Source organism: Lepisosteus platostomus, chromosome 2, assembly GCF_059453375.1.
Source record: "Lepisosteus platostomus isolate fLepPlt1 chromosome 2, fLepPlt1.hap1, whole genome shotgun sequence".
Classification (NCBI taxonomy): domain Eukaryota; kingdom Metazoa; phylum Chordata; class Actinopteri; order Semionotiformes; family Lepisosteidae; genus Lepisosteus; species Lepisosteus platostomus.
In genome coordinates this window covers 26,374,027-26,446,115 of record NC_142612.1, presented here as the reverse complement: position 1 = coordinate 26,446,115, position 72,089 = coordinate 26,374,027, and positions in this window count along the sequence as shown.

Sequence of the window (72,089 nt, the reverse complement as noted above, 5' to 3'; positions counted from 1 at the left end):
TTTATTAAAAATTGTTGGAATGGCATTTGCCTGGTTTCATAATGTGAGACAGGTGGAAAACTGACCTGCTCAAGCACTGGACACTTCTCTTTGTACAGATGGTGCATGTCAGGTGCTCTACATTTTGTCTTAAACAAAACAGATTGAATGCTGTCCAGTCTTACATGATACATATTGAGCTACCATTTGAGCCAGATGAGTGGTTTCTAAACATTGCAGGTTGCTCATTGACAGTGTAACACATTTTGCAGTTTAAGCTGTGAGACTATTACATTGGTGTCATTATCCAGGATATGACACCATCACTTGACTTTCCAATATTCAAGTGACCAGCAGCAGGAGGCCAGCCTTTTGGAGAGATTTGTCCACTACCTGTGTGACAGGCCACAGATCAAATTCTGGGTCTGATTACACATTCTGCAGACACTTTTCTTTTTTTTGCATTGATTTAAACAAACATGAACATTTATTGAAAAGCATTTGATTATATGAGTCTCTGATTAAAGGTTTTAAACCAAATTGGTAAATTTCCATATTCTCACTTAGTACAAGTGAATATTTTTGTTAGTGAAACCTTTATGTATACATTTAATAAAATGCAAGCTCTGCATTAAAAATGGCAGGCTTGTTGTGTTTCAGTGGGGCACAATAATTTAGATTCATCTCAAATGTCGGTGCATTTTCATTAATGAATCTGGTATAATGTTCTTTCCAAAATATTGCAATGTTGCAATGTTGACTTAAGATATTATCTTGGGGTATGAATCATCCCTTTGGCTAAATGGGAACTGTATTAGGAGAACTGCCAAGAAGAGAAATAGCAAAACAGGCATGTCACTACAGTTTTGAAAAATAACTGCATGTCTGCTATTAAGCACTTCTTAGGAGGGTGAAGGACAATAATGTGAATAACAGTATATACAGTATAACAGTATATATAATATATAATATCAGTATTCATTGTCAACAAAAATGAATTATGCCTTAGATGCATAACGAAGGTGAAGTACATGTTTGGGACGGTTATTCTTTCCTTTAGATGATTGTCTTTCATATTTCAACAAAGATTCCTGGGGCTATTTTGTGGAATAATAAGGAAAATGTAGACTTAAATATCCTATACCAAATCACATGTAATTTTCAACAAAAAACAGAAACAGGAACACAAAGCACATTTTAATGAATTTAGTAATTAATTAAAAAAAAAAGATTATCTGCTTGTTTTTTTTTTCTTTCAAACTATTATACATGATATAAGCTGTAGTAGCTTATGATATCAGTAGTGTTGAAAACATGGTCAGGGTAAAAGAAAGTATTTTATTTCATAGCTTGCCTCAGGCAGGTAAAATCACTTCCCCAAGTAATCAGGTTAGTTTTAATACATTTGTTTTTGCCTTTCATATTCATAAGCAGTGGAGCAGGTCTTATCATATCTGAACTAGAGGCTAAAATTTAAAACTCCAATTTCACACTAGAGAAAGCACCCTGCAAAGTCTTTTCAAAAACCTACTGCAATTGCTGAAATATCAAATTAAATAAATTTAACTGAAATTTTAAGAGAATGCTTGGTGATCAAAACTAATTTAGTTCTAATGCCAATGTCTAAGATGTTCCATCACACTTCACATAAACTATAAAAATGAGAAAATAGTATATAAGATGAGTTGTAAATGGAAGGAATTTGTAAATGGAAGATAACACATATGGCAACATATTCTAAAGATTTAAGTGATGATGCAGTGGTTAGCATTGTTTTTTACAGTGCTGGAGCCCCAGGTTCAGTTTTGGAGCTTGTATATTCTACCACTGTTTGTGAGCCATGGGTTTCCTCTTGGCGCTCTGGTTTCTTCCCACAGTCTAGAGACATACTTGTGTGAGTGTATGTGTTTGTGTTTATGTGTGCCCTGCGATGACTGCAATGACTGGTGTCCTGTTGACGGTATCCTTCTTCGTGCCTATTGCTTGCTGGATAGGCTCCCACTCTCCTGCAGTCCTGTATTGGATAAAGCTGTTACAAAACACATTTTTCATAATTTTTTTTAATGGGCAAGAAAGACTCTCTGAGTTATTGTGGGAATATTGGGACAGTTTGTAACTGTACAGTGGTACTATATAAAGATACATAAAGATATACACAAAAATACAGTGCCCTCCAGATTTGTTCATTCTGTACCTAGGATTAAGTATGGACAGAAAACTTAAAATAGCAGAATGAGTTATGGATTGGATAATGTATCAGTTAAAGAATAATAATACTGCATTCCATGATGATAAAAGAATGGAATCCCATATTAGTTGGTCTTTAAAGCTTGTGTAGAACATAAAAAAATTAAATTCTTAAGCATATTTTGTTATTATATTATATTTTAAAAGGAAAACCTTCCATGCTAGGGTGAGAGTCAAGGATTAGTACAGTATATTAATTATTGTTTATTGCTTTCATGATGCTATAGGATATAGAAATGTTTCATGATTTCATTTTATAATGTTTTTGCATTAATAAAATCAAGTTATAAGGCAAAGGCAAAGGTGTTTCACCCTTATTGGTGCTCAAAATCATATCAGGATTGACCAGTAATAGGGATGAAGTACAGTACTATGGTTGAAAAGCATTGTCACATTCACATCTATACTTCTATCTATTATATATATAATATATCCTAAATTTATGTGTGTGTATTCAAGTCTATACATGGTTTTTGGTAGCATTTTAAATGCTCTAGTGGCAATGATTCATTTTCAAGCCTTATGATCCAATACAGAAGAACCATGTTAAACAAAATGGTGCCTCTGGTACTGCATTAATAACAAAATCTGATTTTGCTGATACAGTATGATAGTTATGTTGTTTAAAAGACAAGCTTCAATGTTTTTCCATGCTTTTTTAATTGACCTATTTATTTCTGCTACTATTCAATTTGCATTAAACTGGAAATAGATTTTTTTGTTGTTCCTTTCAATGAAATATTTTTTTTCCTTAAAGTAGCCTTTGTCCTCGTCGTCTATTTATGGGTGGTTATCTAGTCTTATGAGAATAAAATGATAAAACTGATGTTATGGGAAATTGAGAAAGAGCAATGACTGAATGCCCACAGGGACACCATGTATGAAGTGCAAACTAGCTTAAGGTATTTTATTTCAGCCACATTAACATTGAATCCCAATGTAAAAAAAGTAAATTCCATACCGGAGCTACAGTAGTTCACAGAGCCAGAGCTCATTCTTGGTTCTGTAGTGTTAAGTAGACAAGAGAGCAAGTGACTCCATCCGTAATGGTTGCTGGCCCATCACAGAGATTAACCCAAATAAGTCTGATCCCTACTTATTAGGCTGGAGCTTGTAGAGCAAAGTACCTTAGTCAAGGGCACAATAGCAGTATCTGCAGCAAGGATGTGAACACACCATGCCTCCCCCAACCCCAATTTACTTATAATAATATATTTTCTAGATTTAGACAGACCCAGCTAGTTCTCAAGATCCCTGTTATATATTTAAATTAAATTTAAAAAGTCATGAAAAAGTATTTTAAAAGCACTAATTTATCTTTTTTGGATTATTGAAACAAATCTCTCTTTCTGAAATTCTATAAACAAAATAGTGGTGTTAAGCAAGACAATACAAACATTCCTGAAAAATCATGATTGATTCACACATAACATATTTAATTGGGCGGTGCAATGACTTGGTGGCTAAGGATCTGCGCCTGTGGTTAGAAGGTTGCCGGTTCGTTTCCAGAGGCCGGCAGAGGAATCTTACTCCATTGGGCCCCTGAGCAAGGCCCTTAACCCTGACTCTCCATGGCAAGTTAGAGTACGCGAAAAGACAAATTCCTAATACAAGAAATTGTATATGGCAAATAAAGTGATCTTAAAAATCTTAATTGAACTACAGTAATGCTAAAATTATACTGGATTTGAAAAAGTAGCTCTTTGTTGTGAATATATGTTCAATTAAAAATGTGAATAACAAAAAATACGCCTGTAAAATAAGGCTTTTTGAACTATATTTTTTACATTCCAAGTATCTTACATGAGCAAGATAAAAAAGCATTCAGTTATATTTCATAAATCTTTTTGAAATTCTTTTAGGTTGTTAAATTAGCTAAAAGCAATCATAATATGTATTTTTAGTTTTAAATATCACCAGCATTTCAACACTAAAGAAGTAGTTTTAGATGTTTGTGTGACATGCTTGGGTTCACTTATTGTTTATCATTATTACCAATATTTGCATATTTCCTATTTTTATGCTCCCGTATCAAAGTGTATATATACGGAAGCGCATTGCTGCCACCAGGGAAAAAAATTCCTCGCTCTTATCTCTTAATTATGAGAAAATTAATTCTCTCATACTTTATGTGATCATGCAATAGTACAATTGTCATATAATACCTATATCACTACGTGCAGACTTACAGTTTTAAGCAGTGGACCTGATTGCACATATACAGATGCAGCCATTCAAAATGCACGGTACAAACCCATACCGCAGGCAACTACCCACAAGCCACCGCAGCGCACCGCGGTAAGTGATTGGCTGGCCAAAATGACCGACAGGGGCACTCGTGGTGCATTGGTCGGTAGTGAAAACATTTAATCATTTAATCACTTTACTGTGCACATTTTAATCCGCTAAGTATTGAATATTTATATGAAATTTTACCACTAAAGGGAAATTTTAGTAGCTGAGCATAAAAAGAAGAGGAGCATAACGCATCTGTAGGTCATAAAGGATATTAATTTAGGAACATAAACATATTAATGTATGTAAACTGTACTGTGTATGGCTGGTCTTGGTAGTTTAAAGAAAAAATACACACCAGTCTTTCATTTCTCCCTAAACATTTTAAGCATGAAAGTTATATGAAACGGTACCCAAATATGCGATTGCTTTATAGAATGAATTTTAATTTAAAAAAATTATTTAACACGAAAATTAAGCTGTTTACATCTTCCGCCTGAGAATATAGTCACCCGTTGCTACCCAACGCAGAAACATAGCCACTAACTAGCAAAGAGAGGACATTAGCTAGCCAATATGATAAAGTATAAATTATTATTTTGTTTATTTCTTTTGAACATTTATTTGAACATTTCCATCGATTGTACAAGCACTTGGAAACTGTCCAATCCCTAGTTCATCAGGCATTTTCTTTTACGCTGTGGGCATTCTCCTGGTCTGGCGCCAGTCTGTGTCTTCTAGGATATAATGCCAGTGATTTTTTGTTAAATTTGGGTTTCCAATAACACCGCAGCAAACTCTTGTTTTTATGTCCACTATAACAGACAATCTCCCTTGCTTTTGACCGATCGTTTCATAATTTCCTAAAATGAAAATGATTTATTTTATTTCCCTCACGGGATCAATAAAGTATCTATCATCTATCTATCTAAACTATGGGACAGAATTCTGGCGTCTCCCTATACCAGAGATTACGGTAGGGCTTCAGAATGGTGATTGGCTGACACCATCTGACACGCCTCTGATTGGGGAAAAAAGATGTGCTGATCTGCTCTACACACCAGGAAGTCAACAACATATGTTGTTTCTATTCCAAACGCGTATTTTAAAAGTTTAATTAAGTAAAAACCTTACAGCATACTGTAGCGGCAATGCTTGTTAATAAGGCAGAATTAAGTGTTCCTGTGCTTTCCCAAATGAGGCCCCATCTCTCTCTTCATGTGGCTGCACCACAGAGAAGCTATTCATGCAGGGTGATTAAAAAATGTTTTCTTTTGATAAGGGACAGCTCCCAAATGGGGATGCACTTAGCTAAGCCTGGCTATCATATCATGATCAATGGTCATCCATTGGTGCCTATCTGTCTAAGGAGTGCCAGATGGACATCTGGACTGCATTCCCAAGTGTCAGGAGTAAGTGACTCATATCTCACCTTGGTCAACCAATCAGGGACTGGTTGGGCCGAGTAACCCACGTGGGTCTCTGATGCCCATGTAACTTTTAGCCAATGAACGAGCTAAAGTTCCTCCAGGTAAAAACAGGCAACACAGAGGGACGGAAGAACTATTCTAAGGAGAATTCCAGGGGTGCGAGACAATTCCAGGGCAGGACTGCCCGCAGGCCAGAACAGTTCCTAAGGGCAGGACATTCTTGCAGAGCGCCTCCTAACCATCCTGAGACTCAGCCCGGACCACCACGGAACGGCCAGGGTGTCCGAGTGCCAAAACTTTCCTTTGTTCTAAGAGTCGAGAGCGGAGGTTGCCACGAGTAACCAAAGGATCCACCCAAGGTTAGCATCAGCAGCAAGCCTCGTGAACAGGTCGGAACTGTGGACAGCTGAATCAGTATTCTAACTAGCGCTTCATCAGGAACGAACCGGTCCTCTTCCTGACCTGCTGGGACCCACAGTAATCTTTTCTCCTGTGCACAAACTTTGCTAGTTTCAGCCAACACTAACTAGCCGGTCTTCAGAGAGCATCAGCAGTGCACCGTAGCAAGCCGCACAGCACATCCTGGCACGGAGCCAGAGAGCATGGATTGGACAGCAACAAGCCTGCAACTGCTTTTTTGTGCCTGCAGGAGATCTGAATCCCCAGAGATTGGATGAGTATTCAACTTCACTGCATTACAGCTCAAGAATTCAATTGTTATCCCAACCAGTTGATATCAATTTAATTCCTAAGAGTTATGTATTTGTTTTGAGTATCTAATGTAGAAGTTGGAACCAAGTTCAATTACGAAACGGTCTAAATGAATGATATACTGAATGTATGTCCTCTTGATTTGTGTAACTCTTCATAACTGACTGAATATATATCTTTTGTTTTCTGATAACCCTCACGATAAGATCTGTTAGGTTTACATGCATATTTTATGTATTAATAAATGTATTCTTGTGTATTAGTACCTGTGTGTGTGCGTTGTTTGAGTTATATCGCATGGTTGGATTCTAAGGCCATTAAAAGAATCAATTTTGTGATTTACTGCTACAATTCATAATTGTCCCAGTAAATGCCCAAACCCCTACAGAACTGGTGCCTCGTGAGAGCACACTACAGTACACAGATTTCTAAGCTGAATAGGAGGAAGAAAAATCACCCGTGTTTCGTGCATAAAAAGTGTTTATTAACTATTGAAACCTGTATTATTTATTTTATTTTTAGTTAGATTAAGAGTTCCCGTCACCCCCATTTCCATTTAAATTGCAAACCCATGTTTAATTAAATGTCTTTTAACGTAAATCGTTATCTTTGTCTTTTGCATAATAATGTTCACCACTCTGTCCAGCAAATTAATAATAAACTTTATTTTATATAGTGTTTTAAACGAATAAGTAATTAGATTGCTCATAAACCTAATCTCTTATTCTATATAAAAAACTCTGAAAATGCTCTTTTTCTTTTTATTTAGGCTCAAATTTCAACAATAGATCATACACTAATTACTAGCAGTAAATACTGATGTTATGCCCTCTCTTACGACAAAAATATTAAAAATAATGTACTGTAGCTGGGATGAACGTGAACTTTTTTCGAACGTGTCTCTACCTGCTGCGACTCCGACACGGAATGGTTAAAGATGGCGACAACTCAGGCATCCAGAGATGGGGGGGCGTCTTTCCGCCTCCATAACTAAAATGCCAAATAGGAGTAGTTTTTAATTCAGTTTGAATTATAACTGTACATACTGTCTTCGTATTTGGCCAGGGCTTTAAAGTGAGGGCCCACCAAAATTTTTCGGTGCCATCGTCTGCGCTTTAAAGGTACCCCTGTCGCAGAAGAATTTGACCTCGGAACATTTACCCAGCGTAATTATTGTATTTCATTGCACTCTGACAGATTGTCTTTAAATCAATTGTCAGAATATCCCCACCTCCAAACAAGAACAAAATTGCAACGATTTTATTAACTGGCTGTTTCAGTAACTTAAAGTATATATTTAAAATAATAATTTAACAACATATGTAAATGTTTTAAGATATGTTTATGTTGTGAATGTCTGTAGATTGTATCTTATTTTTAGTTTTTGTTTTTTTTCACGTTAATTTTATAAGGGAATCTTGATTAAAAACCTTTAATTTTTTCACAATCTGGTAATGCCAGACAGAATTCACATTTGCTGCAGCCAAATGGCCTTGCAGATCAGATATCAAGGAACAAAACAATTATCGCGCCCGGCTCCTCAATGGAATCGCTTTAACATGTTAATGCGTTGGTGTAACACTCTGTGTCTACAGTACATTGTGAACAAACTGGTTTCACAGGTATTTTCAACCCCCCAACCACTGTTGTTTCATCGGTTGTTATCCTATAAAGCGCTTTGAGAAGCCACCTTTAAAGGCACTATATAAAATAAAGTTTATTATTATTATTAATATTGATCATATTTTTCTTCCCAGAACTTGTAAATTGTTGTTGTTGTTGTTGTTGTTGTTGTTATTCTGTAAAGTGCTTTGAGAAGCATACTGTCCAGCTTGTCAGGTGCATTCTCTTGTAAAATAATAAGTAGAGCTTTGGGCTTATTAGTGCTCCACTTACAGCAACCCATTGTAAATACATTTTGTTCCAAATCCCCCACCACTTGTATGAATCATAGCCCTGCCAAATGATGCAAATTCCGCTGCAGTGGTTGTGTGCAGGAATTATTCAGTATGGCATCTCCATGTTCAAGTAAACACTATTCTGTGGGCAAATGCAAATGCATTTAAAAAATATGGCATCAGCCTGCTCAGCCAGAGCCAGGGCCTGCTCCAAGAGGACCGGCGCGGCCAGCATCACGTGGCGCTGCACCTCATTCGGTACCAGGGCCCAGAGGAACGCCTGGAGCACTATCTCCTGGTGGGCCTCCTCCAGGAGAGTAGAGTAACCCTGGTGGGCTAAGAAGGTCACGTCTGCGGCGACTGGACCCAGTGGCTCTCCAACTAGGCAGCAGCGTTGGGCCAACATTGCCCGCAGCAGTCTCGGCGCCTCCCCTCTCCTGCCAAAAAGCCTCCAGAGGGCCGACGCCAACGCCGCGTTGTTGTACCTCTGGTCCCCGGGGACATCCAGCAACGCCTGGCAGGCCTTCCTCTCCAGGACGGCGGTGAGGTGGACCACCATGTCCACCTGAGACCAGCCGTTTGCCCAGGCCGCCATCTGGAACTGGGCCTCAAACATCTGCCAGGGGATCTCCCCATTATAACGGCTCAGTCTCACCGGCGCAGGCTGGAGCAGGGGTGGCGTGCTGGACCCTGCTTGCCTGGCATCTCCTTCCTGCCACATGGCCTGAGGCGACCCGGGAAAGGGCCCCCCTTCCGCTGAGTAGGTCACCGTGGGGTAGCCCTGATAAGGGCTGTGGGCACTGGCGGTGCTGATGGGTCGTCCCGGCCCCTGGTGGGTGCTGCTCGCTCCCAAAAGGCGTTTTAGGGGGTCACTCAGCTGCTGGGGGAACTGGCGCTTCTCTGAGTCCGACATCATTGGCCGTTCACTGTCCATCCTCCCGCTCTGACACCAATGTAATGAATTTGGGTTAGTTGAGGACGAACAGAGACTCAAACGTGTGGAGTTAAAAACTGTGCTTTATTTTTTCTACATCACCACCCATCAGACAAGCCCTCCAAGAGCGCAGGCTCGAGAGAGACAGAGAGAGAGAGACAGAGAGAGAGAGAGAGTGAGAAAGAGAGAGAGAGACACCAAGGGGTGCGGAACCAGGGAACTATTTACATGGAAAATGGGCGATCTCCCCAGACTGTACACCCGTTTCACTGTTACCTGGATACCTCTTGGGGGATATTCTAACAACAAGTGATTATAAGACGATCTGTCAAAGTGCAATGAAATACAATATGATGGACAGTATGCTTCTCAAAGCGCTTTACAGGATAACAACAATAACAACAACAATTTTACAAGTCCTGGGAGGAAGAATATCATCAATATTAATAAAATAATAAACTGTATTTTATATAGCACCTTTAAAGGTGGCTTTAAAAAAAAAGTAAATAAATGCATTTGCATTTGCCCACAGAATAGTGTTTACTTGAACATGGAGATGCCATACTGAATAATTCCTGCACACAACCACTGCAGCGGAATTTGCATCATTTGGCAGGGCTATGATTCATACAAGTGGTGGGGGATTTGAAACAAAATGTATTTACAATGGGTTGCTGTAAGTGGAGCACCAATAAGCCCAAAGCTCTACTTATTATTTTACAAGAGAATGCACCTGACAAGCAGGACAGTATGCTTCTCAAAGCGCTTTACAGGATAACAACAACAATAACAACAACAATTGATAAGTTCTGGGAGGAAAAATATGATCAATATTAATAATAATAATAATAATAATAAAAAACTTTATTTTATATAGCGCCTTTAAAGGTGGCTCCTCAAAGCGCTTTACAGGATAACAACCGATGAAACAACAGTGGCTGGGGGTTGAAAATACCTGTGAAACCGGTTGGTTCATAAACAGTGTACTGTAGACCCAGAGACTCAGTAGCAATAGCAATTAGCAATATTTAAAATAGCAATATTACTGACACAATTGACTTTTAAAAAAAAACGTTTTTTTGACAGCTGGTTTTTGTTGACAGCTTGACACAAGTTTATCAGTGAAAAGACCACAGGCATTCTTCCTCCCCCCTACATTCTCAGAGTAGAATAGAATTTATTATCAGCACAATTTATTACAGTACTTAATTTAATATTATTGATTACTAATGGTTTATGCTAACACCTAGCTTTCTTAACGTGAGAAGTACTACTGTAAGTTCTGTACAGTAAGTACGCGGTATGAAGCGGTATAACACGTCATTTGGCTTCATACCGGAAATTACCATATGAAATGGTTTTGTTAATAGTATCCGGAATCACCTTGTAAAACCGCCAGGAGGAGCAAATAAAGCTTAACCTCTCATGTACAGCTTTTGAGCTTTTACATTTAAACTGTGTATTACAGCATGTTAATCATCATTCATTAAAAAGTTGGTATATTTTATGAAAGCAAGATTGCTCAGTTGTCAGTACACAAGGCAAAAGTACACAACCTACCTTTATCATAAATATTTTAATCTTGCAGAAATATTTTATGCATCAAAGCTTTTACCAAAGTATTAATAATGAATGACCTTGGACAATCTGTAAACTCAAAGTATTCCGCCGGTTCACATTCTTTGTAACTGTCATTTTAAACGAAAATACTTTATTTTTTCATTGACAAAAAGTAACACCACAGCATTTCGTTGATCTAACAAACTAACAAGGACAGGACATTAGCTAGCCAATATAATAAAGGAATAAAGGAATTTTTTTGTTTATACCTTAAGCACATTTATTTGAACATTTCTATCGATTGTACAAAAACTGTACAATCCCTAGTTCGTCAGGCATTTTCTTTTACTATAACAGACAAAAACTCCCTTGCTTTTAACAGAGCGTTTCATAAATTCTAACAATGAAAATGATTTAAACTGTGCGACACTTATCATTCACAGAGAGCTCAAAATATCACAAGGATCCTCAAGAGCGCAACAAAGACAACACAAAAAGATATGTGTATCAGAAACATGAGAATCCAAGCCTTTTTATCTACGCTTTCTTATCTACGCTAAGAAGTAGTCTTTAAAATGTCTTTATCACACAGTAAAAAGTCAAAATTCAGTATACCAAAGATTATGGCATGGCTTCAGAAGGTTGTCAGCCAATCAGATTTCAGGACTGGAATAATCTGTTTTATAATCGGGAATATAATATGGAATCACGTATCTAAAGAAATTAATAATGATATTAATTTAAGGATCTAAATACCTAAATCTATGTATTTATATAGCTGGTAGTATTACTGTATTTCACTTTCTTTGTAAACACGTTTTGTTAACACCCGAATCGCAGGTGGATTCTGTTTTTTGTTTTGGTCTGTAGCTCAAAGCCTGCTGAACTAAAAATTAGACACAAGAAGAGTATTATTGGACAATGTTGTGAGGCTCTTCGGAATTTCTCTGTAAACTGAAGAGTTATAGAGGAGACACGTTGTGTATCACTTCTTTTTACACTTGTAAAAAAAACAATGTTAATGCGACACGGAAGATATTATTAATAATGTTGTGCTTTCGGGCTTGTGGTGTATTGGTCGTTAGTTAGAAGATTTAATCATTTAATGTCTTTACTGTGCACATTTTAATCTGCTTAGTATTGAATATTTATATGAAATTTTACCACTTAAGGGAAATTTGTGTAGCTGAGCATAAAAAGCAGAGGAGCATAACGCATCTGAAGGTCTTCTTCTTCTTCTTCTTCTTCTTCTTCTTCTTCTTTTTCACAGCCTTAGTCCCAGACTGTCCTGGGGTCAGCTGCTTTGGTTGCTCTTCTCCACTTGTCTCTGTCGAGCATATCTTCCTCACTCACTTCACATACCTCCATATCTTTTCTCACACAATCTATCCATCTCTTTCTAGGCCTGCCTCTTCTTCTGTTTCCACCTCAAATTCCATTACCCTCTTTGTTACTTCCTCAACATCCCTCCTCATGATATGTCCATACCACCGTAACCTCGCCTCTCGCATCTTCTCAACCACATCCACCACCCTACATCGTCTACGGATTTCTTCATTTCTGATCTTATCCTTCATTGAAATCTGTAGAATCTATCTCAACATCCTCATTTCAGTTCTTCTCATCAAGTTCTCTTCCCTCTTTCCAAATGCCAAGCATTCAGCTCCATATAGTAGTACAGGTCTAATCACAGTCTTGTACATTTTGCACTTTAACTTTCTAGGAATTTTCCTGTCACAGATTATTCCAGTTATTTCTCTCCACTTGTTCCATCCAGCTTTCACTCTTTGTTTTACTGCCTCCAGTGTTTCTCCTTCCTTTACCAGTTTTGATCCAAGGTATTTAAAGCCATCAACTTGTTTCAGTTTTCCTCCATTTGTCTCCTCAACATTGGTCATAGTATCTCCTCTTCTCTCCATTTTTCTGCATTCATTTTCAGTCCACCCTTTTCCAGACTCCTCTGCCATTTAAACACTTTCTCCTGTAGTTCTACTTCTGAATCTGCCATCAGTGCCACATCATCAGCAAAAATGAGTTCCCAAGGCACTTTTGTTCTTACCTCCTCTGTCAGTGTCAATAATGTTTATGAAAAGGAAAGGACTTAGTGCTGATCCTTGGTGTACTCCAACTGTGATTTCAAACTCTTTTGTCTCTCCCTGTTGTGTTATCATCTTCGTAGTTGCATCTCTATAGGTTGCTTGAACTAACTTCACCATGCTTTCTGGTACTCCTTTCTTCCTCAAGCACCAATACACCACCTCTCTGGGCACACGGTCATATGCTTTCTCCAAGTCCAGAAAGGCCACATACAGCTTTTTCCCTTTCTCTAGTGTCTTCTCCTGTAACTGTCTCATCACGAAAATGGCATCTGTTGTGCTTTTCCTCGCTGAGGATCCAAATTGTGGGTTGTGGATCCTGACTATCTTCCATGAGTCTCTTGTCCAGAATTTTTTACAGGATTTTCAATCCATGTTCCAGAAGTTTTATTCCTCTATAGTTTTTACACTCCATTGGGTCTCCTTTCTCCTTGTAGATGGTAACCATACTGCTTTTTGTCCATTCTTCTGGAATTCTCTCTTCCTTTGCAATATTGTTTAGCAATCTTGTCAGCCACTGAATCCCCTCTTCATCAAGGTTCTTAAAGTGTTCTGCTGCTATTCCTGATGGTCCAGTTGCTTTGCCCACTTTCATCTCTTTGATAGCTTCTGTCACTTCCTTTACTGAAATTTCTTGGATTGGTCCACACACTACGTCTGCCTCCACTAGGTTCTCCCTCTCATTTTCTGCATTTAACAGATTTTTGAAGTACTCCAGCCATCTTTGCTTGATCTGTTCTTCTTTAATCAAGACTCTGCCTTCTCCATCCTTGAGAACTGCCACCCGGATAATATCTTTTTTCTGTCTCGCTCTATGTTTAGCAATCTTGTATATTTGGTCCTCTCCTTCCTTTGTTTCAAGTTTCTCATACCATTCTTTCCAGGCTCTTTCCTTTGCTCTTGCTACACTTCTTTTTGCTACCTTCTTTAGTCTCTTATATTCTTGTAATTCTCCAGTGCCATCTATCAGTGCCTTTTATGCTTTTTTCTTTTCCTTCAGTGTTTCCTGAACTTCCATATCCCACCACCACTTTTCATTTTCCCTCAGTCTGCCTCCTCTTGTCTTTCCACAAACCCTGGTAGCAGCCTCTTCTAGGATGTGGCTCATCTCAGTCCACTCTTCTTCAACTGAAGGCTCCTCTGATTCCTCTGTGTTGTTTTTCATTTCTCTCACCAGCCTGTTGAAATCTACTTTGTTTTCTCTCAGTTTCCACACTTTTGTTCATGCTGGGTGTTTCCTCTGCTTTATTCTTCGCTCCTTCAATATTGTGATGTCCATCACCAGTAGCCTGTGTTTTCTGGTAACAGCCTCATAGGGCAGGACTTTAGCATCTTGGACTTTCTTCTATCAATTCTTCTCACTAATATGTAGTCTATTTGGGTATCATGGTCTCCACTCCTGTATGTCACCTTTTGCTCATAATTCTTCGTGAACCCTGTGTTCACTGCAAACAATTCAAGAGCTTGGAGTGTTTTTAGTAGCCTTCCTCCTTATTCATTTCTCTCTCCTAACCCTCTCTGACCATGTTTATCTGGATAATCTGGGCATTTCTCTCCTAAATGTGCATTGAAGTCTCCTCCAATTACCACCATTTCATTTCCTGGGATTCTGCTAACCACTTCTTCGAGATCTTCCAAGAAGCTATCCTTTTCCTCCTTTGGTCTTCCTACCTGTGGTGCATATACAGAGATGATATTCCACAACCCACTCTCAAAAGCCACCTGTACATTGATAATCCTGTCTGAGTGTCTAACCACCCTCACTATCTTGTCTGCTAGGTCTTTGCACACTATCACACCCACTCCATTCATTTTTGTACTCTTTCCAGCGTATAGAATCTTGTATCCCTCTCCTAGGTGTCTTGAGCTGTTTCCTTTCCACTTGGTTTCTTGCACACACCAGATCTCCACTTTTCTCCTTGCCATAGTTTCAACCAATTCTCTCCCTCTCCCTGTCATGGTACCAACATTCCAACTCCCCACTCTCATTGACTTAACATTCCTTCCAGGCCCCTTCACCTTGTTTCTTTTCTGTAGCCCCCACTCTACAGTTTTGCCCACAGTAGCATAAGTTCCATTAGTACCCTGTTGGGACACAGCACTAATGGTGGCCGTTCTTAACCCGGGCCCCGACCGATCCGGTATGTGCTTTGTGTTCTTTGCAACCATGGTTTTGGCAAGATGGTTTTACGTCAGAAGGCCTTCCTGACACAACCCTTTTAGTCGCCTCTTACGACAGGCAGGGATACCCAGGAGGTATTCTGATCCCCCTCCTGAGGGATAACGCATCTGAAGGTCATAAACGATATTAATTTAGGAACATAAACATATTATGTAAACTGTATGTTGCTGGTATTGGTATTTTAAAGATAAAATACACACCAATATTCCATTTCTCCCTAAACATTTTAAGCATCAAAGTCTTACATGTGGTTATTTCAAAACGTTTTTACGTGGTCCGTCTGACCATATTACTCTTTGTGTGTTGCTGTTTCAGTGTATGTCACATGACTTGCTTTGGTGGCGTGACGGCTTAAGTGACCGACTTATAGTATAAGCGTGAGGTCTGGTGTTCAAATCCAGCAATTGCTATGAGTTTTCTTTTAACAAAAACATTTCTTTGAAAAACTAAAATAGCAAATATTATGGACACTACAGTATATTGACATTTTTTATATTTCAAAATAACACAACATGTTTGTACTGTATGTACACAGCGGTACCACAGGTTGAACTGTAGGGCGCAAATCCACGCGAGCACGAAAGCCCTACATTAATGTGCATTCGCCTGGCGCTGCATGGTTTTCATCACTCTCTGCGGGAGCTCTGGCTGTGACGAATTAAACTGGTTTCATAGGTATTTTCAAAGTAGAAGGGGGTGAGTCTTCCAGCGAAAGACACCTCCCCCCACAGAAACATGTTTTCTTAGAAAAACAGATTCACAGCGCGAAGCTGTGTCAGTCTTCTGTGTAAAAAAAATCAGTTTAAACACCATTGGTGCTATTTTTAATAAGCTGCTGAGTAAAAGCATGGGAATCTTCCTGTTGTCAGCAGTATTGTGTATATAAAATTTAAAAAACTTGCAGCTTACTCAAGATTCTAAGATGATCACGAGGAAGTGTTTTGCATGTCTCATGGTCTAACAAAAACTACAGTATGCTTAAGGGTTGTTAAACTGGTTTTTATTTTTCGGCACAGACAACTTTGCCTACTAGAGCACCACAGATCAGATCACAGATCAGTCCCTGTGTATGAAATATTGCTGTTTGATCTTTGATCTGAGCTTTAATAGAGAGCTTATCTCTATTAATATAACTATCGAGAGGTATTAAATGCAACTTTTTTTGTATAAATGACACTTTTCTAAAATATATTTAAAAAATAAAAACGATTACTCTAACCTTTCCACATTTGATCCTGTGAGGAAGTAGTATACGTTCCTGCTTTGTTTAACCATGGTATGAAAAATAAATCTAAATAGTGAGAAAGCTATGTTTAAAGTGAATTAAGGGACTTACAATGCAAAGATAATGATTTCCATTGCGTTGTCAGATTGTGAATCAATAAATGCATTTTAAAGATCACGAGTTGTGAAAATGTTCACAGCTTGCACATAAAACTATCAGTGAGCTAATTCTCTTTTTTTAAACCACCGGTTTTTCATCGATGCGTAATTTAGCACTAGCTGGAATCCGAGGGGATCGCTGTGTATACATGTTGTGATATTTAGATACTTAGAAATAATGCCACCTCGCCGTGGTCCTGGAGGGGATGGCCTGCCAGGCGTTGCTGGATGTACCCAGGGACCAGCGGTAGAACTAAGTGGCGTTGGCGTCGGCCCTCTGGAGACATTTTGGCGGGAGAGGGGAGGCGCCAGGACTGCTACGGGCGAGATTGGCCCAATGCCGCCGCCTAGCGGGAGAGCCACTGGGTCCGGTCACCCCAGACGTGGCTCACCGGCAGATAGCGCTCCGGGCGTTCCTCCGGGCCCTGGCGCCGACTGAGATGCAGCGTCACGTGATGCTGGCCGCGCCGGTTTCCTTGGAGAAGGCCCTGGCTCTGGCTGAGCAGGCTGATGCCGTATTCGAGGAGACCGATGGGCACCAACGGAGGGGTGCTCCCTGCCAGGCAGCGAAGGCAGTGCACGGGGAATCAGATGGGGAGGATGAGACGACCAGCACAGCAACGCCAGGGGAGCGACGACAGCAGGTCTTCTACTACCGCTGTGGGGAGAGGCGGCACATCACCCAGGAGTGTCAGGCGCTGGAGCCCCAGGGACTCCGAAGGCCATCGGGAAATGGGAGTGGGGTGGCCTGGAGGGGGGAAGACTGCCCTTGAACGATGCTACCCCCGCTCCGGAATGCAAGAAGGAGTGCTTCACCCCACCTGTTGCCGTGAGAAGGGTTGGTCACAGCCGGGGCTTATTTCTTCCCTGCCTCATCGAGGGTAGACCCTGCCAGGCCCTCGTCGACACCGGTTCGGCCATCACCCTGCTGCGGCCTGGTGTCCTGCCAGGCACCAAGGAAGCCGGACCCACAGGATGGGAAACCACCAGCCTGCGCCTGAGGATGGTGATTGGGCAGTGCGCAGAGGTCCTCGGCAAGCTGCGAGGGTGAAACACCCCTTCTACCTCGCCCCAGTGCGCGAGGACTGTATCCTGGGGTTGGACTGGTGGGTGGTTGCCTTGACTTGGGCCGGCAAGAGTTGGTGGAGCAGGGGGAACGAATCAGTCTCGCGGTGAGCAGGGCGGGAGGTGTCCTGGGCACGTGGGTCGACCCTTTTGGGCCACGCAAACCGCGCATGTCCGGCAGAACTGCTCCACGTCCCGGTGACAGAGACCCCAACAGAAGTGGCCTGGAGTCGCCACAGGGTTTTTGTGGAGCCGAAGTGCCCCATGCCTGGCTGGCCATGCATTGCTTGGAGAAACGCCCTGCGGAGCGACAGCGGCACCACAAACTGCCACCTGACCTCGCCACTGGAGGGCACCTGCCAGCCCCGGGGCAGCACCCCGTCCCTCACCTCCAAAGCTTCCCACAGTGTGCAGAGCGCCTTCACGGACCTGGGGTGAGGGGCAAGCTATCTCACCATTGGGCAGCCCGGGAGTTAGCTGTGACACGCTCACCCCGACACTGCGGCTCCAACAGGCCTCCGCTTCCCGCTCCAGTCAACCCGCGTGATATTTTAGTTTTTCAAAGAAATGTTTTTGTTAAAAGAAAACTCATAGCGATTTCTGGATTCGAACACCCAACCTCATGCTTATACTGTAAGTTAGTCACTTAAGCCGTCACACCACCAAGGGAAGTCTTGTGACATGCACTGAAACAGCAACACACATAGAGAGATATGATCAGACGGACCATGTGAAAACGTTTCGAAATAACCACAAGTAAGACTTTGATGCTTAAAATGTTAAGGGAGAAATTGAATATTGGTGTGTATTTTATTCAATACCAATACCAGCAACATAGTTTACATAATATGTTTATGTTCCTAAATTAATATCGTTTACGACCTTCAGATGCGTTATGCTCCTCTGCTTTTTATGCTCAGCTACTAAAATTTCCCTTTAGTGGTAAAATTCCATATAAATATTCAATACTAAGCAGATTCAAATGTACACAGTAAAGACATTAAATGATTAAAACTTCTCACTAACAACCAATAAACCACAACCCCCAAAAGCGCAACATTATTAATAATATCGTCCGTGTCGCATTAACATTGGAATGTTATTTTTACAAGTGTAAAAAGAAGCGATACACAATGTTTCTCCTCTATAACTCTTCAGTTCACAGAGAACTTCCACCAGAGCCTCACAACACTGTCCAATAATACTCTTCTTGAGTCTAATTTTTAGTTAAGCAGCATTTGAGCTACAGACCATAACAAAAAATAGAATCCACCTGCGATTCAGGTGTTAACAAAACGTGTTTACATAGAAAGTGAAATACAGTAGTACTACCAGCTATATACAGATGCAGCCATTCAAAATGAGCGGTAAAAACCCGCGGTGCAGTAACCAAGCCGCAGGGCACCGTAGGGCACCGCAGGGCAAGTGATTGGCTGGCCAAAATGACCGACAAGGGCACTCGTGGTGCATTGGTTGGTAGTGAAAAGATTTAATCATTTAATGTCTTTACTGTGCACATTTCAATCCGCTTAGTTTTGAATATTTATATGGAATTTTACCACTAAAGGGAAATTTTAGTAGCTGAGCATAAAAAGAATAGGAGCATACTGTAACACGTGTGAAGTCCATAAACGATATTAATTTTGGAACTTAAACATACAGTATATGGCTGGTCTCGGTACTTTAAAGAAAACATACACACCAGTATTCCATTTCTCCCTAAACATTTTAAGCACCGAAGTCTTTAACTAACGAGATACCGGAGTCAACAAGCATACTTTTAGAATTTGATTAAAAGGGAATATAATATGGAATCGCGTATCTCAAGAAATTAATAACGATATAATTATGTTCATGTTGCAAAAGAACTGCAACGGACATAAAAACTCCCTTGCTTTTAACAGAGCGTTCCATAATTTCTAACTACGAAAATGCCAGGTGAAAGGATTTGTAAACATATTTTGTTAAAGCAAGTCAGTTTTTTCCGCAACACATAAAATACATTTTTCCAAGAAAGTTTAGCCTTTGTCACTAATGAAACCACTAAATAAAGACATAAATATAGAAATCTTATTTAAATCTTATTTAATGTTGGTAGCAGGATTAACTGTCAGAGTGTATATTTTGTTGCAGAGTTGCTGCAAGATGTTAACAGTGAAAAAGGTATTTAGAAATGAGTTATTTCAAGATGAAAATTTTCAGAATAATTGCAAATCTAGCAGGATAGAGAAAGCACAGAAAACTGGCAGTTAGATTGATCAGATTAGTATGAAAAGTCATTTAGCAAAGGGAATGAGAAGAGTGACAAACTAGTATACTTAAGATCTTTTTTTCTGAACCAGGGAAAATCTGATCATGTTTCCCTATAACAATAATAAAAAACTTTATTTGATATATCACCATTAAAGGTGGCATCTCAAAGCAATACAGTAGATGTAAAAACAGATAAAAGGACCACAGATTACAAAGTAAATGCATATAAGAAAGACAAGCAGTTAGAGGTGCTACCAAAATTAGAAAATGAAGCAGATAAAGACACTAAGTCTTCTGAAAAGAAAGGTTCTGAGGTTAGATTTAAACTGGCCCTGGTGTGTGTGTGTTTGTGTCTGTCTGTCCTGTGATGGACTGGCGCTATGTCCAGGGTGCATTCTGCCTTGTGTCCGTCGCTTACTGGGATAGGCTCCAAATCCTCTGTACTGGATAAAGAGATTAGAAATGGATGGAAGTAAAGGCACTGAAGAAACCCAGAAACCCACTATGAAATGGCAGCATCTCACTGAGAATAATTTTTTTTTATAGTGCTGGCTTAAGGAAACAGCCTTTCCACCTCTCTTGCACATCAGTATCCATACCTAGTTATTTAAACAAATTGCCTCTAATTATAAACATCTTAATATGCTGGCTCTGTGGATCCGCATCAGCTATGTTTGCCCATCCCTTCAATTCATGTGCATCCAACACACAGTTCAACGCTAGCAACTACACAAAATCTAAAATATGAGCTCTACTTCCCACTTACAATACCAACAGTACCAGCTAACTTTAGTAGTGACATTTTCATGGATCTTTTTAACAATAAAATTTACAACATCAGACTTCAGACACAATTAAACAGGCCTCAAAAAAGTCTGGTACAAACATTTTCAGCATGGAATAAACCTTTACTTTAATGGTAAAAACCTTAAATGGATTCATATTCTCAATAAGATTTGGTGCTCAGTAACATGACTTAGAAAATGACAGAAGACATACGTATCATGCTTATCCTTCTATTTTTCATAATCGTAAACTCCTTAAGGCAGTTACATTTTCTCTGTTCTGACCTGGAGTTACGGAGAAATTTAAATTCTAATAAGAGATTTGTAATGAGGAAAGTCATACCAATCACTCATACAGTACCAGGATTTGCAATTACAATACAAATACTTTCTTTCTGTATGTGTTTATTTTGCAGTTTGAGTCTATGGCATTCCTTTGGGGGTCTATACTCCAAGGCATGACTTTTTTATGTATAAACATCAGTATTTACTGCTATTAATTACTGTACGATTTATAGTTGAAATCTGAGCCTAGATATAAAGTTAGATATAAAGTTAAAATCTCGACAAAGCAATGTAGGAAATACAGAGAAAATAAATCCTTTCTGACATCTAAAATCAGTTTCGATCAAGGTCTCTAAAACGAACAAGAAAAAGAGGATTTTCGGAGGGCAATTACGCTGTGTTTATATAGAATAAGTGATTTATGAGCAATCTAATTTCTTGTTCGTTTAAAACAGTGAAATGTCAGCTGCAAAAGATCGCACCAGAAACAGCACTCTCTCTGCCTGTCATAGACGTTCAGGAAAGGCTGAATGAAGTCATGTCAAGTACAATAATTCGGTGATCAATAATAACAGTTGTAGGACAGTATATAAGGAGGATAAGGATTTTGAAGTTGACTCGAAATCTGATAGGTAACCAGTGCAAGGACTTGAAAACAGGTGTAATGCATCCCTGATAGGATTCTTGCTGTCATATTCTGAACATATTGAAGATTGCTCAGTGTGGATTTAATTTCCCCAGTGAACAGGATGTGCATTTATTAATTCTAGAAAAAAAGCCTTTCTTGATTTCTCTAGTTCTTAGTTTCTCTAGTTCCCTTTAAAATAAACTATTATTCCAGAATTCAGAGTATAAGATGAGGGTTTATTAGGGTTTTAGATGAAAGGCAGCGACCTTAATCAAGCCCAAATCATAATTGAACCCATTCAGAGCCTACATTACATTTTAGCGTTTTATTCTGAGCAGAAGACCCTCACACCTGAAGAGTGCTGGCTGTGACGAATTAAACCGGTTTTACAGGTTTCAATCACAGACCATGTGACATGGGAGTCAGGAAACTACAGTAACACCGTATTTGATAACGCTATAAAAACGCTATAAAATAATGTGACTTGGCACAGAACAAGTTTACAGCACAGTACAAAAATAAATGCTGACCATGACTTTAGAAGCATAAATTGCCTTACACTCAATTTAAACACAAGCTGTCTTTAGCCCTCTAAGCTGGTTCATACAGAAATGTAGAGATCCAGGCTCAGAACACACAGCTTCATTAGCGAATACATATGCAGGACAACTAGAGAAGACGTTTTACAGAGGATGGATTTTTAGAAACATCCCATCAGTGACATCACTGAAGTCAACTCCTAGGTACTGTAACTGTCGTGTGGATAGTTTCACAAGAATCAGACAAAGGTTTAAGCATCGCTTGTTCTAGATAAAACTGCAAAAAAAAACCCAACAACCTATAATGTACTTCTTTGCGGCTCTGTTTGCCCAAATCATATATTCACAACGTGAAATCTAGAAAATAATATTACGTAACCAAAATCCGCAATATGGAAACAGAACCTGTGTAATTGTTGATAGATGATGTACTCGTAACATTTTTTCAAGACGAACTACAACATTTAATAAATGACTTGTATGTACTTGATATCTCTAATCAATCCACGGGTCCCAGCACAAAACGAAACTAAAATGCATACCGTTCCGCGCTTCTTATTAGTTGCTCAAAAGTAATTTGACCGTATGAAATGCATAATATAAACCTAGAAACATATACGTGAGTAGTACTTAAGCACTGTAGTATCGGTGTTAAGACATACCTCTCAAATACTGTAAATCAAGTTAAAAATATCTCAAGACCGATTCTGGTCATAATGAATCCATGTTTCGTGTATGTTTTCTTTAAAGTACCAAGACCAGCCATATACTGTATGTTTATGTTCCAAAATGAATATCGTTTATGGCCTTCACACGCGTTGCAGTATGCTCCTATTCTTTTTATGCTCAGCTACTAAGATTTCCCTTCAGTGGTAAAATTAGATATGAATATTCAATACTTAAACGGGCACAGTTAAGACATTAAATATACATATACATACTGTATACAGTACAGTTTGCATACGGTAATATGTTTATGTTCCTAAATCAATCTCTTTTATGAGCATGTGAAAGGCATGGTGAATCACTGTACTTTGCATGATTGGAAACAAATGCGTGATTGCGAAATGCTGTGGTGTTACTTTTACAAAGACGGTCAATGAAAAAAAGAATGTTGACCAGGGCAATACTTTGAGTTTACACTTACAGCTTGTCCAAGGTCATTCATTATTAATACTATTAGTAATATCTTCGTTAAAGACTTTGATGGTGACAGCTCAAAACATGAGAGGTTGAGCTTTATTAGCTCCACCTTGCGGAAATTCTGGATACTATTATTTTGCTTGCTGTATTATAGGAGAATTTACGGTAACTCGCGGTATTTACCGGTAACTCGCGGTAGACTGCGTACAGCGTACCGCAAAATAATGCGGTATCGCCCGCGCATTTTGAATGGCTGCATCTGTAGATACATAGATTTAGATATTTAGATCCTTAAATTAATATCATTATTAATTTCTTTAGATACGTGATTCCATATTATTTTCCCGATTATAAAACAGATTATTCCAGTCCTGAAATCTGATTGGCTGACACCCTTCTGAAGCCATGCCATAATCTCTGGTATATGCACACCCCAGAATTTTGACTTTTTACTGTGTGATAAAGACATTTTAAAGACTACTTCTTAGTGTAGATAAAAAAGCTTGGATTCTCATGTATCTGATACACATATCTTTTTCTGTTGTCTTTCTTGCGCTCTTGAGGATCCTTGTGATATTTTGAGCTCTCGTTGAATGATAAGTGTCACACAGTTTAAATCATTTTGGTTGATAGAAATTATGAAACGCTCTGATAAAAGCAAGGGAGTTTTAAAGTCTGTTATAGTAAAAGAAAATGCCTGAAGAACTAGGGATTGGACAGTTTTTCAGTGCTTGTACAATCGATGGAAATGTTCAAATAAATGTGCAAAAGAAATAAACAAAAAAAGTCATTTATTCCTTTATTATATTGGCTAGCTAATGTCCTCTCTTTGTTAGTTACTTGTGGCTGTGTTTCTGCGTTGCGTAGCAACGAGGGACTATATTCTCAGGCAGAGGAACGTAAACAGCTTAATTTTCGTGTTAAATAAATTTTTTTAATTAAAATTAATTCTATACAGCAATCGCATATTTGGGGGCCGATTTATAAAACTTTGATGCTTAAAATGTTTAGGGAGAAATGGAAGACTGGTGTGTATTTTTTCTTTAAACTACCAAGACCAGCCATATACAGTACAGTTTATATACAGTAATATGTTTATGTTCCTAAATTAATATAGTTTATGACCTTCAGATGCTCAGCTACTAAACATTCCCTTTAGTTGTAAAATTCCATATAAATATTCAATACTAAGTGGATTTAAACATGCACAGTAAAGACATTAAATGATTAAATATTTCCACGAGTGCCACTGTCGGTGACTTTGGCCTGCCAATCACGTACCGCGGTATGACGCGTTATGACGTAGGGAAATGCCTGCGGTTCGTGTTTGTACCACACACTTTGAATGGCTGCGTATGTATATATGGTGACTTTTAAAAAACTGACAAAAAACAAGAAAGACACAAAATATAATTTAGAAAGAATTAGTTTTTGAACTGCAGTGTTTTTGATCTAGCATGTTCATATCCAAGAACTGTCTTTATATTTACTTCACATTTATCTTGCATCTTATCATGATACCATCTCCCGTTTGTCACATATTTTGTAATTAGTCCTCCTTTCTTTGTAATGTTGTTTGATTGCTTTACTGAGAGCCTTAGTCATGCTCAGATTGCTGAACACAATAAGGTGCTCTCAAAATAATGTTTGTGAACCTTCACAGTTTTGAATAAAATAAAATAAACGTGTCTATTACCTATATATAATTTTAATTATGGCATTAATATTTTGGAAACAAAAGTTGTAATATTAAAAAATCATCAGAAACTGCACTTAGAGAAATATCAATTATTTCCTCATAGAGTAATGTTAACATTTATGTTTTGTAATGGCAGAAGCAAAATTAAAAAAAAAAATATTGAGAGTAAAATAATTCAGATGCAGATGTTTCTTTAAAAGCCAAATGTAATGGTGACTAAGTGACTCTCTATTTATTATTAATTAATAACAAGTCTTTTGTGCCTCTTATGTGCTCCTTGATTGAATGATATAATTGAAAATTGTTTAAACTTTAAAGATAGCATCTCTTGCTTGTTTCAGTTTTCCCACAATCACAAGAGCATATCTTTAGGAAGCACAATTCTGAAATAGTGATCTTGATGCACATTCTACAGGTCTGCTCATACTGTATATCTACAACCTAACTGTAGGTAAGAGACACTATTTTATAAACAAATTTATTTTAAGATCAGTGCCGTAAGGAATCATCAATCATAATGACTGCCATTTCTGCCGATTCCTTTATTTTTGTGACTTACTTTATGCTTCTCTTTAGATTTTTATTGCTTTAAGCTTTCATTTGAATTCTATATCTTTCGATATGGAATTACAGATACTGTGTATAACTTCTTTGCTAGTATGACTTTCTGAACCACACTTCCTGATAGGTATATTCATCCTGAACTCATATGCACACAGGTGGACTCCATTCAATAAATAATGTGACTAAAGACACATTATTTGGTTGCACCAGAGCCTATTTAGGTGTTTAATAGAAAAAATGGGTGAATACTTGTGCAATCAGTAATTTTCTGATTTATACTTTAATTAATTTAGGATGTAGAATTTTGTTTTCAATTTTACAGTATAGGGTGTTTTGTGCCAATCAATGGCAAAAACACACAGCTAAACACATTATGATTTCATACTGAAACAGAATAAAATGTAAAAAGTCCAGGGAGGAAAGAATACTTTTATAGCCATTGTATACTGCAGTAAAAGCAGCTTAGAAAACACAGAGGTAATAGTGTTTGGAAACAGCATTAGTGCACCCAAGTTGTTTCATTTTGTTTACAGTGCAAACACAAATTAGTGCAGGTGTCAGTTACATACTCCTTTGGAAAAAACTGTTTTATAAGATATTATATAATGTTCTGAATCAAGAAACAAAATTGCTGCAAATGTTTTCAAAATATATTTCATATTTCTCTTTTAATCGCATTTCTATTGCATGATAATTTTACTAGTTTTGTATGTGCTTTATTTTAGAAAACAAAATGTAGGTAGAAAGCACTAATATTACAGAACTTAAAAAATGTTGCAAATTTTTTAAACATATTTGATTTTCCTGACAAAGTTATTAACATTACATTCATTCTATTTATTCCATGTGTGAATAAAATACATTCTAATTTCCCAAAGAACATTAGTTTAAGTGTACTTACAGAAGTATATGAAGCTAATAGATATTTATGGTTCAGTACTGCTTAATCTAAGAAAAAAAGCAACATCTGCCAAATATATTGTTGAATAAGCATTTTAATTTATCATCCACATACTGTAAGGGTTTAGAAAATTACCATTGTCACAGATTAGGTTACAATCAGAGAATTTGTTAAAACCCACACAATTTCCAATTTGATTAGCTTTGTGCTTAGGCTGGGATTTTACATAGAGTAATGACTAATATCTTTAATACAATAATGAGTGTAATCCATGACAGACCACAAAAAGTATAAAGTAAAATATAGTCCCAGCTGGCCATTAAAAGCACAAAATTGAGCATAAAAAATATTCTATTGCGGGTCATTGAATATATCAATGGTGACATTAAAAAAGACCACAGCAAATGGCTGTTTCAGTCTTGATTCTGGAATCTAACAATTTCTGATACCTTAGCCATGAAGTTATGACCATGTATAGTATATTATGATAGTCAATCAATTGTATTATCTATATACTGTAAGACTTAAGATTTAAATAATTAATGTAAACCATCACAATTCAAGGGTAACATTAAAATGCCCTGCCACAATGAGAGGAAAACCACATTTAAAAGAGGTTAAACTGAAGATATCCTTCAGCATGCTGGCTGCAAAGCAAATAATTTCATGCTGAAATGTAGAAGAAAAACAGCTTTCAGTTATGGAGCTTTTTTAGGTGTGTGGGTGAAAGAAAGCAGGAAAATAAGACAAAGAAGAGTGTACAGTACATAGGACAAAAAAGAGAAATTTTACATTTTGATATCTTTATGGAGTAAGCTTTCTTGATTTAATATGAAAGGATGCATACAGAAAGGCCAATGAAAACACAGATGTTAGAACAACTGGATTGAACAGATATTTAATCCTTACTTCACTGAAATGTTCCTTGAAATGATCAATGTCCGCCTTGTTTCACCAATGTGAATGGCAGGGCACTTTCTGTAAGAGATTAAATAAATAAGATTGATGGACAAACAATATGTCCTCTTGGTGATATTGAAGTGTTCAGAGGGATAATGTATAAATGTGCTATAAATATGTTTGCAGGTTCTGTTACAACAGAAAGTTGCATGATTTGGATTGTGTGTGAAGATGGTTAAGGGAACCGAGAGATGATAGGTGTGTGTGGAAAAAAAAATACCAGTTGTTGGGTCATTTTTGTTTCAAAACTTTAGGAATACAAAGTGTGTTACAGTAGAAAGGAAAGTGCCATTGAAAACAATGACACAAGTACAGGTACTGTATGTAATATAACATTATACATTAGTAAAGGAGGCATGAAATTACATAGAAAATAGATGTCATTTTTTCACAAATTTTGCAAAGTTGTTGTGTTAAAGCTTACTGGACTTGAATAGCCTCACATAGTATACTGTGTGTTATGATACAGAAAAGCAATGCATTGTCTGGAGTTTGCCGTACACCAGAATTGTGCAATATTAGAGATCCGAGCTGACAAAGACAATGCTTAAACTGGTAATAGAAATAATAATATGAGTTTAGCTGGTAATAGAAAAATAAGCTTTGGGACAGGTTAATATCCTATTCAACACAGGTGGAACATGCAATTCAAGCCCTCATACCTTTAACATCATCACAATGGAATGGAATGCAAATATGCAAATATATCGACAATACAAAGTCAGTAATGAAGCATCCTTAAAAAGATATGAGTAAAGCTGAAGTTGAATAAAGTTACATTAAATTATGTCATATGGTGCTAAAACATTGTTTCCACCCCAAAATTAAAGTGTTGCATCAGACTGTAAACTACATGACAGGATAGCTAGAGAATGTCTGTAGGTTGCAGAGACAATGATTTCAGTATTACAAACTGGTTATCCTGGTAGTTCCTGAAATAGTTTAAAGATTCATTTCCTTTTTTCTATTATCTGCAATTCATATTAAGAACAGAGAATATATATATAACATCCTCCCTCATAGCACAATACTTATGTAACAACTGTACAAAGCCAAATAATGATATAATACATTTTAGAAAATTGTGAAAAAATAAATACACCTACAACATTTCTAAAAGCACATAAGTTAAAAACTAAGATGAAACTGTAAGAAATTAAGCCGTAAATCTGAATGTATTAACAGTAGAAAATAACCTTTCAAAATTGGAACTTAATTCCCACATTCACCTCAACAACCCTTTTTTCAAAACCTTCTACTCAAAGACTTAATTAATACATAAAAAGACGTAAAGGGGCAGAAATAAGAGGAGGCCCTACCTCAGGACAAAAGTGGGTTAATTATATTTTCTTGAGGAATAACTGCATCCAAAAATAAGACACTTTGTGAACATTTATTGTGTATTTAAATGTAATTGGTTTTGCCTTAAGCGGCTTGGTTAAGGGGTAACCCCCTGGCCACAGGATGAGAAGGCTCAGAACCTCAAAAAGAAACAAGAGAACCTCTAAACTAATACAGAAACAATATGTATAGGCATAGAATGAAAATTGGTTCAGATGTATGTTTCAGACTACTTACTTTTTATTAAGTGTTAAAGAAGATATTAATGAGCTACTAAGAAGGCTGCAACAATTCAAATTAAGTGATGTGAAATTGTTCAGAGAACTCAGATTTTTGGTCAATAGCTTGGAATATAAACTGTGATTAAACATCAATTAAAAACAGAAAACTATTTTAGAATGGATTTTTGCTTTCAATTGAAATCCCAAGGCAGCAATGATAATTGGGTATAATTCAAAATGGGGGAAGTCAGTTGAAGGATGTCTGCTCTCAGAGTGAACAAGAAGTAGGACACTGGTCTGACCTGGAGCCAAAGAAGAAGCAGCAAAGACCAAGAGGGAGGAACCCTGGGAAAAGGCATGAGAGTGTTGGAGAGTGTTGGGATGCCGGGGATAAAGACTGAAGGAAGGCAGGCATTAAGGCTGTAGGAAGCTTGCTGACTGAATTAGAGGTAGGACTTTGGACAGACCCATGGCCAAAGAGATGGCATTATGGGGTGTTATGTTTCAGCCACATTGGACGCTGGGATCAGAAGCAGAAAAGAGCACTGACATTAAATTAAAGACCATGGAGGAAGGAGGAAGATACAAAGCTTGAAATTCATGGGAATTTATAGTGAATAAGATGATGAGGAAATAAAAGGAAGTAGGAAAAGCAGATAAAGGAGCATAAAACAAATTAGTAGGAAGTATAGAAGAGTGAATGAAAGTGAAGGAAAAAAAACAGCAACCAGGGAACAAGGTATAATGAAAGGCCTTATGATTGTTGGTGGGAATGATCCGGGAGTCTTTTTGGCAAACTGGCCTCTTGCATGCTGGGTCATGTCATCGACAGATATATAAGTATGCTAAATGACAGTGATTGCTTGTTACAGACTTCAGAGAGATATAGAGAAAAAGAAAGCCTTCTTCAGTGCATTCCTTTGGAAGGGAATGCCATGATTATAGAGAGTTTTTTGCAATTTAGCCAGAGTCCAGTTTTCTGTGTCTGAGACTGTAAGAATAGAAGCTATGTCTCAGACTGAAACCTGGGTTTAAATGAGAAACTAAAGATGATGGTTGTACTTGTAAAATTTCTGTAAGAAGAGTAATAACAGAAACATATCTGTATGCAATAGAATTTAAATCCAGCGATGAAGCTAACTGAGAATGCAAAAGTGGCAATACAACAGTTAGACATAAAACAGGAGAAGCCAGAAATTTCTTCCTTGGATCCAAAAAGTTATTTGACTGAATAGACTGATGAATGATAGTGAGAAATGTTTATGAAGGTAAAGCTAAGAAAGCTGTTTTTACTTCTATTTTAGATTGTATTTTTATTTCAGTTTATTTATTTTGAAGTGATGCAACTATAGCAAATACAAGCTATGTTTTTGTCTTCTTGGTTGTATACTACAGCGTGTTCAATTTGAAATGACATAACTATAGTGAGTAGAACCTTTCTTCCATTTTCTTGGCTGGTTAGTTTGTTCATTTTGAAACAGAATAATTATAGAGTGTAGAAGCTTTACTTATTTTGAAACAGAAGTACATTTAGTTTTTCTTCAGTCTTTAGCTGTTTGTAAGAACATGGTTAACATGTTGGTTATATGAGCAATGGGTAGAATATATTTCTCTTATTGTAGCTTGAAGCATTGGCCTACAGATGTAACTATTCAGAATGCGCATTAAAACCTCGTAATGCATTACAGGGGCTGCGCTTTACCACAGCATGTGATTCACTGGCCTAAGATCGGTGGCACTTTTGGTGCATTAGATGTAAGTGAAAAGATTGCTTCATTTAATATTTCTGCTGTACATGTTTAAATCCCCTTAATATGGAATATTAATATGGAATTTTAAAACTAAAGGGAAATTTTGGTAGCTGATCATAAAAATAACAGGAGAATAAAATCATAAAACAATATTAATTTAGGAATATAAATATATTATACATACCATATATGGTTGATAGTAGTAAAAATGCACCAGAGTATTCTTCTTTCTTCATAAACATTTTATGCATCAAAGTCTTTAAAGCAGTCACCTAGGTTATTTTGGAAATGTTTTGACATGATCATTTTGACTTTATGAAGTTTATATAGTTTATGAAAAGCTGTAATGTTTTAACCTTTTTATGAAAACTTGCTGTTGTTATTTCAGTAAAAAAAAGTGTACTTCCTAGAATCCATTTAATAGGGAATATAATATGGAATCATGTAACTAAAGAAAATGATAATGATATTAATTTAAGGATCTAAGTATAGTATGTTTATGTAGCTGGTAGTATTACCATATTCCACTTTCTTTGTAAACATCTGCATCACATTCTTTGACTCATTCACTCATGAATTTGACCTGTACATTTCAGCTATGTTTCTGAGCGGTGCATTTGTACAGTAGCTTTGGTACCTCTCACCCCAAAGTTTTGTGTTCGTTTCCCACTCAGGGCACACGTTTTTCTTTAAACAAACAATTTTTTTTATTTTTTTGTAAAAAATAAAATAGTAAATATGATATACACTATATTGATATTTTATATGTTTTTATACTGTATATCACAAAGTGTTCAATGTTAAATAATATTAATACATTAAGAACATGAATGAGTAAACGTGAATACTGTCAAGATTGGGAGTAAAAACCAGTTAAACCAGTTTAATTTAATTCAATTCAAAATACTTTATTCATCCCAGTGGGGCAATTTAACACAAGCCTTTACAACAATCTTTAAAATGAATTTGTGTATACTGTATTATAATTATACTTGAGAATAACAAAGGGGTATTAAAGAAAATACTGAATCTGAACCACAATAATGTATCTGATCATTATTAAGAATATTAACTTATCAACAATAAATAATAATTTCAAACATTTTGTATTTTGCTCAGGGTCACTTGTTTTCACTAGTTTTCATAACCTTCTCCTTCTTATTAAAATGCCTATTTATGAGACACTGTTTCATATGTCAATAATTTTTGCGAACAAATGACACAGAGCCTTCAAACCACAGGCATTTTTAAAAATTTCTCAACTTTTATTTAAACAACATCTAGTACCTGGTCGCATTTTGCACGCCCCACTTTTCATTTTTTTATTAGTTAAAAAGTTTCAAAAATCCAATAGATTTCGTTCCACTTCACAATTGTGTCCCACTTGTTGGTGATTCTTCACATAAAATAAAAAATTTATATCTTTATGTTTGAAGCCTGAAATGAGGCAAAAGGTTGAAAAGTTCAAGGGGGCAGAATACTTTCCCAAGGCACTGTATATATTACATATGAAACCGTATGTACAGTACCGTTTTAAAGCCACTACAGTACAGTATGTGTGAAATATATTTTTCACAATTGAAATTTTAAATTAAACTATCTTAATTACTCATCGCTTAAATTTGTATTAAGGCACAATATAGATGATCTCAATTTGGTGTAAGCCTGACAGAAACACATCGGTATACAACAAGCCACAGTAGAATGCTAAACTATTTTTTCATATATCCAACTGAGTAATGCTGTTTTTGTAAAATAGCCCTACTCTCTTTTTAATTAATTTAATATTTAAAATCCTGAAATACACAGTTTAAAATTAATAAAAGTCTAAACAGTATAGAACTTTAATTCTATAATTGGAAAAAGATTGTCCCTCACTATTGACCGGGATTGACAGTTGTTTTCTGGCAAAAGCCCAAATGCTTCCACACACCACCTAAAGCTTTCACTGCCAACGGTGGTAGTTTTACAAAGTGTTACAGTCCGAAAACTGAATATTTTTTTAAATGTTACTTACTGTGCTGCAATGCACTGCATTATCTGGTGTGCATTCTGAATGGCTAGATCTGTATGTATAGAAGAATAATGCATATTAATTTATTTCTGTCTTATTTTCTTTTCTTTTTTTGTCCACATATAGGCAAATAATGCATGTGGAGAAATGTGAGTAGAATCTTTCTTTTTTCTGCTCTTTTGTTATTTGGAGCTGCTTCAAGCTTAGAAAAATCCTTGCATGCAATGAAATGTGAGAGGCATTTGCAAGAGATGTATAAATGTCACAAATGATTGCAATTTGAAATAGCTCACAGAGTACATCGCTTCATCATTTAAAAAAAAAAAACCTGATGCAGGACTGCACTGGCAGGTGGCTCAGTAAATTCCAGAAGTACTGCTGTTGCGTGTTGTTGTCAGATAAATTGGTACAGTTTTAAATATTTGTTAACCCATTAGTGCTCTCCTGTGTTAGTCATGCTGTATGCATACTAGCAACAAAGAATTTCATTAAATGCAATAAATGCATTGCAGAGAGAAAATATTGTTTCCATGTCTCTAACTCCTTAATTTAGGACTTTTATCTTTAAGATAAGATATATTTAAGGCTTTTGACACTCCTCTTGTATATATAGGAGTGTAACTGTAGTAGACTACTGTATATCACAGTGTTATTTATTATGTTTGTTGTCTGTTATGAATGTTTTGGATTTTGTATCAATAAAGTGCATATTGTATATTAAGAATCCATATGTGAGACTGTAAACTATTATCTTTGATTTGATTCCTACAAGTCAACAAATACTCTCAGAATTTATTATCACAATTTCTGATTTTTACATTAAATTAAAACCCTACATAGTGGCTAATTGTCTTCATACTTAAATCAAGCTGGGCATTTCAAATCAGGAAATATTATAAAAATATCTACATTATTGATCTCTTCTTGTTGATGTTAGAGGTATTGTTCATAAAAATGCCTTCATGTTTTAACAGTGCATTCTGAATAAATTTGTCCATCTGGCAGAATCTGCATAAATACCAATGTTATGAATATTAATTATAGTAACCTGTTACATTGCACAAAACAGATTGCAACAAGACCAGTTTATCATATTTAGATGCTTGAAACATTTTGTATAAGAAGAAAAAACATATATACCATAGGAAATAAGAGCTGTATATACTATATAATGTGTGTAAAAGTATGTGGCTTCATACAGATGTAAACTTTAAGTTATTTTTAGTTTAAAAAATGTAACTGTATTCTGCTTAGTCAGTTACTTGAATTTTGAAGGACAGATCTACTAGACTTTAGTAACATGAGTAGTTCAACAATTCAACATACTGTATGTTATACTTTAATTGTTTAGCTTAAAAAAGATTAGTTTTTTTTCCAACTATTTCAGCATGCTACTCTGTGCTACATAAAATAAATTATATTATCTAGATTGAAAAAAAATATTTGGTTACTAAGAATTCTCTGGCAAGACTGCAATTATCAAAGCTTTATCTGGATACATAGATATAAAACATGCAAAAATAACAAAAGACTGAAAAAGACTAAAGTCAGTCATCAGCAGTAAAATATTAATAACTTAATCCCCAGTGACCTGCATTTTAAACAAAATGTATCAATCTTTGTGCATTTAATTTTGTTACTGTAAAGATAATACATACTGTACTTAAAATGCTGGTACTTTTTATTCATTATGTGGCTGTAGAAAGAATTACATAAAGATTGAAAAGAGAATATTATCTTATTCATTTCTGCCTTGGAAATACAGACACAAAGTTTTGAAACAAAGAAACTGATTAAGCAGATATTTTAAATTCTGTAAATTCCAATTTAATGAATATAGCCCTACAGCTTCAAACAGACAATTTAGTACGTTTAGAGAACATACTTAATATTTCCCTTTTCATACATCATTCTGTTATATTGTAAAGCGGTTATGTCTTTATCTATTATTCATAAGGCATTTAGCCAGTTCTCTATTTTGCTAATAAACTGTATTTGCTATTTCATTGTGCATAAGTTTCTGCGTTCTTGCATAGCTTTCATATTCTGAATCTTAGTTGTGGATGATATATAAATATGTAATTTTCATTCTAGTCAAGAGCACTTTATACGATGGTGCAGTGCTATTTTAATCACTGTATGTCAATTTTCTTGAATTCAAATTATCACGCTAAATGTTGTCGGGCTCCAAAACAAAGCCAACTCTTTGTATTACAAATTATGTATAGTATGGGGGCTCCTGATTGTCTAATTCTAGATGAATTCTGTGATCCTGTAGTTTCAAGTTGATGTTTGGGATGTATCACTAACTGACTGTGACCAGGATTTCCCTGTCAGTGGTGCACAGTTGGCTCAGCTCTGTCCACCAGGGTTAGTGTTGATATTAGTAGGTCAGGGCTCATGTGACCTACTGCAACATCTGCAATTTCCTGGGCAACAGCCTGTTTGCTTGACATAAGCAATGGTAGTGCCAGTGCTCCAATTGATGCTAAATGTCCTGCATATTGCTGCAGAGCTTGTGACTTGTTAAAAAGATGAATGGCTCAACAGGTGAGTAGATCAGAAGAGCATGTGTCTTTTCTCATTCCGGGGTTGTCACTATGAGCTGAAACATTAAGCAACAATGGGTAATTCCAAATTAAGCATTTAATTAAAAAATAAAATAAGATCTAAATATATGCAGACCTTGGGTTGATTTCCCTTTTGGATTGGCAGTATAATTACAATATAGTTATGCTTTGTGCTTACATTTTATAAGCTTAAAACAAAGAAAAAAAAATCCCAATTATTAATGTACAGCATTTCCTCTGCAGTTACTGCTTGTTTTTTTACTGTATTTTTCCTAACTGGTGCTCATGATCTCTAATTTATTTAATAGTATTCTTAATGACTGAAGTTTTATATAGAACTGTAGACTTAGTATAATTACAGTTACACAGATATTCCAAATAATTGCATACGTCATGTTAAGAACTGAGATTCAGAATGTAAAATGCAAATAAGAAACATCAAAGACAGGTGTTAACTGTAAGATGTTCGATGTTTGTAGGAGAAGTGGCCATACAACTTTCAAGTGTGGTATTTCAAGAATCTCGAACTCAGGAAACTATTTAACAATAAATAATTTCATATATGCATGGAATTATACATATCTTAAGAATTCCAGATTGCTTTGCATAAAGGGAATCACTAAAAAGCAGCATTTATCTTGGGTGTTGTCTGGCAGCCAGTATGTGCCAGCAGCTCAACTATACAGCAAATTACCAGATTTTAACTGGTGAAATTATTTCATTTAATTCAGGGCCAGACTGAAAAAGACAAAAGTCCAATTATGCATATATTATAGGCAAAGCAGTCATTGTAAATATTTATGTACAGATGTAGCCATTCAGATTGTGTCTTAAAACCCTGTAATACATTACAGGGGTTGCGCCTTGCTTTGCTGTACCATGGCATAGTTCATTGTTTTGATTCACTGTCCAAAGACAATCGAAAAGTGGCACTTGTGGTGTGTTAAATGTTAGATGTCAATTGAAAAAATGAGCTTCCGATAACAAAAATGTAATACTTTTTTTTAAATCCACTTACTATGGAATAACTAAACTAACTAAAGGGATTTTTAATATATATATATAAAATAGGTTTCTGAATGTCAAATGTTAACAATATTTATATTAAAATAATATTTATAAATATACATTTATTTAGTTGGTTGTGGTCTTCTTTCTTTATAAACAACTGAGTTTAATTTAACTTGGTCACCTGTGGTTTTGATGTGCTTATCTTAACTACATTTCCTGTTGTGATTGTTGCAATGGAAAATGAAAACCTTGCTCGCTTTGTTAAAAAAAATAAAAATTTCAACCCCCGTGACAATTTGGTTCAGTGGTAGCATTTACGCCTATGAGTCCAAAGGCCCAGAATTCACTTGCCAAGTGCTACAGATTCAGCCATTCAAAATGAGCGAGGTACGCTGCATTAAAATGCGGTGGATGTGACACAATATATCGCATCATACCGCATATTAATTGAAATATGATAACAGTATCCCGAAACACCTTGTAAAACTGCTAGGTAGAGCTAATAAAGCTTAATGTCTCATGTACAGCATTTGAGCTGTTGCCAGAAAATGCCCAGTTCAAAGCGCGATCAGAGCATTACTTTCGGTTTGTTTCTCAGAGAGCTGAATGCATAAAAATAGTCTACTATTATAGCTTATTGTGAACATGATGTGTCTCTTTCAGGTTTGCACCCGAAATGGGAAAATCTATATTTTGTCTTACTCCAAATGTGAGCAACCAGTAATCAGCCAACAATTTAATTTGGAATAACTTGGAAAAGAAAGTTTAAACTGAACTACATAGTACACCACCTGGAATTGTACCTGGTCTGTCAGCGTCATTCAAAAGGGAACCAGCTGGATGAATTATTATATGTGATGGTTTTGTGTTTAATGATTTCTTCACGGAAATCTTTAAATTAGATGAAGGAGGGGGGAAGGATTATTATTTACAATTGCCAGTAATCGGGGAACAGCTTATCAACATGACGGGCAAACATTTTTTTTATTTAAAAAAAAAACTAAATCAAACTGGTTTAGATAGTTAAAAACCACTTTTTATGTGCAACAAATGGGTGATTTTTCTTCCTCGTGATCAGTTAAGAATCTTTGTGTACACTCTAAGATTTTTACTTTTTAATTAAACGTTTAAAATACTTCAATTTCATAAAAGTTGTACTGATTTAATGCCTCTTGATAATAATATTAATATGGAGTCATGTAACTAAGCAGCTTAAATATCCTAAGGGGACATTTTGGAAACATTTGACGTTCATTTTAAAAATATATATTATTGTCCTTATAGTGGTAATAGGCAATGGACAGGGTACCGCAGTGCGTGATTGGTTGACCGACAGGGGCACTCGTGGTCCGTTGGTCTGTCGTAGAAAGACTTACTGTAAATGTCTTTACTGTGCCCGTTGTAGATATTGAATTTTACCACTGAAGGGAAATCTTAGTAGCTGAGCATAAAAAGAATAGGAGCATACTGTAACGCGTGTGAAGGCCATAAACGATATTAATTTTGGAACATAAACATACAGTATATAGCTGGTCTTGGTACTTTAAAGAAAAAAATACACACCAGTATTCCATTTCTCCCTAAACATTGTAAGCTTCGAAGTCTTTAACTAACGTGATACCGGAGTCAACAAGCATACTTTTAGAATTTGATTAAAAGGGAATATAATATGGAATCGCGTATCTAAAGAATTTAATAACGGTATTCGTGTGCTGCGACAGGGCTGTGTAGGGCTGTTTCGCCTGCCTGTTCATGCGAGCTGTCTTGTAGCCGACTGGTCGAGGTGCGTGACTACCAACTGGCAGGTTGTGTGTTCAAATCCAGCTGGTGCTGGACTTTTCTTTTAACAAACATTTCTTCGAAAAAATAGAATAGCGATATTATGGACAATGAATTGACTTTTATATTTCAAAATATCGCAACATGATCGATATTTGCAATATTTTGAACATATCTTCCCTTCTGACAGCGGTTCCTGCTTCTATTGTGTGTGTGTGTGTGCAACAGAGTAAATTTTTATAGAGAAATGGAGGCTGGACAGTATGCGTTACAATATAAACATTTATATTGATTTAAATCGTGTTCTGATTTAAATCGCAAACGCGGGTTTAATTATGTGTTTTTTAATCATAATCAGGCTAATGCATTTCTACATTTTCTGTATGAACCAGCTTAGAGGTTCATACAGAAAGACAGCTTGTGTTTAAATTGAGTGTAAGGTAATTTATGCTTCTAAAGTCATGGTCAGCATTTATTATTGTACTGTGCTGTAAACTTTTTTTGTGCCTAGTCACATTATTTTATAGCGTTTTTATTGCGTTATTAAATCCGGTGGCGCTGTGTGTTAGTTTCCTGACTCCCATTATTTAAACTGCGACACTGATCATTCATCTCTAAATAAACTTTATTTTATATAGCGTTTTAAGCGAATAGGTAATTAGATTGCTCATAAACCTAATCGCTTTTTCTACATAAACACAGCGTGATTGCTCTCTGAAAATGCTTTTCCTTTATTTTTAAAGTAGGCTCAGATTTCAACTATAGATCGTATTATTATAAACTTTCTTGGAAAAATGTATTTTATGTAAACCATGTTTGCTATTAATTCATTTAGGGCTAAAATACGTTCATTGTCTTCCAATCGAGTCGAGTTGACATTGGAAGCCTGCCACACCCGAACTGTTAAACCAACGCATTAGCACGTCAAAGCCCATTGAGGGTATTGAGCCAGTATTGGCTTTAGTATTCCCCCCCTCTCCCCTCAATTCAATTCAATTCAAGGTGTTTTATTTGCATGACAGATGGGTACAAGCAGTGTTGGGTATGTATATTGTAACGCTTATGGCAGACAGGCACTGTGTAAGAGCCGGCGCACCAGAGCAGCGCACCGAGGGAGCGTCTGCATTTATAACTTAGTTTTTAAAATTAGTCAAGCAATATGAAGCATCTCCTTTTACTTTTAAGTCCCTTAAATACATTGAGCACAGCTTTCTCACCACTTAAGATTGCTTTTGATACCATCCTTACACAAAGCAGAAGGGAGATCTTAGTGCCTGAGCATAAAAAGAATAGGAGCATTCTGCAACGCGTGTGAAGTCCATAAACGATATTAATTTTGGAACTTAAACATACAGTATATGGCTGGTCTCGGTACTTTAAAGAAAACATACACACCAGTATTCCATTTCTCCCTAAACATTTTAAGCACCGAAGTCTTTAACTAACGCGATACCGGAGTCAACAAGCATACTTTTAGAATTTGATTAAAAGGGAATATAATATGGAATCGCGTATCTCAAGAAATTAATAACGATATAATTATATTCATGTTGCAAAAGAACTGCAACGGACATAAAAACTCCCTTGCTTTTAACAGAGCGTTCCATAATTTCTAACTACGAAAATGCCAGGTGAAAGGATTTGTAAACATATTTTGTTAAAGCAAGTCAGTTTTTTCCGCAACACATAAAATACATTTTTCCAAGAAAGTTTAGCCTTTGTCACTAATGAAACCACTAAATAAAGACATAAATATAGAAATCTTATTTAAATCTTATTTAATGTTGGTAGCAGGATGAACTGTCAGAGTGTATATTTTGTTGCAGAGTTGCTGCAAGATGTTAACAGTGAAAAAGGTATTTAGAAATGAGTTATTTCAAGATGAAAATTTTCAGAATAATTGCAAATCTAGCAGGATAGAGAAAGCACAGAAAACTGGCAGTTAGATTGATCAGATTAGTATGAAAAGTCATTTAGCAAAGGGAATGAGAAGAGTGACAAACTAGTATACTTTAGATCTTTTTTTCTGAACCAGGGAAAATCTGATCATGTTTCCCTATAACAATAATAAAAAACTTTATTTGATATATCACCATTAAAGGTGGCATCTCAAAGCAATACAGTAGATGTAAAAACAGATAAAAGGACCACAGATTACAAAGTAAATGCATATAAGAAAGACAAGCAGTTAGAGGTGCTACCAAAATTAGAAAATGAAGCAGATAAAGACACTAAGTCTTCTGAAAAGAAAGGTTCTGAGGTTAGATTTAAACTGGCCCTGGTGTGTGTGTGTTTGTGTCTGTCTGTCCTGTGATGGACTGGCGCTATGTCCAGGGTGTATTCTGCCTTGTGTCCGTTGCTTACTGGGATAGGCTCCAAATCCTCTGTACTGGATAAAGAGATTAGAAATGGATGGAAGTAAAGGCACTGTGTGGATGGAACTATACACAGTGTTAGAAACCCACTATGAAATGGCAGCATCTCACTGAGAATAAAACATTTTATAGTGCTGGCTTAAGGAAACAGCCTTTCCACCTCTCTTGCACATCAGTATCCATACCTAGTTATTTAAACAAATTGCCTCTAATTATAAACATCTTAATATGCTGGCTCTGTGGATCCGCATCAGCTATGTTTGCCCATTCCTTCAATTCATGTGCATCTAACACACAGTTCAACGCTAGCAACTACACAAAATCTAAAATATGAGCTCTACTTGCCACTTACAATACCAACAGTACCAGCTAACTTTAGTAGTGACATTTTCATGGATCTTTTTAACAATAAAATTTACAACATCAGACTTCAGACACAATTAAACAGGCCTCAAAAAAGTCTGGTACAAACATTTTCAGCATGGAATAAACCTTTACTTTAATGGTATAAACCTTAAATGGATTCATATTCTCAATAAGATTTGGTGCTCAGTAACATGACTTAGAAAATGACAGAAGACATACGTATCATGCTTATCCTTCTATTTTTCATAATTGTAAACTCCTTAAGGCAGTTACATTTTCTCTGTTCTGACCTGGAGTTACAGAGAAATTTAAATTCTAATAAGAGATTTGTAATGAGGAAAGTCATACCAATCACTCATACCAGGATTTGCAATTACAATACAAATACTTTCTTTCTGTATGTGTTTATTTTGCAGTTTGAGTCTATGGCATTCCTTTGGGGGTCTATACTCCAAGGCATGACTTTTTTATGGGAACATGACATTTTTTTAAAGTCTTTTAATGCAAGCTTCATATAAACCCTTAGCAGTGGTTACTGTCTGGAGCAGGTACTTGAATGGCACAGATTCATTGAAATGATTCAGTTTCTTTTGAAAATATTTGGGATAATACATATTCCAGAAATCATAGCCGTTGAATTATCCAGAAATTAATTTCTTTCAGGGTGTATTTAACCCCTCATGGATGGCATTGTATGAAATGAGTTTGTAGTTCCCCATTTGGCTCTATTATGAGATGCTGTGGACACTATTTTATACATTTTAGGAGTGTCCATAGGAAGGTATGTTCTAGAAAGAGTGAACTTCTGTTTTGCCATTATTTTTAATAGGGGCGTTACATGTTTACACTTGGTGCTCCTACTAGAGGAGAGGATATGATTAATCTAGGCTTATCACAGAAACTGAAACACATCTGGTTGGTGAGTCTACTGTGGGTAAAATGTTACTGGTACCGCATATTGTAAAGCTCGGTATTTTCTCTCTTGGCCTGACTTTTTTTAATGTCTGAGTGTTAGAATCCATGTTGTTGCTGGTAAGGGAACGGTAGGTGCTGTGATTGACACAGTCAAAGCCTTGTACAAAGATACCATTGTAGCTGTTTGACAGTATTTTAGATGCCCTTAGTTAAAAGCATGGGAGGAAGTACTGCCAAGGGGAGGGGGGGGAGCAAGGATTTTTTCTTTGAGTTTGTGAGGTTATTTTTTGTTATATTGTGTTTCAGAAAGCAAGAAAATAAAATTTACTGTATGATTAAAAGAGAAAGAGCTGGAGTAGATCCTCAGATCAGTTTGCTACCAGCAATCAATCAAAAAAAATGGAAAGAATTGTCTCCTCCTGATTGGAACCTTTCTTACTGTCTTATAATTTATCAGGCTACCTTTTAATTTCCACTGAGAGAAGGAAGTCACTTGTCATGCAGCTATTTTAATCTTCATTGCATAATATGCTCTAAGTTAGCAAATGAAACATGAGCACTTATTGAAATAAATCAAGAATACGATTTATCATGAATGTATAAACATCCAAACTATACTTTATCACATTTAATTATTGGGTTAGCTTTTTATTGAGCCAAAATGTTATAAATGTGTGAACGTCTGTAAAATGGAAATATTTATATTTTTCTCTTTTCTGTTACCTGCCTGACAGCATTTTGTATCCCATTCTGTATATTACTGGAAAATATTAGACCCAACCTAAAGAATTCATGGGGGTAGTGGGACAGTACTGCAAAGAGTCTCCTAAAGGGACAGAGCTATTAGTACTTATGTGTTTGAGTCTGGAGAATATAGTAAACTCTAAACATTAAGGGAATGCATGGAATCGGAAAATATAAATTTCATAGTACACAAGACTTAACTAGTTTTATTCTAGGAAAGCAGACAAGACTGAGTCATGGGACTCAGAGGATCCAAGGCTAGACTGAGTATAATAGGCTTCTGGCTTCTATTGTGACATCTACTGTAAATTACAGAAATGTTAAAAGTAAACAAAATAAAGTAACTAAAATGTGGTCTGAAATCACCCCTTTAGACACCCCTTTTACTTCACTGGTGTCAGATATGAAAGGCAATAGTCTCCCGTTCTGTCTGCTGTGTGTTGCAGCAGAGGGACTCCCTGCAGCTGAAAGGGGCAGAGTAACTTGCATGCCCTCTAGTACAGTTTACACATGCACGACTTTAAAAGCTAGCAAGACAGGTTTCGATTCACATTAGCTGGCGAGCCTTGTTAAAAAAACGAATGATAATGTAACATGCCACTGTTCATGAACAAAGTTATACTGAGATTTCCTAAGATACGTGATTAAAAAATAAATAAAAATTTGAATCTCCTGCGGAACACATTCCATAAGAATCAGCGGTTTTACAGTATATATCGCCTTTAAAGGTGGCTTCTCAAAACGCTTTACGGGATAAAAACAACCAGAACAGCAGCAACAACAATATTGTATTTCGTTGCACTTTGAAAACCAAGTAATAACTTAACTATACAGTACGTGCAAAAGTTTCGTATGTTGCTGTCGTGAATGCCTGCGTACCCATAAGTATCTTATTTGCCTTGAGTCTGTCTGCAGTATCTCTGTCCCACTACCCACCTCTCTCCCTCAATTCAATTCAATTCAAGGTGTTTTATTTGCATGACAGATGGGTACAATTCTTGTTGGGAATGTATACTTTGATATTTACACCCGGCGCGGCCTTGAGGGAGCGTCTGCATTTATAACTTGGTTTTTAAAATTAGTCAAGCAATATGAAGCATCTCCTTTTACGTTTAAGTCCCTTAAATACATTGAGCACAGCTTTCTCACCATCCTTACACAAAGCAGAAACTGTCCGATGACTCACAGTACAAGTGGAAAGATTACAGATTTTAATCTTTAATTTCTTTAATTTTGTCTTTAATTTTGCCTGTGGAGTGTATTTTATTAAGCTCTAAATTGCATTTTGAGCGCGGTTTTTGACTTTTTTTTAATTGCATTTTGGGCGCGGACAGCACATACAAGGGTTAATGAACTGCGCCAAGAAATTTAAAATAGTATTCTTTAGGTGTGAGGGTAGGAGTGGACCGCAGCAGGCATAATCAGCAAACCAGGAAAACAAAGAACAGGAGAGGTGAGATCTGTATCCAGAAAGCGAGTGATCAGAAAAAGGAAATGGAAAACGCAGAAAAAGGAAACGCTTCACAGGATAAAAACAATAACAACAGTAGTGGCTGGGCAAACGATTTTTTTTATCGAAATACAAATTGAGATACTGTACTGTATAATGATGTGCATGAACAAAGGTATACTGCAATTTTCCTTAGATACGCGATTAATGCTTCGTAGGAGGAGGCGGTCTTTTCCTTTTGTCTAACAGTCTGTCCACAAACAAAACATTCCTGTTAGACAAGAGGAATTGAAAAAAAACAATTTTGTCAATGAAAACCGGTGTGTGTGTCTCTCCCTGCTGGATGTCCCTCTCACAAACTGCTGAATGAATAAAATAATTTTATTGAAAACGCGTTTGCGATTGTCTGGTATTTAATTTGGTCCCTTTTAACTGTTTTTCGATCTACTGTATTGCTTTGAGATGCCACTTTTAAAGGCGATATGTAAAATAAAGTTTTTTATTATTGTTATAGAGAAACATGATCAGATTTTCCCTGGTTCAGAAAAAAGATCTAAAGTGCTACACATAACTTTCTTAATTCGATGTATTTAAAGCAGTGAACTACTGAAGGTGTCACATAACATTCAGAAATACAATCACGTATTTGACAAATAAAAACGATTATAATCTAATCCTTCCACGTTTGATCCCAAAATCCCAAGAAATATAAATCTTGACGGGTAGAAAGCTATGCTGAAAGTTTATTAAGATACTTAGAAGACAAAGATACTGTATCAATTTATGTTGCATTAGCCTGATTATGATTAAAAAACACATATAATTAAACACGCGTTTGCGATTTAAATCAGAACACGATTTAAATCAATATAAATGTTTATATTGTAATGCATACTGTCCAGCCTCCATTTCTCTATAAAAATTTACTCTGTTGCACACACACACACAATAGAAGCAGGAACCGCTGTCAGAAGGGGAGATATGTTCAAAATATCGCAAATATCGATCATGTTGCGATATTTTGAAATATAAAAGTCAATTCATTGTCCATAATATCGCTATTCTATTTTTTCGAAGAAATGTTTGTTAAAAGAAAAGTCCAGCATCAGCTGGAGTCGAACACACAACCTGCCAGTTGGTAGTCACGCACCTAGACCACTCGGCTACAAGACAGCTCGTATGAACAGGCAGGCGAAACAGCCCTACACAGCCCTGTCGCAGCACACGAATACCGTTATTAAATTCTTTAGATACGCGATTCCATATTATATTAGCAGAAAAGCTTAAAACTACCACTTTTTCACACGCTATTTCACATGCTAGTTAAATACTTCGATGCTTAAAATCGTTAGGGAGAAATGGAATACCGGTGTGTATTTTTCCTTTAAAGTGCCGATTCCTGGAATCTGACTGGCTGACACCCCTCTGAAGTGGTTCCATAAAATCTGGTATACGGAAAAGAAAGCGTTGATAAATACAAGTGTCTTTTAATACACTCTTTGCTGTGCTCTTGAGGATCCTTGTGATATTTTAAGCTCTAGTTGAACGATAGGTGTCGCATTTCAAATCATTTTCGTAGTTAGAAATTATGAAACGCCCTGTGAAAAGAAAGGAAGTTTTTATGCCCATTGAAGTAAAACAAAATGCCTGACAAAGTATGGCTTGGACAGATTCCAAGTGCTTGTACAAATGTGCTAAAGAAATTATACTTTGAGTATACAGCTTGTCCAAAGTCATCCGTTATTAATACTATTAGTAATATCTTCAGTAAAGGCTTTGATGCATAAATATTTCTGATAAAGGTAGGTTGTGTACTTTTGTCCAACTGACCAACTTGCTTTCATAAAATATACCAACATTTTAATGACTGATGATTAACATGCTGTAATACACAGTTCAAAATTAAAGGCTCAAATGCTGTACATGAGAGGTTAAGCTCCCCCTGGCGGTTTTACAAGGCGACGCCGGATAGTTAACCACGTGACACCACGTTAACTGCATGAAACCGCGTGATACTGCGACACGCCCACCGGGGTATGCCGCGAAATACCTCACCCATTTTGAATGGCTGCATCTGTATTGTTATTAATTTCTTTAGATACACGATTCCATATTATATTCCCTATTAATCAAATCCTAAAAAATTATTTTACTGCAATATTGATCGCAAGTATTCATAGAACATTATAACTTTTTATGAAGTATATAAACATAATATAGTCAGAAGGAGCTTGTAAAAATTTTCCCAAAATAACCACAGTATGCAACTGAATGAAAAACTTTGATGCTTAAAATGTTTATGAAGAAAGTGGAATGCACTGGTGTGTATTTTTTATTTAAACTACCAATACCAGCCATATACAGTTTACATAATATGTTTATATGCATAAATTAATATCATTTATGACCTTCAGACACATTATGGTTCTTTTCTTTTTATGCTCAGCTACTAACATTTCCCTTTAGTTGAAAAATTCCATATTAATATTCAATATTAAGCGAAACATGCACAGTAAAGAGATTAAATGAAGCAATCGTTTCACTAACAACTGCTGCCTGTCAGTCATTTTGGCCACCCAATCACATACTGCGGTCTAAAGCACTAAACTGTAGATAATTCCGTGCAGTACAGGGTTTTACTGTGCATTTTGAATGGCTGCATCTGTAGGTTCAAATCTCAATACAATATCTTTATTTCGATTAGTGAGGTGTTTTCTGTTTGACTGATATGCATTACCGAGCTCATTTCCCAGAACCATTACTTAAACAATTTCTAGTTTAGTTTATTTTTGCTTGTTCTACAAAATAAAAATGCAGGTGAAAAACCCTGAAATGCTTTGATCAATTTTGGCGAATGCGGGAACAGTATGTCAACACCTCTACTGCTGCCTTCTGTACAGAATGAGTTGTTATGAGCATGTGGGTGTGTGGATCACAATACCCGCACAATTCTGTAATGGATAAACAATTAGAAAATGGATGTATAGATCATATGACTCACCTTGTTTTCATTAATTCCCTTAAGCTGTTTTAGAACATTTCCTACACTTGAGAAGAAACTGAACCTGAAAGATTTCATGCTCTCTGTTTTGAGTACAATATACTGTAAACCACAAAATGTGTCAAAACCAAAGCAGGAAATATTGAACAGCTATAAGACATATTTTGTTTGTTTTGTTTTGTTTAGTATTATGTGCTCCAAACTTTTTTTATTACTGTACTGTTTGTGTTTATTTGTTCTTAAATACAATATGATACTGTATGGTTTTTAAGCCACTACAGTATATAATACATACCTGTATTTATAAAAGATTAAATAAAAATATCTGTTTCCTAATTATTATTAACTTAAATAAGCATTAAGGCAAATAAAGACTATTTAAATGCATGTTAAACGAAAAAAAAAACATTACTTTCACAACAGCCTGTAACAATTATTATATATCCAGTTGTGTAATTCTGTATTTCTAATTCTAATTTTTAATTCTGAGTAACTCTATATTTATTTTTAATATAGATTTAATATTTAGCATACTGTTATTTATTAAAATAATAAAAATGTCAAATATAGTATATACATTAATTTTATTATGGGATAAAGATTTTCCCCTTGGGGCATGGTATTGGCTGGGATTTGTACCCAGGTGTTTCGGGTGACAGCTCACACACCACATTAAGTATTCAATGCGCCACCTGGCGGTTTTTCAACATCAGATTTTTTAGATAAAATGGACTTTTGCATTACCACACAGTGTTATGAAGTATGCAGTTTGCCATATGGCACATTATGCTTTGCACATTTTGAATAGCTGTGTCTGATTGTAGGAATATTTGTATGTACTCAAAATAATAAATATGTCTGATAAATTCAGCCTAAAAATATATCAAATTCAACACAAAACCAGGAAGATGGAAATAAAATATTAAACCCAAACACTTTAATAATTAACAATATGTATTTTGTGTATTTTGTATTTTTATTTTGTGAATAACAATGATGAGTAATGGTGTCAAAAATATACAAGATGTTGTAATGTATTACTTACTGTAATGTATTAAGAATTAGGTTTTAAGGTCAATTTCTATTACACCAAAAAAGCAAATTAATTGAATGCCTCATTCACATTTCACCCTTTTGTGAAATTCTGGATTTTACCTATTGTTTAGACTTCATAAACACATTATTTAGAGATGGAATACTACCAACTACATACGATTCAATGTAATGAAGCTCAAAGATGGTGACCATCTGAGTTTGAACAGGTCACTGCTAACCTGCTGAGATATTCTGTATGCCTAACTTGTGAAAACAGACAGATTGGAGCTTAAAACTCATCATAGTGAAAAGAACAATAGTGTATTCTGAGGTTGATGGTAATGAGTTAGGGTTCAATAATTATGCAAACAATACCCTTAACAGATGGAACCCAACAAGCAGCAGCTGTGAAAGCAGTGAAGTGAAGAAAAAGTAGTTGTATGGCAATATAAATAATATTCAATTCCATACAATCTGTGTTGTGTAGTTGCCCACTGGTGCCTAGCAAACAATATCAAAAATGTAAAATGCTTTCTTCAGCACACACAGAAATGGGTTATGTTTTATTGAATGCATTATTCATTGAGTATTTCAGAGTACATGTCAACAAAAAGTGCAATCACATTTTTCAATAGTAGCTGAATCAATTACTAATATTTCAGTATATCAGGTGTATAGTGATAGAATAAGAAAAATAAAGCATCTTATTCAATTTCTTCGATTTTATTTTATTCAGTAACACTTTGTGAAAACAACATATTGAGAAAAATCTGAAGGTACCTTCCTCAAGAGTTACATCTTGAGAAGTTATCATGTTAATAACTAATTAACATTATATAGCATGTTTTCCAGAATCAGACTATTTAGACTTTAGATTGATAAAGCTCACCGGCCTTTGGGGTTAACATTTCTTATAGCCACCCATTTCAGTCTGTATAGCATCATGATGATTGATCTACAAAACAGAAGTTATTAACAGTAACAACAATGTACAGTATTGCAAAGTATTTAGAGGAACTTGGTTTATCATATTCAGCTTCAGAAATATCCATTTATCTTAATATAATGATCAATGTTTAATAAACAGATTTAGCAATTCAGTTATTTTTTAGATATACCTATTATAGTCCTTGTGGACAGATACCCTCACTGCATTGTTTTTAGATAAATGTAGATTGAAAAGCTTCAGAAAATATTAAATGAATTAAGGGTGTTATTTCTTCATTTTATTAAGGACAAATTGCTGCCTCACAGTACTGGGTCCCTGGGTTCAATTCCTGGAATGCTATCTGCATGGTGTTAGTACGTTCTCCTGATGTTCGAGTGGGTATCTGCTCCAGTTGCCTCCCACAGTAAAAAGACATACAGATAGGTTAATTGGCTACTATAAAAGTTTTCACTGGTGTACGTGTGTTTCTCTTTGTGTCTGCCCTGTGATTAACTGGTGTCCTGTCTATGGTGTATCCTGTCTTGTGACCGCTGCTTGCCAGGACAGGCTCCCCTGTAGCCCTCTATTGGATATAAAGGTTAGAAAATGGATGGATGTACTAGTATTCATGCTTCATTACCCTTTTCAAAAACTTCTGAAACTTCTTCTCTCAATGCCCCCAGATTAATTATACAGAAAAAGCATATCTCTTTAAAATGCTTAATATAATTCTCAATTTAGTATTAATAAAAAGTACTTCTGTAAGTGGTGAAGCTCAGTTCAGCCCTCAGCCAATCAGAGCTCATTATATTCACTATGTAATATGGAGGTTTTCAGCAAGGAGAGGCCTTTCGTTTGACTTTGGTCCTGTTTGGTTTTGGTTATCGCTCCACTCCGCTTCGCTTCTGGTTATTGCTTCGGCTTCGTTTGTTGGTTTGTTTTGCTTTGTGTGTGTGTATTTTCGTATAGCTTCGGCTTTGTTAATTTGTTTGTTTTTTTGTTAGTTTCTTTGTACTTTTGTTTGTTTGTGTGTTCATCCTTGTTTTGCCATTACCTTGCCCCAGTGTTACATGTTCAACTTTTGTGTTCTTTTGTACCCTGCTCCTGTTGATTACTCTTGTTTTCCCTTATTTGTATTCCTGCTTCACTTGTATTTTTGTGTGAACTTTTGTATATAAGGTTAGTTTAGGTTATTGGGTACACTTACACACTTAGTTGATTTTGTATTAGTACACTAGTTTAGTACGGGTGAGTGCCATTTGTCTTGTATGGTTTTGGGTTGTCAGTGCAGGTTAGCTAGGGTGTTGAAGACGCCGAAGACTGTGTGTTTCGGGTTTTCTTTTGTAGTCAGATTAGCTTTCCCTCACTGTCCTAGCCAGCTCCATTTTGTTTGTTATTTTCTTTCCTTTGGCACCACTCTAGTTCCTTACCCTTGTTATCACGCTTCCTAGTCCCTCACCAACCCCCCCCCCCCTGCTTCCAAAAGAATTATCCTAAATGTTACACCCCTTTACCCCTAGACACTTGGGGTCGTAACAGTTGGTGTAATGGTTTTGGTGTGTGACTCACATGCTGCAGGTTGGGGGTTTGAACCCAGTTCTCGCCATATATTATATTATCAACATTATATTGAATTTGTTAGTATTTATAAATATCACAATGTGTTCAAAGTAAATTGATTTTTTTAATAACATCACGCTTCCTAATCCCTCACCAAAACCCACCTGCTTCCAAAAGAATTATCCGAAATGTTACACCCCTTTACCCCTAGACACTTGGGGTCGTAACAGTAGTGTAACCAAAATAGCAGTCAACAAAGTGGCCATTGGAGTCTATGCAGAAACTGCATGTCACAATATGTTAACTCTATTGTCAATAGTATGGGGCAGACCAAGTTTGTAGTTAATTGGCCAAAAAGTCTTTGAACAGAAGTAGTTTGTGTATGGGGGCATGTTGTTTTCAAGCTGTAGATACTGAAGAAATGGCAAATAGTTAGACAGAAAAACAGGGCTACTTTTCAGGATATGAAATGTAATTGAATATTTTTTATGTTAATATTCTAAAATGAATATAGTCTTGTCTTTCAAAATAATTCATGATAGTAATGAATAACAAACAATATAAGGTTTTTTTTGTATGTGAAATCCTGTGACAATATATTCTTCAGCTAGCATCATTACAAATGGAGCAAAAAGAAAATGTATGCAAAAGAATCAGTAACATGATCCTGTAGTGGAAAATGATGAAAGAAAATCTGGATGGAGCAATTCCAAGAACTACAAAACACTGAGTTAGATATCCTGTGGGATATGCCTTATATGCTAACAGCTGACCTGGAAAGAAACTGTGAAAAGGAAATTGTGTCCAAAACCTTAAAGCAGCACTTTAGGTAGTTATGGGAATGAATGATGTGAATTTATTCTCTTAAAAGCTTAAGTTCTGAGTTCTGAGACTAATTCCTGTGTTTATTGAACTGCTACCATTTTCTCAATTGCACAATTTCTTTTTAATTTAAAAACCCATTTTCTTTGTTGATTATGTATGACATACGTCAAGGTAGAATTAAATGTTTATACTATGATTATATATAATTCACACTTCTTTTTAACTTCTGAGTCATATATAGACTGCATAGACGATTATACAGTTTGGAATTTGTTAAACTTTAAACTGATCTCTAAAATATTTAACAGCAATATACCCAATTCTATTGTGTCAGCATGGGTGGGGTGGGGAACGGCAATACAGAAGCCAAAATAATGGATAGGGGTGGGTATTAGTGTAAACATTGATTAAAATAAAACAGTATAATGAGAGACTGAAGTTAACTATTAATTACCAAATAATAACAGACTAAACAAAGACTTAAAACCCAGTAGATATCACCTGTCAGATGTTATCACAAACTTGAACTTTTTTTTTCTTTCTTGTTCTCTTCCTTAGTTGCTGCTTGTCATTGTGGGTTGGGATGGAAGAGAGATAGTTACAGGGTACGAGGTGTTTCATTTTTAATTACTGTTTTTGAATGCTTAAAAAAGATAAAAATAATTACATTTTGTTTAAGGTATTATCTTCTATTGTACTGTATAAATGCATTTACTGCTTTTTTTGTTATCAATTTCTAAGGTTCAATTTGTAACCCTTACAATAAATTGTTATTACTTTGGTAGTTTGTAAAATACTTGAGTATTATTATTATTATTATTATTATTATTATTATTATTATTATTATTATTATTATTATTGAGTATGATAGTTTGTACGATATTAGAGTATTATTCCTCAAAATGAGTGTACACTAGCCATGTTTGTTAAGCTGCCAAAACATAAGAAAATCAAGTGTGCTTATGGACATTGTACACTGTGATTTTATTATTCATTATACAAAATCAGACTTATTTTTTTATAGGCTAATGTCTGTAAAAGGCTGAAGATACATGTACTAAAATCAAAATCAACAACCAATATTTTACCTTTGAAACAGTAACATTGCAAAACCCTTTATCTGATAGGCATCAGATTTTTGCATTTTCAGTTACTTAAAGGTAGTGTGCATATAGCAAGCTTTTTGTACACCACAGGCATAATTATTTTATTAAAGATGGTCCTATTTCACCCTTTTGGGCTTGTAATGTGCCTCAGTGGAATTCAGGAAATGCCAAACATAATGTTATGCTTATGCTTTGAGTTGCAGACTGCTTCACTGCCAATGGGAAACAGACCCTACTTAATGCAGAAACATGGAAGGGGTCATTTACTTCACAATACATTCCCCTGAGAAACTTACCCTTTTCTGAATCCTCTAATTTAAGGCACTATTTTGTGCAGACTGTAAGTTATTAGTACTGTATACTGCATCTATAAATTAGATGTATTTGTATCTATAAATCACCTATGTAATACATATTTTAATTAAATATGATACATACAGTATACACAAGAAACATTTCTTTTGGTTATAATAATGCAATATTCTTATAAGGACCATCCACACCATAACAACTTCCCTGTCCTTCACACAACACTGGTGCAGGCTGCTCCTTCTCTGAAGTCCCATAGTCCCATAGCTCTCCAGCAGCTCATGGCTACAGTACTGCCCGTCACAGCACACAGTCACACACAGATAGAAACAACAAGAACACTCTTCACTTCAAAGCCTCAATTCTAACACCTTACTGATTACACCCCTGCAACTGTAGTTTCTTATAGTATCACTAGAGATGACAAAGCATTATGTGCCATGTCCAATAGGTTTGAACATAAAGTATGTTGAATTCTAAAGTAATTAAATGTATGCAAAGGATTACCCCAAAACAGAACATTAATTTTACTTATCATTCATATTTATTTCATAATAATAAACATACATTTTCAGCTTGGCTGTAAAGAAACAAATAACATTTTGTATGTACCAATACTTTTGGAAGAGCACTGTATTTCAATATTCCTTTTGATGAAGAAGAAAAAATGTTGAATATTGATTGAAAAGTAATGTTGTTTGCAGATAATTTGATATTTGCTGTGGTAAGGAAGGCCAGGCTTAGTCTACATGGTATAATGCTCTTACAAAGCTTTTGCATTCTACCTCACCCCTAGAGGATTGTGCAATAGTTACAATGATGTTTCAGGGCTTTCATGGAATCAAGGTGATTCCCCATGATCAAGCAGATGAGATGTAGAAAAAATAACAGTAATTTTAGCAAAGGTTTATTTAACATAAGGAAAACATGTTTCTGTGCCTTTAAGTCTGAGAGGTATTGCACTCTTAGTCTCAACACAGATGCAATGCTCTCTTCCACAGCTTCTGTCCTCCCCCGACTCCTGCTGTCACTATTCACTTATATTCTTTCCTCTATAACTTCACTGAACTGCAGTGTCTAACATGCTTAGTATTAGATCTAATCAAAGACAATTCCAGTAATTGGACAACCAAAGTGAATAGCAACAACATTATTATTAAAAACATCAATATAAAAATTCTAAAAATACAGTAATTTTATTCGATGGGTGTTTTGTGGTATATTGTAAACAGGAACAAAGTTTATTACATGCTGAAAAAAGAAGAAAAGAAACACAACGTTTCGGCTGTGAAGCCTTCTTTCGGATGTCAACAGCTACAGGTGACAACACATATTGTAAACAGTCCTTTGGTTGCAACATGTTGAATTAATTGGAGGACTCAGCACAAGAGCAGAAACAGGTGGGATACACCTTGAATGGGATTTATCACAGGGCACACACAGAAACATTCATATACTCACAACAGGGACAGTTTTAAGGAAGCCAATTAACCTACCAGCACATTTTTAGACTGTGGGAGGAAACCAGAGCACTGAGAGGAAACCCAATTTGAACACAGCAAGAATACACAAACTCTACTCAGTAAACTGCAAATAGTTTAACTAAAAAATGTTGTTAAAAATTTTTTTTTGGTATGCAGTATATGTTTCATGTGACTGATAATTGCATTATAATATACAGTATACTGGTATTTAGACTTTCAGTAATATTGTGGACAATTGCCTCTACCTATGGGTTATATTTTCTTACATACAATTTCTTGCTGTAAGAGGAAGTTGAACATGCATTGTTCAAGTTTTACAATACAACTTGACAAAAAGTTTGGCTTTACACAATCATAATGGAGCTTTTGAAATGTTTTTGTGCCTTTTGAATACTTGGGTCAGTTCCCTTTATAATCAGTAAAGTACATCCTTTACGCTTAGGAATGTTTTTAGTTGTTCTTCCTTTGACTCCATCCATTCCAACTTCCATTCCATTCCATCAGCAATATCATAATATTTTTTAAAAACATGGTGACCAAAATTGTAAATAGTATTTTAAATAAGGACTTACTAGTGTATTATACAATATCAACATCAGATTTTTTTAATTATGTGCCTTTAGCTATATACACTAATAGTAATTGCCTTTTTATTGCTTCCCTACATTGTCTACATGATGTAAATTTTGTGTCAACATAAGCCTTTTCAAGCCTTTTGATAAGACTCTTCAAGCTCAGTGTTTCCGATTTTGCATTTTTTGTTTATGTTTTTGTAACCTGCATGTAATATACTGCAGTTGCCTTAATTACACATTACTTCCCAATTGTTTTTCCAGTGCTGAATTTGATATTTGATTTGGAGTTTTTGGAAGAATCTATTTATTACACCAAACCAAAACGAGAATCTTAGACTTTCCACTTAGAAATTCCAGACCAATTTAAGATTTTCCATATACAAACTTGTATAAAAAAACAAAAATGGAATTTCTGATTATTTTATATCTAGAGAAAATTCATATCCATGAGGAGTGCAGTACATTAAGGGTTAGGCAAGGTAAAATATCCACAACTTAAAACATTATAATAAATCCCTGAATCTCCTTGAACCAAGGTTTCTCAATTACTATATATATTTTCTGTAATAAAGATCAAATACATAACCTGGAATGTGCCTTAGAGGTCATTTTATCAAGGGATTTTCTTTGGACTACTGAGATTTGACAGAATTGCAATCAAAGCTAATATGGACCTAAACCTTTAGCTTATTGGATTTCAAAAACACTACCAGTGAAGGAATAAATCAAAAAACTAATGTTAAGCTTTCTGAGAAGCAGAGCAATTCAGGAAATTATTTTTGAATTGTTTACAGAGTTGCCACTGGCAGTAGAGTCATTTCCCAGGTTAAGGATTAAAAACAAATGTCACAGCTCATTGAATGACTCACAGAAAACATGGTACTAAGTATAGGGGTCTGTATCTCAGCACTGATAGAATTAAAAATATGAAAGTCTCAGTCTTGTTATTTGTATACCTCTTCAAGCCATAGGGCTGCTTGTCTTTGATAAAGAAGACAAAATATATTGAGCATTAAAATAAAATGGTCACTATTTTAGCACTTTAATTATTTGTGCAAAATGAAGTATGCCAAATCTGGAAACTGTTTAAATGCTATTGGCTTCATTTTGATTAATCATTGACCATGATACACTTGAGTGACTTTCACTATTGTGTAAGCGGCAAATCATTTCATTAGGGAGAAAGTTGAATGGATATAGGTGATTTAACCTGTTTAATATCAAGCTTGCTGAAAATTAAGCAATTTAATTTTAATTTAATTTAATTTATAACCTGGCAAGGCATTATATCGAAACTCATTCTATCAATCATAAGTCATGATCTTAGAAACCAAAACCTGCCAAGATCAGTAGGAAAGTGCAAGTGTGATGATCTGATTTGTCTAGTCCTTAACTGTGGGCCATTATTTTCCACTGTGTGGGAAGGTCTCTGTGTGCCATGGATTCACAAGAGATCTTGTTTAAATAATGTGTATCTTTTCAGCCTAAAACCACTTATTTAATAGTTATGATCACTGAAACTCATGTTTTACTTTGAAGCCAGTCAAAAAGTCAAATATTTTTCATTAAATCAAGGCTGATGTTTCAATTTAAAAAACAGGTTATACTTTGCTATATTAGCTCTGATTATTTAAAGTAATTTGGTCTGCTTTACACCTTTTACAAAGAAATTGTATCTTTCTCCTGATATGTTTGGGGGAATTGTTTGCAGTTAAATACGTTTCTATTGGTCCTCAGTATATAAAATCATGGTTTCTATGGGTCAGTTCCATAACATTTTTTAATAAAATATAAAAATAATGAAATCTTACTTCTCACATCTAATACACATTATGAAGATAGCATATTTAATGTAAAAGAAACATTTCTGTGTTTTTTAACCTTACAGTAATAATTTTGTTATCATATTAAGCCATAGATTGTTTTTTTATGTTTGTTTTGTACATGGTACCTACAGTACAGTATAAATTCAAAATATAGAAGCTTGATGCATGAAATCTCTCTGGATCAGGAGCTTTAAAGATATGATTTGTTTATAAATTTCCAGAAATTTGAATTCCTGATGCCATTTGATGTACTGGCTCAATTTTCAATCAGAAGGAAACATTGATGTTTAGCAATAGCAAGAAAATTATACATTGTGATTCTGCAGTATACCTGTAGTTACAGGTCATTGGATTTTACTATTGCTTTTTCTACTTTTATCTGAAAGAATAATATTGGTAGAGTGAACTGAAGGTCTGTTAAAGTTTAAGCTGAAATTCTTTCTTAACTATGGGTTTTTAGAGATACTGGTAGTTTTACCCATTTTAAGATGACAATATTTTAAAATTAAAGTTCACTTATTAGCCAGACCTCTCTTTGCTGCAAAGTACAGTAGATGCTGTTTAATACAGGTATTTCCTATAGATTGTGTTGAGTATATTATGCCGATAGTATAATAAATCAAACAAATCTGAGAAGTTATAATATTGTGAATCTAAATGAATTTAAACAGTATTTTCCACAGTATTATTAAACTTAGTTTAGAAAAACAGAGAAAAGACATTATAGAGATAGTTTAAGTATAATTACAGTACATGCTTTATAATTCTGCCTAATACAAAAGAATAGGGGGTCAAATACAAGGTGAGGGTACTTCAAAAAGATTTTAAATATATTTCAAATAGTTTTTAAGCAGGCCATTTCCTGATGCTCAGATACTGATATGTTACCATATTGTCTGTCAGTGAAGTTTCTGTTATCTGAGCTGTCAATAAAGGAGTTTGATGCTTTCTCAGTTCATGATTTCAGATTCAGGGGTAACCATAGGAAGTTGGGTATTCCTGTTTTATGACAGAGTTCTTGAAACCCTGGAAAGAAGACTTTAGCAGTTATTTAGTATAGATGCAGCCATTCAAAATGGGTAGGGTATTTCGCGGTATACCCCGGTGGGCGTGTCGCATCAAAACACAGTATCACGCAGCATCACGCGGTATATCGCGTCATTTGACGTCATACCGGAAAGTATCCGGAATCACCTTGTAAAACCGCCAGGAGGAGCCAATAAAGCTTAACCTCTCATGTGCAGCATTTGAGCTTTTAAATTTAAACTGTGTATTACAGCATGTTAATCATCAGTCATTAAAAAGTTGGTATATTTTATGAAAGCAAGATTGCTCAGTTGGGCAAAAGTACACAACCTACCTTTATCATAAATATTTTAATTATGCAGAAATATTTTATGCATCAAAGCCTTTACCGAAGATATTACTCATATAATTAATAATGAATGACCTTGGACAAGCTGTAAACTCAAAGTATTACGCTGGTCCACATTATTCATAACCGTCATTTTAAATGAAAAGACAAAAAGTAACAACACAGCATTTCGTTGATCTAACTAACAAAGACGGGACATTAGCTAGCCAATATGATAAAGGTATAAATTAGTTTTTTTGTTTATTTCTTTAGCACATTTATTTGAACATTTCCATTGATTGTACAAGCACTGAAAAACTGTCCAATCCCTAGTTCGTCAGGTATTTTCTTTTAGTATAACAGACATAAAAACTCCCTTGCTTTTAACAGAGCGTTTCATTATTTCTAACAATGAAAATTATTTAAACTGCGACACTTATCATTCAACCAGAGCTCAAAATCTCACAAGGCTCCTCAAGAGCACAACAAAGACTGTGTAGCGACAAAGCTTGTTAATAAGACAGAATTAAGTGTTGCTGTGCTTTCCCAAATGAGGCCTCATCTCTCCCTTCATCTCTGTGGTGCAGCCACAGAGAAGCTATTCATGCAGGCTGATTTAAAGATGTTTTCTTTTGATAAGGGACAGCTCCCAAAGGGGGATGCACTTAGCTAAGCCTGGCTATCATGATCAATGGTCATCCATTGGTGCCTATCTGTCTAGGGAGTGCCAGATGGACATCTGGACTGCATTCCTAGGTGTCAGGAGTAAACGACTCATATCTCACCTTGATCAACCAATCAGGGACTGGTAGGGCCGAGTAACCCACGTGGGACTCTGATGCCCATGGAACTTTCAGCCAATGAATGAGCTGAAGTTCCTCCAGGTAAAAACAGGCAACACAGAGGGCCTGAGAGAATTCGGTGGACTTTTCTAAAGGGAATTCAAAGGAGAATTCCAGGGCAGGACGGCCCAGGAGCAGAAGGCTCCCAAGGGCAGGACATTCTCGCAGCGTGCCTCCTGACCTTCCTGAGACTCAGCCCGGACAACCAAGGAACGGCCAGTGTGTCCGAGTGCCAGAACTTTCTTTTGTTCTAAGAGTCTAGAGCGGAGGTTGCCAGAGAGTAACCAGAGGATCCACCTGAGGTTAGCATCAGCAGCAAGCCTCGTGAACAGGTCGGAACTGTGGACAGCTGAATCACTATTCAGAACTAGCGCTTCATCAGGAATGAACCGGTCTTCTTCCTGACCTGCTGGGACCCACAGTCATCTTTTCTCCTGTGCACAAACTGTGCTAATTAAAGCCAACACTAACTAGCCAGTCAGTGAGCATCAGCAGCGCACCGTCGCAAGCAGCACAGCACAGCCTGGCACGGAGCCAGAGAGCCCGCAGGAGATCTGAATCCCCAGAGATTGGATGAGTATTCAACTTCAATGCATTACAGCTCGAGAATTCAATTGTTATCCCAACCAGTTGATATCAATTTAATTCCTAGGAGTTATGTACTTGTTTTGAGTATCCAATGTAGAAGTTATAAGTGCATTTACGAAACGGTCTAAATGAATGATATACTGAACGTATGTCCTCTTGATATATGTAACTCTTCGTAACTGACTGAATATATACCTTTTGTATTCTGATAACCCTCTCGATAAGATCTGTTAGGTTTACATGTGTATTCTATGTATTAATAATGTATCCTCGTGTATTAGTACCTGTGTGTGTGTGTGCGTTGTTTGAGTTATATCGCATGGTTGGATTCTAAGGCCATCAAAAGAATCATTTTGTGATTTACTGCTACAATTAATAATTGTCCCAGTAAATGCCCGAACCCTACAGAACTGGTGCCTTCAGAGAGCACACTACAACTGTTTTAAAAGATACTTGTACCAGATACATGAGAATCCAAGCTTTTTTATCTACGCTTTCTTATCTACGCTAAGAAGTAGTCCATCCTCCCGCTTCTCACACCAATGTAATGAATTTGGGTTTGTTGAGGACGAACACAGAGACTCAAACTTGTGGAGTTAAAAACTGCGCTTTATTTCTTCTCCATCACCACCGGCCAGCAGCACTCCCGCGCCCAGACGAGAGAAAGACACAAGACAAGCCCGCCAAGAGCGCGGGGCCGAGAGAGAGAGAGAGACAGAGAGAGAGAGAGAGAGAGAGAGAGAGACCAAGGGGTGTGGAACCAGGGAACTATTTACATGGAAAACGGGCAATCTCCCCAGACTGTACGTTCGTTTCACTGTTACCTGGATACCTCTTGGGGGATATCCTCTATATCCTCTTGGGGATATTCTAACAACAAGTGATTATAAGACGATCTGTCAAAGTGCAATGAAATACAATATGCTGGACAGTATGCTTCTCAAAGCGCTTTACAGGATAACAACAATAACAACAACAATTTTACAAGTCCTGGTACTTTAATTTTAAATAATTATGTTTCTTACAGATGTAGCCATTCAAAGTGCGCGGTACACACACGTACCGGAGGTAATTGGCTACGGCGTCCTGCATTGTGACGCACGTTGACGCACGGTACCGCGGTATGTGATTGGTTGACCGACAGGGGCACTCGTGGTCCGTTGGTCTGTCGTAGAAAGATTTACAGTAAACGTCTTTACTGTGCCCGTTGTAGTATTGAATATTTATATGGAATTTTACCACTGAAGGGAAATCTTAGTACCTGAGCATAAAAAGAATAGGAGCATACTGCAACGCGTGTGAAGGCCATAAACGATATTAATTTTGGAACTTAAACATACAGTATATGGCTGGTCTCGGTACTTTAAAGAAAACATACACACCAGTATTCCATTTCTCCCTAAACATTTTAAGCATCGAAGTCTTTAACTAACGTGATACCGGAGTTAACAAGCATACTTTTAGAATTTGATTAAAAGGGAATATAATATGGAATCGCATATCTAAAGAAATTAATAACGATATAATTATATTCATGTTGCAAAAATACTGCAACGGACATAAAAACTCCCTTGCTTTTAACAGAGCGTTCCATAATTTCTAACTACGAAAATTATTTAAACTGCGACACTTATCATTCAACCAGGATCCTCTAGAGCACAGCAAAGACTGTATTAAAAGAATCGCGTATCTAAACAAATTAATAAGATATAATTATATTCGTGTACTGCGACAGGGCTGTGTAGGGCTGTTTCACCTCTGTCTTCATGTGACTCTATTCAAAAGCCATTTAGCAAAGAGGGGATGAGAAGAGTGACAAACTAGTATACAGTACAGTACTTTAGATCTTTTTTTCTGAACCTGGGAAAATCTGATCATGTTTCTCTAAAACATTAATAAAAAACATTGCCACACCCGGACTGTTAAACCAACGCATTAGCACGTCAAAGCCCATTGAGGAGCCGGGCGCAATAACTGTTTTGTCCCTTGATTTACTGATCTGCATTAATTACAGAAATCGAGTTCCTGCTCTTTGCAGACGACCTGGTCCTGCTGTCGCCCGCAGAACAGAGGCTGCCGCAGAACCTGGCGCTGCTGGAGCAGGACTGTCAGACCTGAGCGCTGACAGTCAATCTGGACAAGACCAGAGTTATGGTTTTCCAGAAAAAAAGCCAGACCCCCTTTAGTCTTCCTGAGATCGTCGGATTATGAATGAATAAAAGCATCTTATTAAAAACGTGTTTGCGTTTGTCTAGGTATTTACTTTGTAATCTGTGGTTTACATCTACTGTATTGTTTTGAGATGCCACTTTTAAAGGTAATATGTAAAATAAAGTTTTTTATTATTGTTATATAGAAACATGATCAGATTTTCCCTGGTTCAGAAAAAAGACGATTAAAATCTGTAATCTTTCCACTTGTATGTCATCGGAAAATACAAGAAGTTTCTGCTTTGTGCTAAGACATTAACGAGTACAACCCCCCTCTCTGCGGGAGTGCTGGCTGTGACGAATTAAACCGGTTTCACAGGTATTTTCAAAGTAGGAAGTACAGTACTTACTAGTTAAGAAAGCTAGGCTCCTCAATGGAATCGCTTTAACAATGTTGTGAGGCTCTGGCGGAATTTCTCTGTAAACTGAGGAGTTATAGAGGAGACAGGTTGAGTATCGCTTCTTTTGACACTTGTAAAAAAAAAAACATTCCAGTGTTAATGCAACACGGAAGATAATGTGGTGTATTGGTCGTTAGTGAAAAGATTTAATCATTTAATCTCTTTACTGTGCACATTTTAATCTGCTTAGTATTGAATATTAATATGGAATTTTACCACTAAAGGGAAATTTTAGTAGCTAAGCATAAAACGCAGAGGAGCATAACGAAGGTCATAAAGGTCATAAACGATATTAATTTAGGAACATAAACATGTTATGTAAACTGTATGTTGCTGTTATTGGTATTTTAAAGAAAAAATACACACCAATACTCAATTTCTCCTAAAGTACAGATGCAGCCATTCAAAGTGAGAGGTACAGACACCGCGGTACAGATACCGCAGGTATGATGACACGGGGTACTGCGGTGCGTGATTAGTTGACCGACAGGGGCACTCGTGGTCCGTTGGTCTGTCGTAGAAAGACTTACTGTAAACGTCTTTACTGTGCCCGTTGTAGATATTGAATTTTACCACTGAAGGGAAATCTTAGTAGCTGAGCATAAAAAGAATAGGAGCATACTGTAAAGCGTGTGAAGGCCAAAAACGATATTAATTTTGGAACGTAAACATACAGTATATAGCTGGTCTTGGTACTTTAAACAAAAAAATACACACCGGTATTCCATTTCTCCCTAAACATTGTAAGCTTCGAAGTCTTTAACTAACGTGATACCGGAGTCAACAAGCATACTTTTAGAATTTGATTAAAAGGGAATATAATATGGAATCGCGTATCTAAAGAATTTAATAACGGTATGATTATATCTGTGTACTGCGGCAGGGCTGTGTAGGGCTGTTTCGCCTGCCTGATCATGCAAGCTGTCTTGTAGCCTACTGGTCTAGGTGCGTGACTACCAACTGGCAGGTTATGTGTTCGAATCCAGCTGGTGCTGGACTTTTCATTTTTATTTATTTTTTAATCGCGTAACATAAACATATTACCGTATGCAAACTGTACTGTATACAGTATGTATATGTATATTTAATGTCTTAACTGTGCCCGTTTAATTGAATTAAAAAAAAATTATTTAACACGAACATTAAGCTGTTTACATCTTCCGCCTGAGAACAGTCACCCGTTGCTACCCAACGCAGAATGGTGATTGGCTGACACTATCTGACACCCCTCTGATTGGAGAAAAAAGACGTGCTGGTTTGCTATACACACTGTACCAGGAAGAGGATTTCTTTCTATTCAAAACGTGTATTTTAAAAGTTTAAGAAGTAAAAACCTTACAGCGTACACAGATTTCTAAACTGATCAGGATCGTTATCTTTGTCTTATGCATAATAATGTTCACCACTCTGTCCAGCAAATTAATAATAAACTTTATTTTATATAGCGTTTTAAACAAATAAGTAATTAGATTGCTCATAAACCTAATCACTTGCTTTTTCTTTTTATTTAGGCTCAGATTTCAACTATAGATCGTATTATTAATAACCAAAATAACAACCAACCAACAAAAACAACCATATAAACATAATGGTGGTGCTGGACCTTCCAGTTTTATTTATTTTTTAATCGCGTAACATAAACATATTACCGTATGCAAACTGTACTGTATACAATATGTATATGTATATTTAATGTCTTAACTGTGCCCGTTTAAGTATTGAATATTCATATCTAATTTTACCACTGAAGGGAAATCTTAACATAAACATACAGTATATGGCTGGTCTCGGTACTTTAAAGAAAAAAATACACACCGGTATTCCATTTCTCCCTAAACATTGTAAGCTTCGAAGTCTTTAACTAACCTGATACCGGAGTCAACAAGCATACTTTTAGAATTTGATTAAAAGGGAATATAATATGGAATCGCGTATCTCAAGAAATTAATAACGATATAATTATATTCATGTTGCAAAAGAACTGCAACGGACATAAAAACTCCCTTGCATGGTTTCATTACGACCAGAATCGGTCTTGAGATATTTTTAACTTGATTTACAGTATTTGAGAGGTATGTCTTAACACCGATACTACAGTGCTTAAGTACTGCTCACATATATGTTTCTAGGTTTATATTATGCATTTCATACGGTCAAATTACTTTTGAGCAACTAATAAGAAGCGCGAAACGGTATGCGTTTTACTTTCGTTTTGTGCTGGGACCCGTGGATTGATTAGAGATATCAAGTACATACAAGTCATTTTTTAAATGTTGTAGTTCGTCTTGAAAAAATGTTACGAGTACATCATCTATCAACAATTACACAGGTTCTGTTTCCATATTGCGGATTTTGGTTACGTAATATTATTTTCTAGATTTCACGTTGTGAATATGATGGGACGTCTGATGGGATGTTTCTAAAAATCCATCCTCTGTAAAACGTCTTCTCTAGTTGTCCTGAATATGTATTCGCTAATGAAGCTGTGTGTTCTGAGCCTGGATCTCTACATTTCTGTATGAACCAGCTTAGAGGGCTAAAGACAGCTTGTGTTTAAATTGAGTGTAAGGCAATTTATGCTTCTAAAGTCATGGTCAGCATTTATGTTTGTACTGTGCTGTAAACTTGTTCTGTGCCAAGTCACATTATTTTATAGCGTTTTTAAAGGGTTATCAAATACGGTGTTACTGTAGTTTACTGAGTCCCATGTCACATGGTCTGTGATTGAAACCTGTAAAACCGGTTTAATTCGTCACAGCCAGCACTCTTCAGGTGTGAGGGTCTTCTGCTCAGAATGAAACGCTAAAATGTTTGTGTATATTCTAATGGTAGTGGGGGCGGGGTGTGTGGGAACAGGTTTGGTTGAAATTGCATTGATCTATGTTCTTCACACCTGAAACATTTTCTCTGAAAGCATTTTCTTCGCAGTTTAACCGATCTTGTTACAGCATGTTACAGTTTACTATTATTAACCATATTAATTTTAAGTACTTAATGTAAAATCTTGTAAAAATATATTTTCATTGTTCAAATATACATTAAGTCTGACTATCATAAGTTAAATACAAAACTAAAGAAAAAATAGGGTTAAATATAATTCAAAATATTTTGCTAACAATGTTAACTGTTTATGAATAATAAAATGTATTAACTAAGGAGTAGGATGGCACAGTTGTTAGTATGTTTTTTGTTTTGTTTCTTTTTCATAAATACAACAGTAGTACCTGATGTCTCAGTGGCTTTTCAAAATTAAATTATGCATGCAAATTATGCATGCAAACCATAAAAGACACCAAGGGATTGGGTGAGCTCCCATCACAAAAAAAAAACTGCAAACCTGCACTACAGCGACCATAGTACAGTATGGAGACCAAGGCGTTTTACGGGAAGAGACGGGGTGCTTCTGCCACCCCAGCTTCCAAAGAGCGAAGGGTAAGCAAATACAGCAGACTTCATCTGAAATACGCGATTACAGCGCATATAAAAAGGTATTATTGCCGTTTTGAATTTTAAATTCAATTATAATTATTTCTTCGTAGCCTGTTCTTCAAGAAAACACCGCACGGGCGAAACGATCTACCACCAGGACAGTAAAAAAGAAAGCGGTAAGACGGAAAAAAAGAAAAGTTTATTTTGACTTCTGTTCCGCGACTGATGAATACTACTGTGTGACTTTATTTCTTACATGAATTATGTTATTTTGCCACAGGCCGTGGGTCTCTGCTCTCAGCCACTGGCCAGGGTGCCAACCTGTAGAAGCAGCACCTGTATGGAGACATTTCGGCAGCAGCGGGAGCATTACGATGCATTACTGGGGAGGATTGGGAGGCTAGAGTTCCAGCAGTCAAACAGTTGAGCAGCTGTCTCCCGAAAAGTGCCTCTCCCCGCCGCGCAGGCTGCAATGCCTGGCGGAAGCTCTGCCCCCCGCAGAGCACACACCGCCTCAGGACACTCCATCCCGGCCTCTCAGTTCACCACCGCGCAGGAATCTGTTGATGCTGTCCCCGCCGCCTATCTCCCCCCAGGAAGCACAGCGGAATTCACAGATGCCAGTGGGACGAATAATTCTCCCAGATGTCCAACTGCTACCCATCACCCAGGAGATGGAGGGGGGGTTGTACTTGCAGTGCATCGGCATAGACGGGAAAGCAACAGCCGACCGCTACGCCGCCCTCGTGTTTCGAAATCTTGTGACTTTTGAAATTTACTGGGGGTGGACCACGTCTGTAAATTTCGATGGGTCCAGAGGCAAAAGTGCCTTGCCTTGCAATCTCCGGGAAACCATTAGTACGATGGTGAATCGGAGATTCTCAACCCTTGCTGCGTACGACTGGAAAAGAATTAGTGATCGGATCAACGAAATGCTTCTTAGGAGGAGGCGGTCTTTTCCTCTTGTCTAACAGTCTGTCCACAAACAAAACATTCCTGTTAGACAAGAGGAATTGAAAAAAAAACAATTTTGTCAATGAAAACCGGTGTGTGTGTCTCTCCCTGCTGGATGTCCCTCTCACAAACTGCTGAATGAATAAAATAATTTTATTGAAAACGAGTTTGCGATTGTCTGGTCTTTAAATTCTTGAGATACGCGATTCCATATTATATTCCCTTTTAATCAAATTCTAAAAGTATGCTTGTTGACTCCGGTATCACGTTAGTTAAAGACTTCGAAGCTTACAATGTTTAGGGAGAAATGGAATACCGGTGTGTATTTTTTTCTTTAAAGTACCGAGACCAGCCATATACTGTATGTTTATGTTAAGATTTCCCTTCAGTGGTAAAATTAGATATGAATATTCAATACTTAAACGGGCACAGTTAAGACATTAAATATACATATACATATTGTATACAGTACAGTTTGCATACAGTAATATGTTTATGTTACGCGATTAAAAAATAAATAAAACTGGAAGGTCCAGCACCACCATTATGTTTATATGGTTGTTTTTGTTGGTTGGTTGTTATTATGGTTATTAATAATACGATCTATAGTTGAAATCTGAGCCTAAATAAAAAGAAAAAGCAAGTGATTAGGTTTATGAGCAATCTAATTACTTATTCGTTTAAAACGCTATATAAAATAAAGTTTATTATTAATTTGCTGGACAGAGCGGTGAACATTATTATGCATAAGACAAAGATAATGATCCTGATCAGTTTAGAAATCTGTGTACGCTGTAAGGTTTTTACTTCTTAAACTTTTAAAATACACGTTTTGAATAGAAAGAAATCCTCTTCCTGGTACAGTGTGTATAGCAAACCAGCACGTCTTTTTTCTCCAATCAGAGGGGTGTCAGATAGTGTCAGCCAATCACCATTCTGCGTTGGGTAGCAACGGGTGACTGTTCTCAGGCGGAAGATGTAAACAGCTTAATGTTCATGTTAAATAATTTTTTTTAATTCAATTAAACGGGCACAGCTAAGACATTAAATATACATATACATACTGTATACAGTACAGTTTGCATACAGTAATATGTTTATGTTACGCGATTAAAAAATAAATAAAAATGAAAAGCCCAGCACCAGCTGGATTCGAACACACAACCTGCCAGTTGGTAGTCACGCATCTAGACCAGTAGGCTACAAGACAGCTCGCATGATCAGGCAGGCGAAACAGCCCTACACAGCCCTGCCGCAGTACACGGATATAATCATACCGTTATTAAATTCTTTAGATACGCGATTCCATATTATATTCCCTTTTAATCAAATTCTAAAAGTATGCTTGTTGACTCCGGTATCACGTTAGTTAAAGACTTCGAAGCTTACAATGTTTAGGGAGAAATGGAATACCGGTGTGTATTTTTCCTTGTGATATTTTAAGCTCTAGTTGAATGATAGGTGTCGCATTTTAAATAATTTTCGTAGCTAGAAATTATGAAACGCCCTGTTAAAAGCAAGGAAGTTTTTATGCCCGTTGAAGTAAAACAAAATGCCTGACAAAGTATGGCTTGGACAGATTCCAAGTGCTTGTACAAATGTGCTAAAGAAATTATACTTTGAGTAAACAGCTTGTCCAAAGTCATCCATTATTAATACTATTAGTAATATCTTCAGTAAAGGCTTTGATGCATAAATATTTCTGATAAAGGTAGGTTGTTTACTTTTGTCCAACTGAGCAATCTTGCTTTCATAAAATATACCAACATTTTAATGACTGATGATTAACATGCTGTAATACACAGTTCAAAATTAAAGGCTCAAATGCTGTACATGAGAGGTTAAGCTCACCCTGGCGGTTTTACAAGGCGACACCGGATAGTTAGTCACGTGACACACGTGAAATGCGTGATACCGCGTGATACCGTGACACGCCCACCGGGGTATGCCGCGAAATACCTCACCCATTTTGAATGGCTGCATCTGTATATTGACATTTTTTATATTTCAAAATAACACATGTTCGTACTGTATGTACAGTACACAGCGGTACCGCAGGTTGAAGTGTAGGGTGCAAATCCACCCGAACCCAAAAGTCCAAGATATTAATGTGCATTCACCTGACGCTGCGCGTTTTTCATCACTCTCTGCTGGAGTAGTTTTTAATTCAGTTTGAATTATAACTGTATGTACTGTCTTCGTATTTGGCCAGGGCTTTAAAGAGAGGGCGCGCCAAAATTTTTCGGTGCCGTCGTCTGCGCTTTAAAGGTACCCCTGTCGCATAAGAATTTGACCTCGGAACGTTCACCCAGCGTAATTATTGTTTCATTGCATTTTGACAGACTGTCTTTAAATCAATTGTTGTCAGAATATCCCCACCTCCAAACAAGAACAAAATTGCAACGATTTTATTAACTGGCTGTTTCAGTAACCTAAAGTATATATCTAAAGTAATAATTTAACAATATATGTAAATGTTTTAAGATATCTTTATGTTGTGAATGTCTGTAGATTGTATCTTATTTTTAGTTTTTGTTTTGTTTCACGTAAATTTTATAAGGGAATCTTGATAAAAATACTTTTATTTTTTCACAATCTGGTAATGCCAGACATAATTCACATTCACTGCAGCCAAATGGCCTTGCAGATCAGATACTGTATCAAGGAACAAAACAATTATCGCGCCGGGCTCCTCAATAGAATCGCTTTAACATGCTAATGCACTGGTGTAACTGTCTACAGTACATTGTGAACAAACTGGTTTCACAGGTATTTTCAACCCCCAACCAATGTTGTTTCATCAGTTGTTATCCTGTAAAGCGCTTTGAGGAGCCACCTTTAAAGGCGCTATATAAAATAAAGTTTATTATTATTATTAATATTGATAATATTTTTCCTCCCAGAACTTGTAAATTGTTGTTGTTATTGTTGTTGTTATCCTGTAAACCGCTTTGAGAAGCATACTGTCCAGCTTGTCAGGTGTATTCTTTTGTAAAATAATAAGTAGAGCTTTGGGCTGATTAGTGCACCTCTTACAGCAACCCAATGTAAATACATTTTGTCTCCAAATCCACCACCACTTGTATGAATCATAGCCCTGCCAAATGATGCAAATTCTGCTGCAATGGTTGTGTGCAGGAATTTTTCAGTATGGCATCTCCATGTTCAAGTAAACACTGCTCTGTGGGCAAATGCAAATGCATTAAAAAAAGTTTTTTTTAAAAAAGCCACCTTTAAAGGTGCTATATAAAATAAAGTTTATTATTATTAATATTGATGATATTCTTCCTCCCAGGACTTGTAAAATTGTTGTTGTTATTGTTGTTATCCTGTAAAGCGCTTTGAGAAGCATACTGTCCAGCATATTGTATTTCATTGCACTTTAACAGATCGTCTTATAATCACTTGTTGTTAGAATATCCCCCAAGAGGATATGCCCCCCAAGAGGATATAGAGGATATCCCCCAAGAGGTATCTAGGTAACAGTGAAACAGGCGTACAGTCTTGAAGATCGTCCGTTTTCCATGTAAATAGTTCCCTGGTTCCGCACGCCTTGGTGTCTCTGTCTCTCTCTGTCTCTCTCTCTGTCTCTCTCGGGCCCGCACTCTTGGCGGGCTTGTCTTGTGTTTCTCTCTCGTCTGGGCGTGGGAGTGCTGCTGGCGGGTGGTGACGTAGAAGAAATAAAGCTCAGTTTTTAACTCCACAGGTTTGAGTCTTTGTGTTCGTCCTCAATGAACCCAAATTCATTACACTGGTGTCAGAAGGGGGAGGATGGACAGTGAACGGCCGTTGATGTCGGACTCAGAGAAGCGCCGGTTCCCCCAGCAGCCGAGTGACCCCCTAAAGCGCCTTTTGGGGGCAAGCAGCAGCCGCCAGGGGCCGGGACGACCCCTCAGCCCTGCCAGTGGCCACAGCCCTCCACAGCCCGCCACCCCTGCTCCAGCCTGCGCTGGTGAGACCGAGCTGTTATAATGGGGAGATCCCATGGCAGATGTTTGAGGCCCAGTTCCAGATGGCGGCCTGGGCAAATGGCTGGTCTCAGGTGGAGATGGTGTTGTCCTGGAGGGTAAGGCCTGTCAGGCGTTGCTGGATGTTCCCGGGGACCAGCGGTACAACTACGCGGCATTGGCGTCGGCCCTCCAGAGGCTTTTTGAAAGGAGAGGGGAGGCGCCAGGACTGCTGCGGGCAAGGTTGGCCCAATGCTGCTGCCTAGCGGGAGAGCCACTGGGTCCAGTCACCGCAGACGTGGCGGATGCCCACAGGGAGATAGCGCTCCAGGCATTTCTCTGGGCCCTGGTGCCGACAGAGGTGCAGCGCCACGTCATGCTGGCCGCGCCGGTCCTCTTGGAGCAGGCCCTGGCTCTGGCTGAGCAGGCTGATGCCGTATTCGAGGAGACAAGTGGGCACCAACGGAGGGGTGCAAGGGGAATCAGATGGGGAGGAGGAGATGGCCAGCGCGGCGATGGTGGGGGAGTGACGACGGCTGGTCATCTGCCACCGCTATGGGGAGAGGGGGCACATCGCCCGGGAGTGCCAGGCGCTGGATCCCAGGGGACTCCGGAGGCCATTGAGAAACGGGAGCGGGGCGGCCTTAAAGGGGGGAAGGCCGTCCTTGAGCGACGCTACCGCTGCTCCGGAAAGCCAGAAAGAGTCCCGCCTGCTGTGGGAAGGGTTGGCCACACCCAGAGCTTATTTCTTCCCTGCCTCATTGAAGGCAGACCCTGCCAGACCAGGCAACCAGGGAAAGGGCCCCCCTTCCTCTGAGTAGGTCACCGTGGGGTAGCCCTGATAAGGGCTGTGGCCACTGGCAGTGCTGAGGGGTCGTCCCGGCCCCTGGCGGCTGCTGGTCGCCCCCAAAAGGCGCTTTAGGGGGTCACTCGGCTGCTGGGGGAACCTGACATCATCGGCCGTTCACTGTCCATCCTCCCGCTCTAACACCTATGTAATGAATTTGGGTTCGTTGAGGACGATCACAAAGACTCAAACCTGTGTAGTTAAAAACTGGGCTTTATTTCTTCTATGTCACCACCCGCCAGGAGCACTCCCGCGCCCAGACAAGAGAGAAACACAAGACAAGCCCGCCAAGAGCGCGGGCCCGAGAGAGACAGAGAGATAGACAGAGAGAGACAGAGAGAGAGAGAGAGACACCAAGGGGTGCGGAACCAGGGAACTATTTACGTGGAAAACGGGCGATCTCCCCAGACTGTACGCCCGTTTCACTGTTACCTGGATACCTCTTGGGGGATATCCTTTATATCTTCTTGGGGGGAATATCCTCTTGGGGATATTCTAACAACAAGTGATTATAAGACGATCTGTCAAAGTGCAATGAAATACAATATGCTGGACAGTATGCTTCTCAAAGTGCTTTACAGGATAACAACAATAACAACAACAATTTTACAATTCCTGGGAGGAAGTAGATCATCAATATTAATAATAATAATAAACTTTATTTTATATAGTGCCTTTAAAGGTGGCTTTTTTTAAAAAAAACTTTTTTTAAATGCATTTGCATTTGCCCACAGAGCAGTGTTTACTTGAATATGGAGATGCCATACTGAAAAATTCCTACACACAACCATTGCAGCGGAATTTGCATCATTTGGCAGGGCTATGATTCATACAAGTGGTGGTGGATTTGGAGA